At 49.3% G+C, this 63284-nt stretch overlaps 1 protein-coding gene across 5 annotated transcripts; it reads left to right on the top strand.

The window, feature by feature from the left end:
• The first annotated feature begins 3060 nt into the window (after positions 1 to 3060).
• POSTN (periostin) lies at positions 3061 to 34959 on the top strand. 5 transcript variants are annotated; one of them, XM_054586575.1, is made up of 23 exons: positions 3061 to 3199; positions 4706 to 4804; positions 7155 to 7219; positions 8913 to 9070; positions 11147 to 11311; positions 12141 to 12287; positions 12779 to 12920; positions 14033 to 14245; positions 14771 to 14905; positions 16029 to 16177; positions 18816 to 18952; positions 19529 to 19659; positions 20032 to 20162; positions 20269 to 20371; positions 20485 to 20552; positions 21251 to 21296; positions 24185 to 24265; positions 26488 to 26579; positions 27276 to 27363; positions 27990 to 28067; positions 28855 to 28938; positions 33191 to 33232; positions 34214 to 34959. In XM_054586575.1, the coding sequence occupies exons 1-23, from the start codon at positions 3081 to 3083 to the stop codon at positions 34249 to 34251; spliced, it is 2511 nt and encodes an 836-aa protein (XP_054442550.1). In that variant the 5' UTR covers positions 3061 to 3080; the 3' UTR covers positions 34252 to 34959. The 5 variants fall into 5 exon arrangements, with proteins under 5 accessions (XP_054442550.1, XP_054442551.1, XP_054442547.1 ...); XM_054586576.1 differs by lacking the exon at positions 28855 to 28938; XM_054586572.1 differs by lacking the exons at positions 24185 to 24265; positions 26488 to 26579 and having other exon boundaries at positions 27274 to 27363.
• Positions 34960 to 63284: the final 28325 nt, after the last annotated feature.

Below are 63284 nucleotides of genomic sequence, written 5' to 3'. Positions count from 1 at the left end.
CCTGAACGTCCCAAGGCTTCAGGGTTTCTCCACACCGCCGGGACAATTCCGTGGCCGACCCCGGGCAGGATCTTTTCATGAAGCGCATAAAGGGGATTCGGTGAAGAGAGAGAGACAGGCAGGCAGGCAGACAGACAGAGACGCTTGATGAGTGCTCTGCATCCCTCTCAAGGTTTTTCACGCTTTACTCGGTCCCTTGGACTGTCCTGTGCCCCCGTTCTGCAGGACTTGCCATACCGCCACCCGCCACGCCCCAGCACATGCGGCCAGCCGCTCTGGGGGTTCAAGCGCGAGCCCCCCAAAGCCAGGATTCTTCTGCAAGGAGGTGCTTGGCCTTGTTCCCACTGGATCACGTTTCTGGGCTCGGCTCAGCTTCTCAAGAGGCAGCGCTTTAAAATGTTTTCACATTGACTCTAATATTCCCCTGCTCTGGGCATGTTCTCCAGCCTCCAAACGGGCGTGGAGTTTCCCCGCGCAGCCCGTCCGCGTTTCCAGGCCCCCGGCCCCCCATCCCCGCCCAGCAGGGACGCGGCCGCCCGGGGCGCTGAGGCGAGTTCCCACGCGGTACTGCGGATGCAGTCTCGACGCCGCTGTTTGACGCTCCAAAAAGAAAGACTTAAGGCCTGAGGCCTGGGTGCCCGCGGCTCCTGGTTTGTACCCGGAGCGGCCCAGCCTCCGCTGTCGGAGGCGTGGCGTGTCCTCCCTGCGCTCCACGCGCCGTGCGCCAGGAGCCAGGGGTCGCAGGTTTCTTGGAAAGAGCCCCCACGTTTCCACTGTGTCGCAGGCGCTATAAGAGAGCAGGTGACAGGGCAGGACATTGCCGATCCTCCCTTCACGCTTAGCATCGTCGCCAGCTTTGTTGTTACTCTGGATTGTATCTAGAGCTCATTTACTCTCGATACCAACTATCCAAGCCGGTGCCCCTTTCCCTCTACACCCCATCTCTTCCTCCCCAGGGGGGACCCGTTGCACGTGCCCGGGATTCTGCTTCATCGCGGACGAGCTTATGCACAGCCATGCTGCCTAAAACGTAGAAGGGTTGTATAACAGCAGTGGGTTCCCAGAAAAGAGTGAATTGCTGCTTACGGTGGTGACGTCAGTGAGATCTCCGTATTTTAAGCTTGATGGATTTTTCTGCAATTCCGAAATTTTATTGTTACATCTTCAGGAAGTAATCTGTGTCATAATGTCTAACCAGCCTAGAATTGAAGACGTTTCTATAACTGTGTTATCAGTAACGTTCTAACGGATAATTTGCTGATATTTAGTAGAAATTATTTTCATAAGTCCTTTCATCCTACGCAAGAAGCAGTTACTAACCACCCACTACGTGCGCAACGTAATAATGGAAACCCACTATGTAAAGCACGCCTGCAACATGCCTCTGGAGTTAGAATAATTTCACCCACGGAAGCGTAAGTAATAGGCTAATTCTCTTCTTCCCACGAGGGAGGAGGGAAGGAACGTAATTTACCTGGACTGACATCTTCTCTTCATCTCTCGTTGTTTTTTTTTTAAACCCTCCCCCTAGGATATGCGTGTTGATTTTAGAGCGAGAGGCAGGGTGGGGGGAGAAACAGCAGCATGAGAGGGAGGCATCCGTCCGTCTGTTGCCTCCCGGACGCACCCCTACCAGGGATCGAACCCGCAGCCCAGGTGTGTGCCCGGCCAGGATCTGAACCCGCAACCTTTGTTGTCACTAAAAACCAGCTGAGCGACTGGCCAGGGCTTCATCTCTCCTGGGGAATTACGGTTCTATTTTCTCTACCTGGCTACCCAAATGTGCGAGCGGAATCACACTTCAGCATTTATGGGTTCATTGTACACTTTCTCAATAAACGAGCAGCAAGGTGGAGAATTATCCATCACCTGCAGCGGAAGCCCTTTGCCAGGAGAAAAACATCTGAACTTTGCTTTGACTGTGGGACGGTGTGTGATTTGCTGATTCAAGGAGACGCATTGGAGTTACCATTTTAGCTCACCGTTGGCTTCCGAAATTCAGATTTCTTTTATGCAAAGTGTTCTGAAGAGTTGGCCTGCCGCTCGTGGGGCGGTGAGAACGCTTGTCCCCTCGGCCAGCGATTGCAGCCGCGGAACGCTGAGCGGCGGTGGTTCCTCCCGATAAAGCCCGAGGAATAACGCTGGCAAGGCCCCTGTGTCCTTATCTGCATTTAAATATCCTGTTGCAGTTTGGCCAGGGACACCGTGCTCCCATAGGGGACCCTTCTGTCCCGGGGTTATCGGGCCTGCCGCCCAGAGATTTCCAGCCTCGGGGGAAGGATGCCACGAATAAACAGCACAGCTCTGCCTTGGGGAGCTGGCCAGAAAGAGGCTCTGTTAACTCCATCCACTCCTTGATGTTCGAAGAGGGGCCAGAGCGGGGGCGGGGGGGGGGGGTCCCTCCTCTGCGCGACTGACCGCCAGGCAAGCGTTGCGTCCGCCGCGGTTGTTTCTCATCCGCGGCCCTGCCGCTCTGTGCCTGTCGGCCTCGCGCCTTCCTTTGCTGGGATTCAGCTTCCAGCGGGTGGTGCCTTTTCGCTGCCGCGCTGACCTGGACTGGACGGGGCAGCTGTGATCAGGTCGGAGAGCGATCTCAGGCGCGGGAGGGGCGCCCTGACAGAGGCGAGCTGCGCGCTCTCCCTTCCAGGCCCCGCGCGTTCTGGCCCCGCGCCAGGCCCCTCTAAGTTACAGAACGTGGAACCGTGACAGGCCAGGAGCTGGGTGTTAAAAATCAAGAGAAGTAGAAATAACCTTAAAGGAAATAGCTTCTTCCTAAGAGAGAAGAGGAAATAAAGGGGAGGAAAAAGGGGACAACTGTAATGGCATAATCAATAAACTATCAATATTTTTCCATATATGTATCCATATACATTTGTATTGACCAATATACAAAATCAATAGCAGAGCCGCGCGCGCTCCGGCGCCGGCGCCGCAGGCTCCAGCGGCCGCCCGCGCCCCGGTCCCGCGCCCCTGACTCCCGCGGGCGCAGCGCCCCCGCCCGCCGACGGCGCGTATATAAGCGCGCGCTCCGGGCGCCGCCGCCAGTTCCCTGCGCGGAGGCACCGCTCGGCCGGCCCAGGATGACTCCGCTCCTGCCCGCGCTCTCGCTGCTGCTGCTGGCGGCTGTTAACCCCGCCGGCGCCAACGGCCACTACGACAAGATCTTGGTGCACAGCCGGATCCGGGGCCGCGACCACGGGTAGGTGGGCGGCGGCAGAGCCTTCTTTCTCTGCGCGCCTTGGCTGCCGGAGGAGGCAGGCGCACCTGAGGTGTGCCTCCTGGGTGCTGCGTTACAGGGAAAGGGGGCCCCCGCTTGTTCTGTGATTTGTAAGTGTGTCTTGGGCTTGAAGGATCGCTCTGCGAGCAACTTGTGTACCATTGCTTTTTAGGAAAGTTTGTATCGTTCTCATCGAGTTCGCATTTAACAGGGCATTTCTTTACGATGCGCTTGGCTTGTGTTTTGGGTTTTTATTTTTATTTTCAAGTGTATTTTATTGGTTATGGTATTACAGTTGTCCCGTTTTCCCCTCCCCTTTTATCCCCCTGCGCCCTGCACCCCCCCGCCCCCACCAACATTTTCTTCCCCCCTAGTTCATGTCCCTGGGTCCTGCATAGAGGTTCTTTGGCTTCTCCGTTTCCTATACTGTTCTGAAAAGGAACAGGGAATAAGAAGCATAAATGATAGGTACAAAATAGACAGGGGGAGGTTAACAATAGTATACTCCTGTTTTTATTTCCTCCCCAAGACACCTGGAATGAGATTTTCAAAATCACAGAATCTGTGGTTAGAGGCTCTCGTTGAGTAAGTAGCATTGAAAGAGCTCATGTGAGGTGAGGAAAAGTTTTTTTGAAGTCCTATATAAAGAGGAAGTAAGCAGTGATGTAGTTCTCTGAGTTTTTTGAAGCATTTATTACGCTTTTACATTTCCGATTCAGTGGAAATGCAAAACAGTTTACACTTCTTAGAATAAATTCAACTACAGTTTAGCATTTTAAAAGTTGTGCCATAATTTAGTGTCTTAACTGCATTTTTTTTTTTGAAAGAGATCTTAGACTTCCTCCTTTGCCTTAGAGGGATTTTTCAAAATGCGCAAAAGCTCCTTGCCTTACAGGGCGAATACAACTTCTGTCTCTTTAGAGGAGAAAAAAAAAAAAACACTTAAAATTCTGGCAGAGAAGGTTCCGATCTATTAGTTCCACTCGAGAAATGAATTTTCCTTTGTGCAGCCATGTTATTGAAGTGAATTGTACCCTCATTTATTTCTGGGAGGCCTCACTAGACAGTTACAGAGTACACCAGTGTCTGTGGGCAAAGAAAAACCAGTCCCTTCTGCTCTCTGACCTTGCACCATTCTGGGGAGCCCTAAGGCCCCACCCCCACGCCCAAAAGGGGCCCACATTTAGTTTAACAAGGGTCGATGGGTTACTTACGATTCAAAGTACTAAGACACATGGTAACGAAATTGCAGAGGGCTGCTTTGGTGGCCCTCCCAGGCGACCTTTTGGGACACCGGTTTTTACATCCTGCTTCCCTTCTCCCCTCTAGTTTTCTCAGTGACTCCGTAGGAGTCAGGTTGGGCTCACATCTTTGCAAATCAAAGCCATGTGTCATTTTTTTTTTTTTTAACTATCGCACCTGTAAATATTTTAAAAAACGGGTTGTCATGGGGACCTTAACTCCCTCTCTTTTCTTCCTTCCTTCAAGCCCCAATGTCTGCGCCCTTCAGCAGATCTTAGGCACCGAGAAGAAATACTTCAGCACTTGCAGGAACTGGTACCAGGGGGCCATCTGCGGAAAGAAAACGTGAGTCTCGCCGTCTCCTCCCGGGGTCCTCCCTGGGCACACACTGCATTTTCCTAGAAAATCCCCCCCCCCCGACTGTGAAAGAACAGGCCACACGTGTGCGTGGAGAAATCCCGCTGGCAACTCCCCGTCGCTGGAGGCGCCCTCGTTCCTGGGCGGGAGCATCAGGAGGGCCGAAGGTGTCGCAGGCGATGCTGCGACACGGGGTAGAAATCAGTGAGGGCTCTATCCCTTTTTCTTTTCTTTTCTTTAAGGTTTTATGTATTTATTTTTAGATAGGAGAGAAGGGAGGGAGAAAGAGAGGGAAAGAAACATCGACGGGTTGCTTCTCACACGCTCCAGCCAGAGACCTGGCCCGCAACCCAGGCCTGTGCCCTGACGGGGAATCGAACCAGCGACCTTTCAGGTCCCAGGCCTGTGCTCAGGCCTCTGAGCCACACCAGCCAGAGTGGACTATGTCATTTCTACTTGCTCTTTATGCCAGAAGAACAAAATGATCTGAAATACCCGGGGTTCTGATTCACAAAAAAAGTGGCTCCCTGCAGTTGCTTGGAAGTCACTTAAAAAAGTACTCCAACTGGCGCCAGAGTTTCCATCAGAGTTAAAGTTGCAAAGGGATTTGAATTTCATCTCTTTATTTACTTCAGTCATTCTGTTCCAAACCGCCAGATTCCCAGGGGTCCACCAAGTCCGCCACGGCATCTCCTACTTCGATAGCCAAAAAGACAATTACTCTTTAGATTAGTCATGTATTTCACTGATTAACTGAAAATTGGAGAATGTGCTTTATTACTTGATAGACATGCCTACTGGTTTAATCTCTTAATAAGTGTTAGCAGGAAAAAAAAAAAAAACACAGCAGAATCCTGGGCACATGAAGGTTGAGAGTTGCTCACGTGGTCCAAATCCTTCCTTTTAAAATGAAGGAGCTGAGTCATAGAGTTAAGTCACATCGGCGTTGTCTCCCCGGCAAGGAACGGCGGCGCAGGCCCCTCGCTGCGCGCTCGCGCGGCCCCGCCCACAGCACAGATGCCCGGAGAGGCCGCCTGTGGGGAGGAGGCCCGCCCAGCGCGTCCCCGTCCGTCCGAGGCAGCTGCTCTAAACGCGGCGGGAGGGTCGCAGGGGTATCAAAACCTTCAATTCCAAGTATTAGGACAGATAATAAGCAGGGAGTCATTTCACCTCGCGGAGTCTTCGTGCCTCTTACCTGTGAAATGTGCATGTCACACTCACAGAGCTTCGGAAGGTAAATTGGATGGACGATTGGGAAATTGCTAGATAACTCGCAAAATCACTTGTCCTTTCCTTTTAACTATTGTAAACAAATGGATGTGGGCAGATGGGAAAAGGAGTGGTGAGCAGATGCTTAGCTAAGATGCGTAGAATTATTTTTATTTCCAAAAATGAATCATATATTCCAGGCACAGGCCATCCCCCCCCCCGCCCCCGCCCCCGCCCCCGCCCCCGCGGTAAACAAGCGCAGGACCTGCCAGACGTCGCTACCCATCCCCGCTCGGCGGCTCGTTATTCCACTGAGGCTACTTTTTGGCCTGGACACTATTCCCATTCGTTTACAGACGTCAGGTAGACTTGCGAGTCATTCACACACTTACAGTCGGAGCTACGAGTCAGCCATGGCCGTGAACTTGGCCGTGACACACTCAGGCCCCAGCGGGGAACACCCAGGCTCTGGATTCAGATCTTTGTCCTCTATGTGCTCGGTCACCATGAGGCGTCTTTGGGATGCATATTCACTACGTAAGAAAAGACCCATCCTCTGAAATATTTAGGGGAAATCTTTATTATATTCTCCCCAGAAGTTAAGATACGTGAGGTAATCTTATATTAACCATATAAATATGTTAGAGATGCCGAGGCTTGTACCAAGCATATGCCAAGATTCTTTCTTGCTTTCCATTAAAAACAATTTTTTTTCCCCGTTGTTTCAAAGCCTGGCTTTTTACCAGCAATAGAACAATGCCTCCTTTGTTTAATTATCTTAGCATACTTCCCCCAAGTAGCTTCATTTTTTTCACAAACCCATTTACACCTGTGCTCTGGAATGAACGTAAATGCTAGCTGCTGGTCAGTTCCAAATAACCAAAGAAATCAACAGTTTACATGGCAAGAATTCCTGACTTGCCATCCACCGGCGGGGGCTCGGTTCCCAGGGACGCCTTTAGGACTTTATGTATCACTTGGCCGAAACGTTGTCTTCTGGTTGAACAACTGCTTGAGAAATCCGGGGGCAGCGGATAGAGTTCTGCGGCCCGTGCGCAGCCCGTGGCCCCGTGCGCGGCCTCGCCACGCCCAGCGCCCATGGTGACGCTGCCTTTCTTCCCACGTGCAGGACCGTGCTGTACGAGTGCTGCCCCGGCTACATGCGCATGGACGGGATGCAAGGCTGCACGGCAGGTAAAGCGCGGCTCCGGAGTCCCGGGAGGGGCTCGGCGCGCGCGGGGAGGGAAGGCTGCGGTGGCTTTAGAGACGTCAACCCTGTGTGTGTGTGTGTGTGCGTGCATGCACATGAGCGTGTGTGTAGCATCATGATAATCTGAGCCACACACCCCGCACGTTAGTATGTACGTTCATCATGACCTTATCACGACGATAAAGTAATGAGATGGGCTTTGCATGCTCTGAATTCTGGACGATGCAACAGATGCTTGCGATAAACTAAGTCCCCTTTCCTTCGCGACAAACACGTCCTCCACCGACCCCTCTCTTTGAACGTGCCTGGGAACAGCTGCCTGCCGCGGCACAGCACCGCCTTTCCTGGTCGGACCGCCGGGGTCTGGCCAGGTGGAGAGTTGGCTTGCTGGAACTCTGCCAGCTCGAGAAAACAACAGCTCGTCTCTTTCCTCTTTGAAATGACGGCTCGTCTGACAGTGAACCCCAGCCGTCGCCCTTCCTCCTGCCTCCCCTCCCGGCAACTGCAGCTCCTCTTTTCTGCGGAGGCAGGAGGCCCACCCGCTTCCCCGGAGGTCGCAGGGCCTGTGGCTGTCTCACCGGCAGGCACAGCTGCCCAGAAGCCTCGGGTTCAGTCACCTTTGTCGGACTGTGATCCCAGACGGGGGTCATGGGTCATGGGGCGTCCAAGCAGCTGAGAGAATATGAAGACAAACACCCCACTGTGGCGGCCCTGACCTGCGGTCACTACAGTTGGCTACCGTGTCATATCAGTGGCTCACGCCGAGTTTGCAATCAGTTAGAGTAGATCGCTGGCCTTCCCTCCTGGCCAGTCTCAAGACAGGTCCTTCTGTGGGACTGTGTGTGCCGCGTCAGCGCGGGGCTTGCGCGGAACCCTGCTACGCTGCGCAAAACCTGTGAGTTTTGACTAATTTTGCCCATCCTGTCGGGATCTTTTTAAGTCCTGATTTTATCATTTCCTATATTAACTCTGCCACCCAGACCCACTACAGTCACAAGTGCAATGATGACTTAACCCAACGCTGCTGTGCAAACCAGACTAATTTTCAGATGTGACAGAGTTCTAAAAATAAGTTGGCTGCGCCCGTGTTAGGGTTGATATTCATGTATTACTCTTTCCTCTGGGAAGTTCAAGAGAACCACTGTGGACATGCTGGGGTAGGCACTTCGACCTGTTTTCTTCCTGAAATTATGATGAAAAGAAACAGGTCTACTTACGTTTTTAGGGACCCAAATCTATAACAATTACATTCCTATACCTAAACATATTATACCGTGTAGGAATTTTCAGGCCGCATGAATGAAAATGTTACCTTTGCCATGAAATAATCAGAAATACTTGCTGATGATTATAGCTCCGCTGTTGCCAGCATTGGAGGGCTGACGCCTGAACAGACTCGATGTGAAACAGGGATGATCACTTAAAATTCCTTTTCCTCACAGGGACGTACACAAAATGTATGCAAAGTAACAGTTTTCAACAATATTTCATTAGTTAGCACTCAAAAGGCAACTTCCACATACATCGGATGACTCCTGGAATTTTACCGCTAAAGCGGTCAGTTCCCCAACCCTCGCGCATGGGGGAAGCGCGTGTACAGTTTAAATGCTTGCGAAGCATTAACTTAGTTTGTTGAACTAAGCGCTGGAGCCCGGATTCGTTTCCTTGTCGTTTCAGTTTTGCCCATCGACCACGTGTACGGCACCCTGGGCATCGTGGGCGCCACCACCACGCAGCGCTACTCCGACGTCTCGAAGCTGAGAGAGGAGATCGAAGGGCAGGGGTCATTCACGTACTTCGCGCCCAGTAATGACGCGTGGGACAACCTGGACCCTGTAATTCATTATTCTTATCAATATAATCATTTCAGCTGTCATTGTTGCTTTATTTTAGTCGCTTTGTTAGCTCGGAAGTTAGTAGAAGTTTTGTGCGTTTGTATTGTGCATATATGACGATACATAAAAGGGCGTGTCATTGAGGGGAAGGAGCCAATCGTTTTGATACTTCCGCAAATGAAATAATTCCCCAGCACCCCACGGCCGAAAACAGAAAAGGCAAACCAAGAATGGCCTGAACGAGCACTTACTATTATTCTATTTTACTCCGTTCCCCTTTGGCTTTTTGGCTGTGAGAAAATATATGTCGTTTTAATTGACGTTGTCCAATAGAAAGATAAGTTAAGAAGGCTGGTTAAATTTGAAATTTATTATATTATATAGGTATACTTAACTATTACTTTAAGTATATGTGAAAATACTGGCTGTTCAGAGATGGACAGGTTTAAAAACACATGTGCGAGTGTTTCAGTGAAGTGGCGTAAACAGTGCATTTGATTTTCAGACGTGTTGTAAACGGTCTGAGTTACCACACACCGCACTGTGGCTCGATTTCCAAATCTATGAAGCCGGTACTAGGCCCTAGCTCCACTCTCTCCGGCCTGTGCGGGCGACTCGGTGATCGCTGAGGGAGCCCAATGGCGCCTGGTAGAACGCAGACAGGTGCCTGCGCTGGGAACCTGGCTGCAGGAGCCGTGCGGCCCACGGCCCGCGGCGCAGGACCCTCTCTGCCGGTTGCCCCCGGCGCCCCTCCCCGAGCCCTCGTGCCGACTCCCCGCCGTCCTTGCCTGAGGACGTGTCTCAAGGACGCCCGGGCGGGGGCTTTGGCTTTGCAAGCCCCTCTGACGACGTCAGCTCTCACTTTGGTGCAAATAACCCCGAAACCCGTGTCTCTTGTGCTTGCTCCCCTGGGTCCCCGGGGACCGTGTCTAGTGTCTGTCTCCATATTGCTCCTTGGATGCATGTTTGCATCTTTAAACAAAAAGGTGTCTACAACATATACCCTGTCTTACCCGTTAACAATGGCTTTTCTGCTGGCTCCCCCCCCCCATAATTGGCCGTAGAAACCTCAGTGTTCAGACTCGAAAATTATGACTCATCCTCACCAGCTCGCTTTCCAATTCTTACGAACGACGGTTCGTCACCCACGTCCTGCGTTTCGTACTCTCGGCGCCCTCGTTTCCCTCATTCCTTCTCTGCATGACCACCCGATCCGCCCGCCTGGAACCCCGTCTAATGACTACGACCCCAGGCCACCCTGTCCCCCGCGGCCTGTGGAATTCACACGCCACTCGGGCATTAAAGCCTCACATGGTATTGCCCCCCGTGCGGGTCTGAATGTCTTTCTAGGCTTGTCGGAGAGCCACGCGGGCACGGGCCCCCCCCGCCGGACAACGCCGGCCCTCCCCCGCTTGTCCTGGCTCAGCCGCCGGCCGAAGACCATGCCCCCCGCCCCGTCCCCGCGCCCCTGCGGGGCCTGCCTGCCAACCTCGGGACGCGGGCCCTCCTCCTCTGACCTCTGACGGCCCTGCTTCCTCCTCTGTCCTTTACCTGCTGTGTCCCTTTCACACGCCGTGTGCGATGAGTAGAGCTTCCCCAGCACGGTGCTCCCGCAGCTCTGTGTGCATTTGCTCCTGGAGAGAGAAAGGCACGGGACGTTTGAACTCTCCCATTTGTTTTTGAATAAACACAAAATCCTTGTTTAAATTCAAATATTGTAAACAAAGTACTGCTTTTGGTTCTATTGTGCAATATAATTTAAATATCTGATAACTATATGCCCCCTTAAGCCTTTACATTATATCAAGACTGTTGCTTTGGCAATATACGCATTTAAAATTTTGTTTGGCCTCTAAAAAATGCCCAAGCACTTCCCCAGACTCAGCGCCCTTACCTGAGGGCCTGGACTGACAGAATTCCTGAGTCAATGGGAATAAGATAAAATAAACGACGTCAATTTTGTTTGCGCAGCTACACAATGCAACGGGCAGGTAATGAGAGGAGAAATAGTGTGAGCATAAGACTATTACGAATGAACCGCAATAAAATAAACTCCTGTCGTTTCCGTTTTCCTAGGACATTCGCAGAGGTCTGGAGAGCAATGTAAACGTTGAACTATTGAACGCCCTGCACAGCCACATGGTCGATAAGAGAATGTTAACCAAGGATTTAAAAAACGGCCTGATTGTCCCTTCGATGTACAACAATTTGGGGCTTTTCATTAACCATTATCCTAATGGGGTAAGTTTCATCAGTAAACAGTACACTTTTAAGCAATATTGCCCTTAAGTCTCCTGATCTATTTATATACTAGGGCAGGTGTGGTATTGGCTCAGGGATTGATTTCTAGCAAAGAGTGGTTGTGAGGAATCCGTGAAATTGGCCATAGGCTTAGCTGTTCTAAAGCGGGACAGTTAGTCGTTGATGCGTTTGAAAAAACAATAACCAGAGAAAATAATAATTAAGACTTTATCTGAGAATTTATCAAAGAATAATCAGAGAATGAGAATTCCTTCATTCGGCCTCTGGCCACTTTACTGACTTAGGTCCTTGTGTGTTTAATAAGCATCCTTGTGTGCAACTTACGAGTTCATAGGGCTCCTTCAACAGTCCAATGTCCAGGGACAGAAAGGGTCACTGACAACGTAATACTTAGGACGTTATTAGAATAGAATTCATTATACTTATGCAATGATTGTTCGTTTTCCTCTCTCAGAACTTATTTTAGGGCTATTGAGACTTTTTGTGCAAGTTATTGCTCTACATCAGGACGTTGATTACTGGCTCTATGAAAGAAAGAAAAGAATACAGTCATTCAAATGAAACATGCTTTTGTCTTATGTGTTACGATATGTTGCGTGTGAGCGCACCTGCATTCTCTCCTGGCTCCGTCTTCTCCTGTGTTTTTAAGTACATACCAGCGTGCGAGTCCCCATTCTCAGTGTTTATACTCAGACGCCCGCCTGCACACTCATCGTGCCGGCGCAAATGGAGAGCAGGAAGGGCCCGCGGTCTCCACGGCTGGTAGGTGGCTCTGACCCCTGCCCTTGATTTTCCCCGATACTCGTAGGTCGTCACTGTGAACTGCGCACGCATCATCCACGGGAACCAGATCGCGACAAACGGCGTGGTGCACGTCATCGACCGCGTCCTCACCCAAATTGGTACCTCCATCCAGGACTTCATTGAGGCCGAAGACGATCTCTCATCGTTTAGGGTGAGTGTGAGAAGCAACAGCGGGTTGGATCTTGGGTCATTGCAATTCCTTCTCTGTCCCCTGCCCGGATGTGGAAGCAATAAAAAAGCCATTAAGCAGATCTGGCAGGAAGGGAGCAAGTATATTTCTTGAAATAAAAAGATTTTCATTTTATGAAGAAGTCACCTTATGGGAGATCATACTTATGGGAACAACATGGGTAAGAATGCTTAGTTCTGCGACTGCTACGTATTTAGTGCCTTTTGAAAGTGCCTGTCTTAGTTACTATGCGGACTGCTGGGTATTGCTGCATTCACGTGGACCGTGGCAGAGCCGTCCTTTTTGTGTAGATCGGGGACGGTTGGGAAGGGCACGGTGGGTGCGCCGAAGAGCGAGGCCGGGAAGGTCTGACCGGAGCGCGCCTCTGCAGCGTCTGTGGGAGGCGCGCGGCCCGCGGGCCGCCCCGCGGCGGGGCTGTAGCGCCCGGCCCCTGAAGCACCTCTGTGTTGCAGGCGGCCGCCCTCACGTCGGACATCCTGGAGACCCTCGGGCGAGACGGGCACTTCACCCTCTTCGCTCCCACCAACGAGGCTTTTGGGAAACTTCCACGTGGGGTCCTAGAGAGAATCATGGGGGACAAGGTGGCTTCCGAAGGTAGGAGAACGGCTTCCGGTGTCGAGGCTTGCCAGAGTTGCAGGGAGGGGAGGCGATGAGAAGGAGGTGCCCTGCCGGCGCCCTCGGCTCTCACAGGCAAAGGCAAAGAGAGGCTTCTTAGAACTGGGCCTTCAAAAGCATAACAAACAAGGTCCTGGAACGACTGCGCAGAGCCGTCCAATCATTTAATAATGGAAGTAACTAAAATCACAGTATCCTAAAGATTACATTTTTGTACTGCTCTCCGGTACGTAAATAGGAACATTACAAAGGATTGGCAAGTGCTGAACAGAAATATTAGGTGATCAAATTTTGATACTGCACGCATATTATGAAATGCCCTTAGTGCAGAATCTGTGCTAAAGGGCGTATGTGAGCCGAGGAGCTTGCACTGGTTCGCGGGCCGTTACTGATGTGCTCAGCTGGGCTGCTTTCCAGCCTCCCTCTCCATTTCCGAACGGACCTGACATAGGGACGGCTGTGTTTCACCTTCTCAGCCGGCTCCAATGCACGTGTACACAATTTCAGATGAGACATTTTGAAGGTACAGATATAGCAGCGCTGAGGCACAGAGCCCTTGGGGTTTCTTGAAGGAGTCACCTTTCTCTGGCTTCTTCCTAGACGTTGTCTTTAGGGAATCATTGGTCTTCCTTCTGCCTCGATTCACCCCTTTACAAATAACGCGCTGCTGTTCCGTCGGGAGTGCTGGCAGGAGACACTGCCTGGAACAGGTCGCTTTACGAGCCGTCTGCAGGGAACAATTTTTTTTTTTGTCCTCACATCAGAAGTTGCTTACAACAGTGGGAACTTGATCTAACACATTTTTTTTTTCAGTACTACACAAATCAGGTCATGCAACTGAGCCCCTGGGCTGAGCTCTTTCTATTGCGTAGTTGATGAAAAAACATTCCGAGAACGTAACAGATTTTAAAAACCTTTGGTTGTTTAAGAAAGAAAAAGAAAAAAAGAATAAAAACCTTTGGTTGATCCTTGGATGAGATGTGTGCATCGCGTTTGGGAGGAACGCTAGTGTCACAGGGAAACGCATTTCCGGGGGGCCAAGCGCTACCCCCCGTGACGTGCCCGTGTCCTCGCTTTGTGCTGCCCCGCAGCGCTCCTGAAGCACCACATCTTAAACACGCTCCAGTGCTCGGAGGCCATCATGGGGGGTGCCGTCTTTGAGACCCTGCAAGGCGACACCATTGAGATCGGATGCGACGGGAACAGCATAACAGTGAATGGGATCCAAATGGTGAACAAAAGAGACATCGTGACAAACAACGGTGTGATTCACCTGATCGATCAGGTCCTCATCCCTGATGCCGGTGGGTAACGGCTTCGAATTCTTCTGCTTCCTCTCGTTTATCGATTAGGGTGCCCCCAGGGGAGGTCCATGAGAGACGAACGTGTCGTGTGAGCACCGGCACGCGAAACGCAAATGCGGAGTCAGCAGCGAGTGAGCGGGGCGCCCGCCGGGCACCGTGGAGCCCTGGCACGCCGTGTGGGGCCACTGGTCTCCGAGGGCTTCTAAGGGCTAGTGTTCCTAAGGCCTCCCACGGCGCCACAGGTTTCTTCAAAACACAAGGACAGCTATCCCCGAATGGCCACCTTTGAGTAAATGGAAGAGTTACGGTACCCACAAGGGTCGCGTCCAGAGGGGAGCAATAGGAAATCTTAAAAAATGGCAGGTCAGGAGACGGAAGGACAGTGTCCTCCTGAGAGGCTTTGTGGTCACGAACCGCCCCCAGAAGGGAAGCTTCTAGAAAGCAGCCAGGATGCCGCGTACTAAGTTCACGGTGACGATGGCCACACGAGCGACCTCCAGGGAATTCGGATGGTTTGTTTTGCAGCTAAACAAGTTCTTGAGCTGGCGGGGAAGCAGCAGACCACGTTCACGGACCTCGTGGCCCAGTTAGGCCTGGCGTCGACGCTGAGGCCCGAAGGGCAGTACACCCTGCTGGCCCCCCTGAACAACGCGTTTACTGGTAGGTGCCCCCGTCTCCCCGCGCCCCGGCCCCCAGCACGGGCTTGCCCTTGCTGCTCCAGGACTGTCTGCGACCAGAAATAATAGGTATTTCACAAGGCGTCGACTAGTTTTGGGATCGGCCATCCATACAGTGTGTTAGCGCAGCATCACCTCTATGAAAATGCTGTTTATTTCAAAACATTTTATTGTAACAGGTAATGGAATACAGAGTGGTGGTTTGTGACAAGGGATGTTCACTTAGTCTCCGAATGAAACGATGCCACCGGCGCACATGATGGGTCTTAAGAAAAATACATTTAATTCTCTTACTCAATACCAACATGATATCTAGGAATAAGCCGGTATATTTTCCATCTCAGAATTTGACAGTAAGATGTTAAATTATAACTAAATAAAAACCAGAGAATATTATGCACTTCCCTATTACGATGTGCACTGTTATGATAAGTGTCTTACCAAGTAGCTGCTCTGCAGAGACAGTGCTTAGATGACTAACCTGCTACTATTTCCGGAAGAGTGATTTTATAAAGACATATTTAAATTGTGAGGCATAATTTAGTAATTACAAAAACAAATAAGTGCCACCTGGTGTACAATTTTCCAAATACCAAAGCGTGGCTTAGAAATTATTAATAAAAAAGTCACATTCCTAGAAATGTTCTTCTCTGAGCTAATGGTATCCCTACTTAATATTTTTAACATCTACCCACCTTTAAGAGGTTGCGTGCTTTGATTTTCTCTTCAGCGATGAAGACAAATTTACAAATGATTCATCATTCGTCTTCCATGTGACTAATTGACATCAGATTCTCAGGAAAGTTCTTGGCCAGCGTGAGAGTGTAACGTTCGTCCGTGGCCACGTAAAGCTGCGTGGCTGCCGCAGAGAGGAAGCCCGCTGTGTGGGCTGGGGGGGGTCCGCCGCGGACACTTGATGGAGGAACTCGCCGAGCTGCTCTTAAAATTCATTGCCTTGAGCGTGTCATTGACTCACATAGGATTCAAGCGTAGGATCCATAACGTCCATAAGAAGAATTGCCCATGTTCATGGTTTTCTCCTACCAGGAGCAACGTGAATGCTTTCTAAGTAAAATCACCTTTTCCCCGGAAAAACTTATTTGCAGACGAGACCCTGCGCCTGGACCAGCGCCTCCTGAGGCTGATTCTGCAGAACCACATCCTGAAAGTGAAGGTCGGCCTGAGCGAGCTTTACAACGGGCAGAGGCTCGAGACGGTCGGGGGCAAGCAGCTCAGGGTCTTCGTGTACCGCACGGTGAGTGGGCCACTGCGACAGGAAGCGCGTATGCCGGCCGGGGCGGCAAACGGCCTGCCTTCCTCGGAGAACGCTGTCACAGCAAATGTCTCCCACAATATTTTTATGACGTGCTAGAAGTTAATATAGATCCGGAGGTCGGGGAACTGAGGAACGTGCGGGAAGGCAGAAAATCGCACCAAGAGCGCTGTGTGCTAATAATGCAGAAAATTTGCATTTGTGTCTTTATAAATAACTTTCTTACAAAGGATCCCTTATTTCAGTTCCAGAAACCACCAAAACTTCTCTCGAATAAGGTTCTTATTACTTTTACTTTGAGTGTCATTGGTATACAAATCAGGTTCGGTTGTCCGATGCAGCGCGTCGACATTCATACCCCGTACAGTGTGGTCGCCACGCGGAGCCTAGCGACCGTCCATCGCTGGGCAGACCGGCCACAGCTTTGCTGACCGTGACCTCTTCACCCTTTCCACCCGCCCTCCCGGCCGCTGCCCCGCGGGGCCATCTGTTTGATCCTTATTTCTGTGAGCCTGTTTTTGTTGGTTCTGTTTTGTTTTATAGTCCACGTATAACTGAAGTCACGTGCTATTTGTCTTTCTCTGCCTGACTTATTTCACTCAGCGTAATACCGCCTAGGTCCGTCCATGTTGTCACAAATGGTAAAATGTCATTCTTTTTTATGGCGAATATGCCATTGCAGAAAAGGTACCACATCTTTTTTATCTATTCATCTATCGATGGACTTCCATATCTTGGTTAGTGCAACTAATGCTGCAATTAACATAGGGGTATATATATATATTTTTTTGAATTAGTGTTTTTGTTTTCTTCATATATAGGAGGAAATCCCTAGAAGTAGTGTCACTGGGCCGTACGGTAGATCAATGCTTACTTTTTTGAGCCAGCTCCATGCTGTTTTTCATAGTGGCTGCAGCAATTTGCATTTCCCCCAAAAGTACACGAGGCTCCCTTTTTTCTGCACCTTCGTTGACCTTTATTTTACTCTAGGTATATGCTTCATTTATTTTTAAATTAAATTTGTTGGGGAGGCACTGGTCGGTAAGACCATGTGGGGCTCAGGCGTGCACCTCCGTGGCGCGTGGCCTGTGCGCGGCCTGTGCGCCCGCCGCCCGCGGCTGAACGCTCTCCTGCCGCCGTGTGTTCGATCCCCCTTCACCCTTCCCTGCCGCTCTCCCCCCGCCCCCGGTAACCGGCGCGCTGCTGTCTGTGTCTATGAGTTTCCCTTTGTCTGTTTTGCTTGTTTGTTCGTTTATTGCTTTCAGTTTTATATCCCACCTATGAGTGAAGTCAGATGGTTCTTAACATTTTCAGTCTGACTGACTTCGCTTAGCACGATATTCTCAAGGTCCGCCCACGCTGCTGAAGGGGCAGCGTCTTGCCTTTCCTCTGGCCGAGGGGTGTTCCCCTGCATGTGCGCCCCCACCTTTACCCAGTCCTCTCTGGGAGGGCACTTCACTTGTCTTCCTGTGTCGGCCCCTGTCAACGCTGCTGCAATGCCCATAGAGGCGCATCTATCTTTGTGAATCGATGTGTTCAACTTTTTTGGTTAGATACCCAGAAGAGGGGTTGCTGGGCCGTATGATACCCCTCTTCCTGATTGTATGAGCTTCTGATACTAGCCATCGGACTGGCGGTATGAGTACTGTCTGATTGCGGCTTTGACTTGCATTTGCCGGATGGTTAGTGATGCTGAACATCTTCTCAGATGTCTGTTGGCCCTTTACACGTCAGTTCCTAGAGTTCTTTACCGCTTACGAGGTAATTTTCCTATAGAATCAAAATTCGTAGGATGGTCTTTTGCTGCAAGATCACAGTTCAGCAACTGAATCTCTTTTGAGTGGCTTTCAAGATAAACGTTTATCATCACGTAAAGGTATCTGAACTGTAGAAAATGGCCCCAATGTACTTTATCTCAGGAAAACGTTTTAGGAAGTGTTGCTGATCGGAATCAGCGTGACGAGCGGTGCTGCCGGGTGTCTGCCCAGGAATCCCATGCCCTTCCAGTCCCACAGAAGGCGCACCACCCCCAGCTGCTCGCGGCACCGAGCTGCTCGCTCCAGTCCCGCAGTTCCAAGGCTGGCATTTTAAAGGACGGCGGACAGGGACAGCGCCCTGAGTTACACAAATGCCTTTACTTGTTTAGAAACGCTCTAAATCAATGATTTCACTGCTCATTGATGGGATCCTACTGTTAAGAAAATACAGTAAATATTTCTGAAGACCACAAGCAGGGCTGACGTCAGGAAACTTCTGGTTAAAGAAGGTCTTTAAGGGCGGAAGGGTTAAAGTCCCCTAAGGGGGTGGGCGGGATGGTCGGGAGGGACGAGGGTGGCAGCAAAGAATGGAATTCTATGGGACGTGCGTTCCTTACTCACAAAACTACGCACCGGACACAGGGTGGGGCGGGGGAGCTTGACAAGTAACAGAGCCTGGTGGCGTAAGGAGCGTGAGGTCAGGGTGTGCAAGACCTTAAAAGCAGGGGAGAGAGGCCGCCTCCTCTGGCCGCAGAGCTCGGCTTCCCTCTTGGGAGGGCCGACCCGGGCCCACCCTCAGGCCCCGTGCCCTCAGAGGGAATGCCAAACGCGGGAATGCAGAGCCACGTCTCTCTCCCGGCCAGGCTGTCTGCATTGAGAACTCCTGCATGGTGAGAGGAAGCAAGCAGGGGAGGAACGGCGTCATCCACATCTTCCGCGAGATCATCAGCCCCGCAGACCAGTCCCTGCACGACAGACTAAAGCAGGACAAGCGCTTCAGGTGAGCCCGGGGGCGGGGCGGGGCCGGGCGGGGGCTCCCAGTCGGGGTTCCAGAAAGCCCCTCGGAGCTAGGAGTGCCGGGAAGAGAATTTACAGTAAGGAGTCTAGGGACATGTTTTCAAACTGAAAATATGTTCTCCACACTAGTTTGCTTCCTGGTGCACCATGATACAATCTGGTGAGTGAAACAAGCAAGCTTATCAACTGAACTACGCTTTGCAAGTTTATTATAAGTTTTTTTTATGATAATATATAATAACACAAAGGCTAGTTAGTGGCATATTAAATGAAAAAAAAAACCATGCATTTTATTTGTTAAAAAGTGTGGCCTTGTCAAGTTTTAGAGGACAAAACCAGAGTTTGGGAAATTTAAAAAAGCATTATGTGCATTTAAATTATTTCCTTATGATAAAACTTTCTAAACATGTAAATGGCATTTGAAACATATGAAAATGTATGAGCAATTTTCCCGTGCCCTCTGCAACACGTGGTTAATCTCCTACTCCGTGGGTTGGGGGCGAGCATACGGCACCTAGATCCGAATCTAACAGAACAAACACGTGTCCTTTCTGTTTAGCATCTTCCTCAGCCTTCTAGAAGCCGCAGACTTGAAAGACCTCCTGACACAGCCTGGGGACTGGACCTTATTTGTCCCAACCAACGACGCCTTTAAGGGGATGACCAATGAAGAAAAGGAAATTCTCATTCGTGAGTAGAGGGGACCCGGACGTTTGCCCCTTGGTCTCAGGATCACACGCTTTCCTCCAGGGCTTCCGCCTCACATCCGCCTCAGGGATGCCTCCTTTTTCTTCTTCTTGTCTGCCCTTAGTTTCCTTTATTTTCACTGAGTATGTGTGGAGGGTCCCTCCTTCATATTCTTAATTAGCTGCTTACAGTCATCTTGTTGGGCCAGATGTTCACTTAAGTTATGTATTGACGTCGACTTGAGAGATCAATGGCGTGAGGAATTACAGTGTGGACAAATAGAGACAAATCTTCCTCTCTTTAGTCTTCAGAGCATCCAAATGTCGAAAAGGAAGATGACACATTATTAAATAGGTACATTCCCCCCCCCCCCAGGCAACAAAAATGCTCTTCAAAACATCATCCTTTACCACCTGACTCCCGGAGTTTTCATCGGAAAGGGGTTCGAACCTGGTGTCACTAACATCCTGAAGACCACGCAAGGGAGCAAAATCTATCTGAAAGGAGTAAGTTCTCTGGAGAGAAGTTATGAGAGCGTTCCTTCATCATCTGCTTATCGTAACGGTCGTTTTTCATGACATTTCTCATTGGCTTTGTCCCCTGCTTTGACAGGTGAACGACACGCTTCTGGTGAATGAACTGAAATCAAAGGAATCTGACATCATGACAACAAATGGCGTCATCCACGTCGTAGATAAGCTTCTCTACCCAGCAGGTTGGCAGTCGCTGAATTCGTTCATAGACTCGACCTTTTTCTTTTTTTAATAGAAACCTAGATTTTTATTTCACGCATTCTTGCCAACATGTGTTTAATATTCCTCTTCACAGACACACCTATTGGGAATGATCAGCTGCTGAATATTCTTAATAAACTGATCAAATACATCCAAATTAAGGTACAGAATATTATTGGATTCATTTATAATGTGTTGAACATAAGAGACTAGAAATGTGTGCGTTGAGTAGCTGGTCACTAGGCAGGGATTGCGCTCTATGGATTAGGCAACACCTGTAAAGAAAGGACATAAATGCTTTATGACTTTATTCAACAAACATCTACTAAAATCTACTTGGGGCCAAGCAGTGTATTAAGTGTTACGTGAAATATTAAGTTGAATCAGATACGGCTCTTTTTTCAAAAAGTTTACAGTCCAGTGGGGCAGATGAGACATGGATATTAAAAAAATACAACTTTTCTATTCTCAACTGTCTTTGTTACTGAATATAAGGAAGAGATAAAGTATTTATTTGTAAAAAGTTGTCACTAATCACAATAGGTAAAGGCAAAGGAATAGTTTGCTGCTTTATTATTATAGGGTCGAACGGTCAGAAAACATGTAAAAAAGTACTTTGTAAATCTATTCAGCTTTGGGTTAATTATTCTATAATTTTGAGGCTGAGGAACGAATTCAGTCATTTTTAGGCCACCTGCCTCATAGCAGGAAATTGGAAGCTGATTCACAGGAAGGCTCCACTTCCGTTCAGTGTAATGAAAGCTTCGCTTTATTTGTGTCAGTAAGAAGTACAGCAGTGCATGATCTTGTTGCTACAACTACTACATTTCCTGTTCCTAAATCTAAGCCTTCATTTTCAGTTTGTTCGTGGCAGCACCTTCAAAGAAATCCCCATGACCGTCTACAGTAAGTATTCAAAGAATATTTATTTGTCACATATACGTGGCTAATTAAAAAATCATAACAATAGTAATTTTATGCAATTACACACGGAGACTCTTGATAATCTGGTACGTAGAATTCCAAACAACGGCCTATTTAATCCCACCTGAAACAGAGCTGAGGTCCAAACGAGGCCTCTCAGCCTGAGCTGCGTCCTCCAAGCCCTCTTCCCGACTCACCCCAAAGCAGGAGCGATGAGATGTAGGATGGAACAGCCAGTCTGGCAGAGAAGCAGAAACAAGGCCCAGGAAGGTGGAAGGGGAGAGGGTGCCCCGGAGAGATGGCACCCCACAGCTGCCTGACGGTCCCAATGTGGGGGGCGCAGGAACAACATCACCGAGGGATTTCTTGCCCGCTCCAGCCGCTGGCCCTCAGGCCCCTGAAGGCGGGGCGGGACCCCGTGGCCACAGAATCCTAGAGTTTACGAGTTGAAGGTTAAAAAACTCTCTCCCCGCCAAAATGACCGCGGAGGAGAATATTGGCCAGGTGGTGAACATCACGTTTCTAGATCCGAAGGTTCTTTCAGCCCCAACTCTGCCAGATTATCAAAGTAAAACCTCCGTGTAACAGGGTGAAGGGCGTTTCATTCTCCTCGACCTAATTTCCGGTATTTCTTTTCAGCGTGACTTTTCCTCCTTTGCATTTTCCTTTCCTTCCTCTGCCTGTCAAAACAGAAATCCTTCTCATTTTGTTTTGACTCTGCAATGAAACGCTCAAAATGCTGTAGCAGCTAAAGCAAGACCCCAGTTCCCCCATTTATCCTGGCTAGAAATTTATTCCATTCTATACCAGGAGCCTCTGTCCTCCAGTTAAGAAAATTTTCCTTAAGATTCACATTAGATATGGAAAAGAAGTAAAGACAATGTAATGGGCAAAACAAAATGCCTGCTGCTCTTGCTGATTTCAGCTGCGCCATGGTAACGTCTGCCAATCCCGCGTCAGGCCAGCTCAGCCTTGTTTAAAGATTTAGTTGGGATAGTTGTGATTCAGCACGGTATACGCTTCCCTAGAAGCATGCAGTATTGTGAAGATATACATCATAAGAAATTAGAGACTCCTTGTGGGCTCTATTCATGGGATGTGATGTCATCTTTCTGCACTGAGGACGCACATGTAGCTGCGCTACTGTTCCTTGTCCTACTTCTCCCGTGATGAGTTTGCCATTTGCCATATATGTCCCTGCACTAGTTTGCTAACACTGAGCCCGCGTCTCATATCCTTTTATGTGCCTTGGCTGAAACTGGATCCTCACTCCCTGAGGATGTCCCACTAGATAAAAGTCTGAGAGTCTAGCTAATGCCACCTCCGACCCCGAGCTCTGGAGAGCTCTGAGGCTCACGTTTGGACGCCGAATGTTTCTTTAACTCCGCCCCGATGGAGGTGCTGCAGTTAGAAACGAACGTCAAGGAGAGGTAGAGACTAACGAAACTGAAGATTTCATTTTTATGTTTCTTTGTTGACGGGTCTCTAAAATGTCTTTAATTTCCTTTGCTGCATATTATTCTTGTCCCCCCAAATACCATACATTTAAAGTTGTTTTTTTTTTTGCGGGGGTGGGGGATGGTCTTTGGCAGCATTGCCAGACATATAACATTTGCAGTAAAGAGAAATGAAATCACTATTGAATCCTCAGCCCGTGACCTGTCAGAACTATTTAAGTCTTCAGGAAAGCAGGGTCGAAATAAAACTAACAACCGACTGAATGCCCGAAACTTCAAATCCCTTAACGTGACGTAGGCATTGGGGACAAAACAGTGAACCCACCCCGCCAGGGGCAGCGGGCTTGCCCCCGGGGCTGCCCTCGGGCAGAGGTTCCCCTGTGGGGAGTCGCCCTGCGAAGCCCGTTGCGGGACCCGCAGGCCGGAGCTCTGTGATTCGAGAGCTCAAGACGGGAAACCGGCTGTCGCTGAAACATGGCCCCCAAAGGCCTGGAGCCGCCGTAACTCAGAAGTCGGTTCAGCGAAATGTCTCGGAGGCCTGGGGTGCGAGCGAGACGGGAACCCACACCGGGCCCCCGCGTCCCCTGTCGCAGCGGCGCGGGGGGCTCTGGCGCAGTGCTGTCTACCCGAGCCCTCTTTGGAGGGCTCCGAGGTGGCACGGAGCCAGCAGCTCTGCTGATGTGGCCCCGCTTCCATGTGATCTGCACAAGCGAAAGGCAACCCAATAGTCGGCTGCTGTCTCAGGTGGGCGGATGACATACACTCAAAATACATACCTTGAAATTAAAACAAACAGTTAATGATGATAAGGCTACAAATAAAAGACAAACTGTAGCTTAAACATTGATCATATTATGTTTGCTGTTTAGAGCCCCTATCTGGCTGGCTGAGATTTATTTGTACTTTTCAGTGTACTGAGCTATTTTTCACATTTTCCTCTCTAGATTACTGTCATAAAATGCATGACAAATAGTTTCTCCTTTTCTTTTAATTTTTTTCTCCCTGAGAAAGAATCCAAGAATGCAATTTGAGGTATTATGAATTGCATGAAATTAATCATGTTTATTTGTTTTCTGTTGCAATGCAGCTAATATTTTCAAGAAGTACAAAAGAAGGCAAAGACCTTTAGTGGTGCAGTTCACAGTGGTAGATTTCTAGGTAGAATTCCTCACGTAGTGGGTCCTTATTTCACTGGAACAAATCCAAGTCCCCGGACCTCAGAGCTCCCTGTCCGGACATGAGAAGATGCTCCTAGATAGTGCGCCCTGAGTACTTCCTGCATCTGCTGCCTCAACATAGTGCTGTGTCTGACACCACAGGTCCCAGCAGAGACCAAAAAAAAAAGGGACCATTTTGTTCAGGTTGTTTTTTTTTATGTAAACATCATTTATGTTCCACTTTCTATACTTGCAGCAACTAAAATTATAACCAAAGTTGTGGAACCAAAAATTAAAGTGATTGAAGGCAGTCTTCAGCCTATTATCAAAACCGAAGGTAAAAACCGGTGTTACACATGGTTCCTCTTACTGGGAGAAAGGCCATGTTGCGGGCTGGCTTCTACGAATGTGCCTCCGTTCTTTTTGAAACTAACACGCTAAGTCCTTCCGTACTGGTGGCATGCCTCTGTCGCGGGAGAGCACGGAATGCAGGCGGCGCGGCAGAGGAGACGGCGCCGCCCTAACGCGTTCAGTACATTTGCTTGTCCTGCACCGAGGAAGCCCCGCGGCTTCCGCGACCTGTCTGGTCCCAGCAGCCGGCTGCTCCCCAGCGGGGCGGTCCCAGGGCCTCCGCGGCAGCCAGGCCCCTTCAGAGAGAGCCCTGCCTTCGTAGCTTTAGGTCCCGCCTCCCACGTGGCTCTCTTTGGGGCTGTGACATGAAGCGCTTCCAAAAAGTGCGGGCATTTGTCACCCGACAACGGGACAGGGCGCAGGAGCTGCGTATTGACGGAAGCTTTTAAAGTGACCGCCGCGCATGATATAGTTTGAAACCAGACAACCAGACACAGAAGAGGGAATAAGTAGCTGGGGCAGTGAGTCAAACCTTAGAAACCTTCACTCCAGCCCTGACCTTACGTATATGAGCACATACATATTCTTACCGACTGTATACGCGTAACGGGTTGAACCGCTCCCCAGACATCTCAGACCAGCCCGCTGGACCCTCGCCGCTCCCCCCGCCCCCCCGACTGCCTGTGCCAGCCAGTTTCGACACCCCTGACACCCGCTTCCTTTCACGTATCCTAGTCAGGCCTCAGACGTTCTTTAGCTCCACGTGTCAGCATCTTCGTGCGCTGCCTTGACGCATCCTGGTCTCCGTGGCTGTTTGCCGCTGTCCCCGTCTCACGTGGCCCTGGCCGTCCCTTCTCGTGGTTTTCAGCTTTGCAGGTTTATGGAGGGTTCTTGACTTCTCACCCAGTAGACCGCAAGGCACAATTGTGAGGTGTTTCTTATGCTAAAAACTGATATTTAACCATATTTTTGAATGAAGAATAAATCAACTGCTGGCCAGTCCAGCACACGCTCACTGAGCAGCTCGCGTGCCTGTTACGAACCTCCCAGACGCTGGGTGCAAATATGAACATAAACTTTCTTGATGAAAGACCTCACCTTCCTAGAGCTTAACTATTTCTGAATATTTCTGACATATCAGTTTAGGTTCTTTGAAAGAAATGTCGACTGGGATGGTTTATGCGCTTCTTTCCTGTGCTTACTCTTTTTGAGCACAGTTTCCTTTTGAAGTATCAGCGCCTTAAAAACCTGGCCTTGTGTTTTCACACGCAGTTTCCCTGAGCCCCATGGATCGAAGAGCATAGTCTGAAATATTTACTGTTTGAGAGAACTGTGTCTTTGTTTCCATTATCCTAAATTGTTCTCCACTGTTTAACCCTGGGTCATTGACGGTTTCTGAGCGGGCAAATCTCTCCAAGATCCACAAACATAGTTGCCCTCAGCTGTTCAAAGGCGTTGCAGTGTGAGTTAAATGTACTGAACCTTATTTTTCTTCTCCTCTGTGAGATAGTCGTGATGAACTAATGTTATAATCGGCTTTCTAACATTCAAAATGATTTTCTATGGGAGCAAAATCATTTTGCAAGTCAAATGCAACACATTTAGCTTTTGCATTTGAAGGACTGTCTATTACTTAGTAGATTTTTGGGCATCATTTGCATATAGAAGATAAGTACTCAAATTCATTTTCCCATAAAACCTGAAATTCAGTATCTTAAAATTAGGCGTAAAGTTGGGACTTTGAAATTTGTTCAATATTATGCCTGTTAAATTAAAGAGTGTAAGATACTGAGTAATTAAAATTAAATTATACTTTTAATAAGGAACGAGTAATAGACAATCAAGATACACACTAGCTAATAGTAGAGCAGCTCAAATTTGTACCTACTGCACGACTCACAAAGTATAGCCACACATAGTCTGTGTGACCATACTTTGCAGCTGTGAACGAATGGATGGATTGTCATGTCCGCTCCAATGCTAATGAAGAAGAAAGTAATTTTAGTAGACCGCCCGTAGACTGAGTCTTTTTGTTCTCATAAGTACTTCCTAATTTGAAGAAAATGGGAAACGTGGAAAGCTGGATTCATACAGCCTGAAACCATTTTCACGTCTGAGTAACATCAAATGTGGAAATAAATCCCCCGTCCTGGCAAATGTCAAGGGCCGCGTTAACAGAATGATTTGTCTCCCACAACGATGCCCCAGGACCCACAATAACCAAGGTGACCCTTGAAGGGGGACCTGGATTCAGGCCGATTAAAGAAGGTGAAACGGCGACGGAAGTGACCCACGGAGATGTGTCACGTAGATTTCCTGGTTGGTGCCTGGTGGGGATTCCTGCGGTTACGTTCCAGTGGCGTTGGCTTAATTATATTCCACACGCATGTTTGTTTTCCCTTGGCTTTTGTTTCATACAAATTGTGGGGATACGTTTCTCCATCGTGGGCTCTCAGTGGCCTGTCCGGTAAAATAGAATTTACCTCTACGGGGTCTGGTGGGGATTCGTTGCACCGCGAAGCCCCCAGGCCCCAGACGACCATCCCGCTCCCGCACAGGCGGTGGGGGCCGTGGGGTCTGAGGGGAACAGCGCTGTCAACTCAAGGCCGTCGGGGACTTTGAAGACAGAACGGCCGTTGCAGCAGACTAGCAAGGCAGCCGCTGTCAGCTTGTCACTCGGCTCCCGTCCAGCACGGCGGGGCTCCTCCCGGGGTCCTCGCTGGCCCTCCGCCCTCGCCCATTGGGACACACACGTGTCCCAGGGAGGTAGCTCGCCCGCTGCCTTGGCTGCCCCCCCCGAGAGTCGGGACACGGGGACTAGTGTGTAGACCTCTGCGGATCTGAATGTATTTGAGATGCGTCCCCGAAATGATTCCAAGTAGATTCTAAATGGTATTGTTTTCAGAAATACATTTTCTCATTAAAATATGAAACTGTGGCGGTTCCGACACTGTAGCGGAGAAACTAAACACGTTTTTCTCCCCCTGCTTTCAGAGCCAATTATTAAAAAGTACACCACCATCATCGATGGGGTGCCCATGGAAATAACTGAGGAGGAGACGCGGGAAGAGCGGATCGTGACAGGTAACCTTTAGCTGTGCGCGCGGGCCCGCTGTGCCCAGACTCTCAGGATCAACCTCGGGTGGTCACGCAAATGGCTTCATTTCTCTTCTGGCAGATGGAATAGTATTCTAATTATGTCATCTACGTGTTCTCTCTGCGTTGGAAATGTATAGACAAATCTGTAAGCATTTGTTCTCACTATGTGTGTCCCACGCGTGTTATGTAATGTATGATTATGTCCTAGAATCGAAGCCGTCCTCATCTTTGGTTTTCTATTAATCTTAAGGCGTACACATCTACGTATCAAAACACATGCAAGTTTGTGTAAAACAGTTCATTTCAGGAAAACGTTGCCTCTAGTTCCCCACCAACATATTAGCCTACACATTCGGAATACAGCCGCTCCGTATTTGTCTGAATGAGGGATCAGCAGCTGCGGCTCCTGCCGCCTGCTTCTGCCGTGAAGTGTTACCGGCGTGCAGAGTGGCCGCGCACTTGTATCATGTTGGTGGCCGCTTTCCCAGGATGTGACAAAGTCAAATAGTTGCAACACACGCCGTGCCGCCTAAAATGCGGACCACCTGGCTCTTTGCGGAGGAAGTTTGCCTCCCTCTGTTTTCGACCTTTTTAAATTGTCTCTTCTTTAGGTCCTGAGATAAAATATACTAGGATTTCTGCCGGTGGTGGGGAAACAGAAGAAACTCTGAAGAAATTGTTGCAAGAAGGTCAGCATTCTAAAAACATACACATATGACTGTCCCTCCGCTCTCTGTACCAAAGTCTAAACAACCTGTGAGGCCTCGTACACGTTTTCTATTCTGTGTCACTTCTTTGTTTAAGTTCCATATCAACGTAAGGAAAAAATGCAGACATAGAGAACGACACTTAAACGGCAGCCGTATCGGCTATATTCCGGGGTCCGGCACAAAGAACACCCCATTTTTATTACCTAAAAAAATCTTTCATTACAAAATCCTAAGCGTGTCCTTCTGTAACGTAACAATATCACCCTCAAGCCACCACGTGACATTTTAGGTGAAATGCTCCAACTGCTGTCCATCTTGCACGAGACGTTCATGTACCCGGGCCAGCCACACTCAGTGGCATGAGTTCTGCTGGACCCTGTATTTGTTATGGACTGTTCCCCAGCTTTATAAAATAATTGGTTTATCAAAAACCAGCGCCAGCCCTGGCCAGGTGTCTTCGTTGGTTGGAGCATCATCCTGCGCCCAAAAGGGTGCGGGTTCCGTCCCCGTTCGGGGCACAAGCGAGAGGCAACCGATGACCGTTTCTCTCTCATCTCAATGTTTCCCCCTCCCTCCCTCCCTCCCTCCCTCCCTCCCTCTCTATAAACACATCCTCGGGTGAGGCTTTTTTAAAACACACTCGACACAGAAAGAACCAGGTGTCGGTCCCAGATTCCTCGTCGGGCAGGTGTGCTATCCCTCATGTCACGTCTCCTGTCTTTTTGTTACATAAACCAATTTCCGCTGTAAACGTGTATCCTCTCAGAGGTCACCAAAGTCACCAAATTCATTGAAGGGGGTGATGGCCACTTATTTGAAGATGAAGAAATTAAAAGGCTGCTTCAGGGAGGTTAGTAAAAGGGAAACGACTAACCCGCTAACAGGTCTGGTGACCGAGTTCTCCAACTTTTCAAAGACTGAGCACTCGCGACTTCCCCCCAAGTCGGTGTCCCGCGCTGCCCTAACAGATGGGTTCGTCCGATGGCGCTTTCACTCGTGTTCGTAGAGAAATGGTTAGCGGTTTAAACAGTCTTTAAAAAGTAGAGTGTCAAGCTTCGGGGGCACTGAATATTTTTTTGCTTTGATGCACGTAATTAGAAGGATATTTTCAGTATGGGAAAGGGGACAACTTTTAAACTGGTAGTGATTTAAACAAACCCAAATTGACATATTTTTATGTTTTTAAAAAATGTATTCACTGCCCCCTCAACAATAATAAAAGGCATGTTTATGGAATTTTTAAGCTCATAGATCTAAAAAAAAACAATGCATTTATTAATTTTCTTTTCTTCGGAATGTGTACCTGTTTCTTCTAACAGTTTGAGCAATAATCTAGCCCTGGAAATGTAAATATTTTGCATATGAAATTAATCTTAATCTTTAAAGTATGGAATGTTCTCTGGAATGTTCTCTGTCTATGGCATTAAAAGGACCTACTTTTAAAAGCAAAAGAGAAAAAAAAAGAATTCAAAATCTTATGCAGACTCTAAATGGCAACTATTTTGAAGAAACCTTAAATGTTATCAATATAATTTGGACAATTTTTATTTGAATAAATGAATATCTAGTTTGTTGTATTAATGACAGAATTATTTAAATGACCAGTTTAGAGAAACAAGTATTTAAATTACAACAAAGAATGAAATATTCTTCTTCAATATACTATGAATTGAGAAAACGCAACCAAAGTTTAGTATTTATCCAAAATATGGTCCAGATGGCTTTTCTACTCAAAATTTTAAAAACCGCATCACTCTATCCAAGAAAATATACATTATTATCCTGGGACCATGTGTAATCGTTGTTTCTTTATTCCTTATTTTAACCCAGAGAGAATCCCTTGTATAGCGTTAAAACTGCTCGGCAGTAACAACGATAAATAACCTTTACCCCAGCAGTGACTGCATTTCCCCTCGGTGGGGAGCGAGGTGTCTGAACCCTGCAAGATTTCCTTTGAACTGCAGGGCGTAGGCGGCCCCGCCAGAGCTCAGACGGAGCCAAGCTTTCCTTCCGTAAGCTCTAGCTCAGAGTCCGCGCCCCCACCTCCAAATGCTCACTAACCTGTAAAACAGTAAGAACTGGGGGGAAGATGCGAAGACATCTTGAAGAGTAAATTGAATTCTTTTTTTTTGAGTCCTTGCCACTTTAAGCAGCTTCGTAGAGCAGCAATGCTTTTTAGAGAATGCGTCAGTTAGTAGCTATAGCTGTGTCTGTTTTCATGTATTTAAGCTCGAACGTCAGGTAAGTGTGTTCTCTTCCCGTTAAAAACCTCTTGTTCGCAAGCCCCCCGATAAACCCTGAGCTCACTCCTGACGGATCGCTTCAGCCAAGAGGAGGGGATGACCCTGCTTCCAGCTGAGACTATGATACTCTACTTCTGGTCCCTAGATGCTTCCTAAACGTCTGTCTGTCACCGCAGGGCGCGGCCCTCCGTTCCCCGTGGACGGCTTCTCTGCCCGTCTATCTGTAAAGCATCCCTTCCACACGGCCACGCCTTTGGTTTTTACCCAAACACGCCCGCGGCTTTTCTCCCCAGCAGTGTATTCCGAACGTCTGGGGCCCCTGGGCGCGGGCCGGGCGCGGCAGTGCCGTCCCCCACCCCTGCGCAGTCCCTGCGTCGTCCCTGAGTCCTGTGCTTTCTCGCCTTGATCTCAGGAGACACCGAGGTACAAAGGAGTTGGTGTGAATAAAAATCGCACCACGCAAGACGGACTGTTTCCCTTTGAGAGCACAGATCCTTGATCTACATGCAGACGATGGTTTTGACCTCTAAGCTCGGAGATTTCCATCCGAGTCGCTCGTACTGCGGTGCGTCTAGTGCACTTGGGGGAATGGCGCGCCCTCTCCATCGTTTAAGTCATGACTAAGTGACTAATTTTTTATGATTTAAATCATGGCCTTTTGGTGCGAACAAAGTGATTTGTCACTAACGTGCTTCAGAGCCCTTAACTAAAAAATGTCCTCACAAAATGCGTAAAGTTTTCTATTCTTAGGCAGAGCTGCATCTACCAAAAACTACTAAAGTAATTAGGGAAGAATATCAAAACATGAAGAAAGGAACTGAAGAAAGTCACGGAGGTTTTGACAAATCTACCTGTGTAACTCGTAACGATTCACGGCCCCCTCAGAGGCCAGCGGGTCAGGTCGTGGATCCGACTCCCGCCCTGGGCTCCGACCCAAACTCCCTTGAGGGCGCCGATCCTCTTGTGCCTTCTTCTGAAAGCCGGAGGCAGCAATGTGGCCCGCGCCTGAACGAGTTAACATGCGGAAAGGGACTGGAATAAGGCCCGGCCCAGGCAAGCTCCCAGTCGTGTCCGCGATCAGCGGCGTTTTGGCCGATTAACACGAACCTGATCAATGCAGGGATGTTTTCCACCCTATTTTACATCCCCAAAGTAATAGTCACATAAAATTGAACATCCTGCAAGTAACTGAGCGGGCGCCCTTGGCGCGTTCCATGAAGCCTGAGCGGGGCGGGCCTTGCCACGGCCTGTGGGATGCGTGTCCGCGTCTCTCTCCTCCGAGTCTGGCAGAGGGCGAGCCCCCCGCGGCCCTCCGCTTCCCTGCGCTTCCCTGCGCCTCCCTGCGCCTCCCTCTAAAGATGCCGGTTTGCCACTGTGAGCCCCTACGGCAATATCATCATAGCAAAATAGCAATAAACTAACAAATCAGTTCACCGGACGCCCATCAGTTGGTTGCTGTCAAGTGTGTGAAAGAAAGTCCAAGTGTAAGTGCCAGCTTTGAAAAGTACCGTAAGGACGTCCCCGAGCTTGTTTTAAGGTGTACGGTAATTTATTTCCAATTTAACAAGTCCACTAGAAAAATGATCCTACTCGCTTCTTTAAGGTTGGATTCGTCTTGTCTTGGCAACATTCTATAAGCCATATTTTGTTACCGAGTAAATCTGAGGGTAAGGAGAATTTATCAGTTCGGGCATATTCTGAAATTCAGACTTTGCTATCTTGCACGAACTGCACCCCGCTATCTAATCTAAGGGGGTTTCCCACAGCTCTGTTTTATTATAGCACGAACGTGGCATTAAATCATACGCATCGTATGTCCTGGGAGAAATGACATGTTGGGAATCTGCCACAGAGACATAGAATTCTTAAGAAGAAATTCAAAATGTCTCTTTTTTACATGGAATCGTAGAGTCAAAATTACTGTTGGTGACAGGTTCATGCTTCACCTTTTATGGAATATCAGAGACTTGAAAAAATATATATAACAAAAGAATTTTGACTTGTCTAAAATAGATTTATAAAAAAACAAGAAGTCAAAATTTGGAGAAAAAGTAAAGGCGAGCAGAAAAACAAAGCCGCTGTAGGAACCTCTTTGATCTCAAACGCCCAACAGGATGAAAATGCAACTTCAGCCTCCCGGATAGATCTGATTGGTGAATTAAAAGAAAAGCAAGGGAATTTGGAAATGTTTTGCAACATTAACAGCCCCAAACTGCCTTGTTATAGACACTAGATATTCTTAAAAATGAAGGTTTTTATCATTCTTCACTAGTTAACTTTTTAGTGGCCTTGTAGGATGGGCGGGCAACCCCGGGGGCCTGCTGGCGTGCGTCTCCTGAATCGCTCGCTCCCAGGGTCCTCGGGGGCGGCCGGCGCCGTCTCCTCGCCCTCCCGCGCCGGAGCGGAGCCATGGACGAGCTGACAGGGATGGTCACAGAGGCAGAGGTGGACAGCACCGCAAACAGGACCGAGCGAGTACCCCGGGGAAGAGACGGCCGCTAAGCCTTACATAAGACAACGCCCCTCCCTCCTAAAGACGGGCCTTTTTACCAAAAGGGTGAAAACATCATGTACGATGTTCACTCTGTGCAGAAGTGGCGCGTGACCTGGCTCCAGGTGCCACAGGAAGCAGGATGCTTTGCAGACAGGGAACGTTCACGGTGACACGTGGAACAAGCTTCCGGTTTGTCCGCCGCAGGGCAAGAGTCTCCTGGGTGTGAGGTCCACCCCCGCGCCAGAAAACCTGCACACTCGTGTGCTGTCTAGTTAGAGCTTTATGCTTCTCCGCTTAACTGTGGTCTCCTGTCTGATGTTAGCCTCCATTTCAAAGTTTTGCTAACTCCAACTGTTTAATTTTAGACACACCTGTGAGGAAGGTCCAAGCCAACAGAAGAACTCAAGGTAAGTGGATTAACTACAGTAATGCCCGTATGCGAGACGTGTTGTTACGTTAAGAAGAGCGCTTAATATATTTTATTGGACTTGGTTGTCTGTTGGAGAGAAAAATTAGCCAATAGGGCAACAAAGTATTTTGGTGACAAGAAGAAGATAATGTTCATGTTCTGCATTATTAGTAAAATCTAAGAATACTAAATATTGAGAAAAAGGCAATTCTACTCATCTAAAGTGCTAGATGCTTTAAGCCCTTGAGGAAGACTCAAGTCGAGTTAATATGAAAACAAATCCCTAAATATCAGAGCCGCGGGAAAGCGTGCAGAGGAGGTGCTGAATGCCGTGAAATGTTACTGTTGGAGCTGGGTCTGTAGTGGGAAGCACAGACGCCGTACACGTGAGGGAATTGCTAGTATCACCGTGTACAAAATTTTGATGTAATGTGTACATTATATATATGTGTGTACGTATCACCCATACACTATATTTTTCATAACTATGTTTATGTGCATTTTCTGAGCTTCTAATTAGGTTACCTTACATTCTGATACATTCAAAAATCAAAGATTCTCCTTGTGGGACCTAGAATAAAATATGTATTTGGAATTTCTAAAATAATTACATAGTTATAGTCTAAAGAAGTTGCAAGTCTCAAAAATGTGTTACAGGCATCTCTTGATTTGAAGCTAATCTGAAACAGGCATTTGAAGTTAAGTCATGACTTTCTAATAAAGAATTTATCAGGAACTTAAATTTTCTAAAGAACCAAAATGCTCACTTTAAATGATCATTTTCATATACCTTTGAACAAAGGATAGCTTTGCTTTCATCATTATAAATGAAGGCTATTATCAAGAAAGGATGATCTGAAGTCTCTTCCAATGAGAAACAGGGTCTTTTGCAGATAAAGCGATGCATCGAATATCATATTTTTAAACCCTAAAGATGCCTCGCATCTACAGCCTAACGTTCTCCCTTCTCCCTCCTCAGGGTCTAGAAGGCGATCGAGGGAAGACCGTTCTCAGTGAGTCGGGACCAGGCGACACCGTTTACACGACCCTGCCCCCAGCCCTAGGGAAGATTAGGAGCAAGCGCCACGTGACTTCAGGAAAGAACCCGCACCCCCCAAAGCAACCACTGACCACAGCCCAAAGCAAACTTCACTTGTGTTTGAATGGGGAACAGGAGGGAAGCGTGGGCTGAGCCCCCTGCGGGGGGGAGCCCAGAGAATCGGAACAGCTGTCCGGCTTCTCCCGCGTGACAGCAAGGCCCCGGCCAGCCCTGGGACCCACCAGAGAAAATCCCGCCGCCGGCCCCATTACAGCTCAGCCTCCGAGGGCCGAGCTGTGTCCCCATTCAGAAGGCGGAGCCTTGAATTAACTTCGTGGGTAGACCAAAGCGCAGGTGATCAGTCATTTCTCCACAGGAAGCTAAGTTATGGAAAAGGGTGCTCAGGAAACAAACACAACTTTTACATCAAAAGGTTTTGCACATTTCTAATGCAATGTGGGTTTACTGGTAAATTATGTCTACAGCTCATTTTGTACTCTTGAAATGTTTGTCATATGCTTACTGCAATACATATTTTTATCTCAAACATGTCAACCAAACTGTTTTTTGGGTATAAAAAGAATTACTCCAAGTTGGGTAATTCATAAAACTCAAGGTTTAAGTTAATTAGTGGATTGAACCTAGGAACAGGACTTTATACCTCTTTTTATATCAAATACTCATTAAAGGAAGTTGAATAAATGTAGTGGTCCTTGATTTTTTCTAACGGTTGTGTTCAAAAAGAATCATTGTACACTAAGGCAAGTATTAAACATCAACTGAGCACCTACTATAACTCCAGGACTAAGTTGTCAAGATCAAAAGATCAATTAGTTACTGTCTGCAAAGGGTAGAAGCCAATCATCAATAACCTGCGATGCGCCGCGGCCTTGAGCAGCACCGCACAAGCATGACCGCAGCGAGCCGTTGTCCCTAAGATCGGGCCAGACGTCGGAGGGCCCGGAGGCGCTCGCCACCGCGGCTGGACTCCTTTGGGAGCCCACCGCAGGGCCAAGGCGGGGGGGGGGGGATACTGGCTGCAAACCACAATGGTATCCAACTGAGCTACTCAGACCCCGACAAGAGCCATCTTGCTTGGACTGGTTGATATAAGAGCATTTAAGAGACTGGATTCTCACTGCCGGGAAACTGGTGGGGACTGTCACTAAAAGCTTGCCGCGCGTTGGAAGTCAGTCGCGGGGAGGCGGTGGGACTGAGGGAGGGCAGGCGGAAGGTGCCACCGGGACCACACTTGCCCGGCCTGGGTCAGAGGCTCGGGCGGAGAACCGCCGAAGGACCCAGAAGACTGTCGGGGTCGCTGAAAGTGTTGGGCCTTCATCCGAGGAGCAGTTGGGGTGAGGAAGCGGGACACACAATTCTGATAGCGCTGCTCGGGCGAGGCGCGTTCGAGAGCCTTGGCTTCCCAGCCCGGCTTCCCAGTCTGGGGCGGTGGTGCGATCAGTGGCCCGTATCTAGAGCCCCTGCCAGGAAATGAAATGTTGTACCCACTGTCCACCGTCCGGGGACTTCATCTCACCTGATGGGGGTGGCCACGACCACAAAGTCATTCCGCCGAGGGGGACACGAGGGAAGGGCAGGAAATACCAAACTATTACCAACACAGGCGGCGGCCATCCAACACATAGCTGGCCACGGTCCCCTGGAAACCTGCGAGTTGACCGAATAGACAAGCGGCAAATATAGTTATTCATTTAGTTTTCAGGGTTTTGATGATGGTTGGACTTTGAAAATCGTAATCCAGGATAGTAGGAATGAGGCGGAGAGGCTGAGGCCTTTCAAAGACTTGGAACTTACAGGTGCGCTTTTTTTAACTGTAGGAGAAAAAAGAAATCAGTGTGGGCTCGTACACATGCAAAATCCAGCCCATTTTCTGGTAAAGTGCAGAGTCTTTCAAGTGATGTGTATAAATACATTTAAAGAAAAAAAGAGGGGTAATTAGTCAAATAGAAATAAAGTCATAATGCAAGAATATGAAAATACAGGAAAATGAAGAATAATTTAAAACCACATAATAAGAACTTGAAATACATATACATAAGTATCAATCCTACTCACTTTCTACAAACTGCAGAGGCAGGTGACACACGATAGTCAATCCTTTAAAGATTCTGAGGAGTTTTATCTCTCGTTTCATATGAAAAAGAAAGGAGGCTCGATGCGTTCGCGTGACTTTCTTCCTTGTCTCCCCCTGTGTTCCTAACTCAGGCGGTCAAGGCACCACGCACCCCTCACACGCCGGGCCCCGCGTGGCGTGGCCAACACGCTGGGCTGACGGGGCCCCGCCCGCCCGCGGCCCGTTCTCTCACTGTCGTCTGTGGGAGTGGCACAGAGTGGGTTTGAGCGCAGCCAACTTATGTCTGTATTTTAGAACAAATTCCCCTTGCGCAAGGCCCCCAGCATGGACCCGGAGAAATACCGCTCTGCAGAGATTCCTGCTGATACCACATGTCTCCCAGCCACCGCCGGTCGGCTTTCTGTCGCCAGACATAACCGCGCGTTCTAGGCTGGTCTATAAAGAGAATCACAGTTGACACGCGGCCTTGATCGATCGGCTTTTCCTTGCGTTAATTAACGTGTAAGCGCCCAATGGCAGCTGTGTGATTAGAATTTTGGAAACTCCAATCACATTACGAAGGAGTTCTATTTGGCATTCCCAACAGAAGCACATGAGTTCTAGTTCTTCTCGCCAACACTTGACATGGTCAATTTTTTTAATTTTAGCTATTCTCTTTGGTGTGTAGTGATATCCCATTATGATATGTAGGCTGCGTTTCCCTGATACCTGATTTCCATGTTTATATATGACATTTGTATATCTTCTTTGGTAAACTTTCTGCTCAAATAGTGTGCCAAGTTTTCATTGGGTTGATTTTTAAAACATTATTATTGAGTTTTGAGATTCCTTATGTACCTTGGATTCAAGGTATGTTTCAGCGATATAAACTCTACAGGTTTTCTCCCAGGATGCCACTTACCATTCCATTCTCTTAGCCGTGTTTTTCAAGGTACCAAAGTCAAATTCATCCGATTGTTTCTTTCATGAGCCCTGCTTTTCGTGTCATAGCCATGAAATCTTTATTCATCAAAGGTCAACAAATGTTCTAATACGTTTTCTTTTCGATGTTTTATTAGATTTGAATTTTACATTTAAGCATATGATTCGTTTTGAATTAATTTTTGTGTATGATACTGGTATAAACCAAGGTTTCTTTTTGACCCACTGTGGACAGTCAGTTATTCCAGCACCATTTTCCAAAAAGACTATCCTTGGTCTATTAAGTTGCCTTGACACCTTTGTTGAAAATTCGTATGTTTGTGGTAGTTATGGATTCAACATTTTGTTTCCATAATCTTTCATTCGTTTCTATTCCTATAATACTCATTTTTTTCTACCATAATTTTTCATCTCAATTCCTCACTACATTTTTTCCTCACTACATTCCTCACTGCATTGCCCCTGGTCTTGCTTCTCTGTTATCAGGAACCTTTCAGAATTCCCAACACAGCCATGCCTCACCATGGCTTCCAGTCATCCCTAGGCTTTCGGGGTGAAGGCTGAACGCCTTGCTTCAACTATTCACGCCAGCCGCGACCTCCGCACATGTTCTTCCACTTCGTTCATCAGGAACCGCTTCCCCGAACTGCGATGGACGCCCAGAGCACCCAGCCAGTGCGGTCGGACTCTCTCCTTCACACTTCCACGTGCGCTTCGGCGACACGCTGGCTCAGGCTGCTCTCTGCGTAACCCTGACACTCACACCACACCCATCAATACACACACCCTCCAGCACCGACGCCCCTTGTACAGCCAGCCAACTTCCAGCCGCCTTTCAACTCTCAGCTCAGACGCCACCTCTCCCGGCAAGCACTTCTTTTCCTGTTGGCTGGTCTCAGCTGCTGGATGCAGCTAGTGCGTTGTGCCAGCCGCGGCAGTCCTCTGCTGTGTCCCGCCATCGGCGTTCCCAGCAGCATGGGGAGGAAAGGGGAGGTCCTTCGGGGCAGGAGCAAAGGTTCAGGAGGCTGGAACTCGCAGGACAGAGTGCGGCGCCTGTCAGTTGTGCTTAACATCGGGTGCACCCAAGAGCTGGCAGGAAACTGGAAAGAGTAGAGAAAGGAGTAAAGGCATGCAATTTGCAGGCAGCCCTCGGCCGAACCGCAGTTCCAGCGTGCCAGCCGCCGAGCGCTACTGATCCGGGCACATGTCATTCCTGGGCGACAAAGGAAAAAATCACGTCATTGTTTTGTTTGTGGGTCTGAAATCTTACCTAATTAAAAGGACACTTTGTTTTTCTTAGCAGAGCATATACTAAGAATTGCAGATGTCTAAGTTTGGCACACGTGCAATAAACTTAGCAAACAAAAATTTAAAATTCATTACTTGAACCAGATAGACGATTGGAGGAAAATAAAAAGTAGCATTTAATGATAACCATATTTTCTGCAGAATAGGCTGGACTTTTTTTGAAGAAAACTGCTATTCCTTATGGTTTGGCTAACCACTGCAAGTTTTGACGTGGCATGTTTTCTTGGTCTTACTATTAAACATTTTTAAAAAATGTTTAAAAGCTCTTTGCCCTTTAAAGAACGTGGCAAAATAACAAAAATATCCTTTGGTGCAGTCTGATGCATACATTTTGAAAACCGAGTAGGCTTTCAAAACAGCTATTCTATTCACCTCTGTTTCCCTGCTGAAGGTACCTGTTCATACCTTCTGTTCTCTTCCAATGAACAACAGATCGCAAAGCAGTCCGCCCGCTGCAAAGAAGTCAGAATCGTTTTCTCCCACTCAGATGACCATGGAGACACAGGGGACAGAAAGAGGCCATTTGACTTCTCATCCTCTTATCCGATGAGCTTATGGGTAGGCCCCAAACTTACAGAGCGGGGTGGCCATTTTCCCAATTATTTATCGTAATGAGTAGTTGGTTTTTAAAAGAACACGTCATCCTTCTAGAGAATAACTTAATATAAAGCCACAGTAAAACAAAACAAAACAAAACAAAACTTAGGAGACAGTGCTTCTCGGACAACACAATCCTAGAGTCACGATTCTTCAGGCAAAGCCGATTTATTTGCGTCCGTTGCCTCCCGCTTCTGAGAAGCCCGGCTGCGCCGTGTCCGACCTCTTCTGCAACCTGGGGCCCACCCGGCCCCTCGCCGGTGCTTCCGGCCGCCTTGCCCCGGAGTAGCTAGGCCTTCCCGCACCTCAGCTCATTCTCACGTCACAGCCTCGGTTTTCCTCCTGCTCCTAAACCCGGCGGGCGGCGAGCCAAGAAGGGAATTGAGGGACCGAACGCGCGATGCTCCTCCAAACAGCGGGGTCGTCGGGGTCCCCGGCAGGACTCGGGGTCCCCAAGTGCCGGCACCGCTCGATCGCGCCGCTTCATAAACCGCAACGCACAAAACTTCCCTCCAGGGCCGTGATTTGCCTGTCAGGAAACATAGTCAGTCTATGGCATTTATGTTTTTATTATTGCTGGGAGACATGAGGGACATACAAATGATTAAAATTCAGTTCAGAAAATGGTTCTCCGGAGCGATTTCTTCTAATCAGGGTGCCTTTTGAAAAAGCTGTTTGAGATACGTGGGGCTTGGGGCCGCTGAGCGAGAGACTCAGAAGGTCCCCAGGCGCGGCCGCAGCCGCAGGAGGAAGCAGGGGCGAGGGGTGACCGTGCGGCAGGCGAGGCTGAGAAACCGACGTCCGGCTGACAAACCTCAGGACCCGGCCCCCGCGCCCGCCCCGCTCCAGGCCTAAGATTGGCAGGTGGTTTCGATCATCCCTGGCAGGGAGGGGGCTCACGACACCCCAGGAAAGCCAGGCCAACCCCGGATTAGAAGCAAAACCCACGGGGGAAGGACCCCAAGGCTCACGGCGCTAACATAATAGTGGAAGCGCGCCTCCCGAGGAGGAGGGGGCCTAACGCCAGGACAGCTCCCGAAGGGACCGCTTTAGGGGCGAGACCCCCTCCCAACCAGAAAGTGGGGTCCGCATCCGGCACCACAGGGCTTAGAGACACCCCTCCGGCCCCCACAAAGAGAGTCCCAGGACCCGGCTGACCACGCGTGCGGAGCGCCCGGAGCAGAGCGCCCGGGCCTGCGGGCAGGTACCGCCGCTCCGCCGGCCGGGGCCCGGCCGCCTGCTCCTCCTGCGCCCGAGCGCACCCTGCCCCCGGGGCCGCGACTCCGCCTGCGCCGGGCCCCCCAGCCTTCAGGTAGGACGCTGCTTCTCCCTCTTTTCATCTGCGTAGCGTTGACTTTTCAACATTATTTTGTCTATGGGCAGGGTCACCTGGGGCCGACAGAGCCTTTGTTTGGATAATTCAGGCAGACGCAAAGTTTTTAAAACTGTATTATTTAAACACCCTGAGTTTCATGTAAACAAACTTTTTCCCTGATTACAATTACACTAAATCTTCACAGCATTTTGTGAAGTAAGCCGACCACTGGAATAATTATGCTACCAAGTCCAGACGACATCTGTTGGGTGTTTCCTTGGCGCGGACGGCGAGGGGCAAGAGCAAACCGGGAGCAGGGGAAGTGCTCTCACGACTGCATTTTTTCCCCATTCTTGCCACACGCTCTGAACAGTCTTTTCAAGGTGCAACTTCTTTTTTCTATGTGTGGAGACAACGTCTAGACTCTGAAGTGAGGAACCCTTTACAGGCCTCTAAAAAAAATAACCCCAGTGCTTTTGAACATCCGCAAAGTTTCATGCACTGTCATTTAAAAAAAAAAAATCATTACGTTCTGGGCGCTTCCGTTTGGGCCGAGACAGCCGGCGGTGGCGTCTGCGCAGGCTCACACACTCGTGGCTTCCACATCCCCAGGGCCTGCGCGGGCCAGACCCCGAGGACGCAGGAGACTCGCAGGAGCCGCCCTGAGCGCTTTGGTAACACACACGCAGGAAAACACAGGCAGGCAAACGAACAAACAATCCACAGCAAGACGTCCGAAAACGACACCGAGAAGGCCGGCCCGGGTGCAGGGGACATCTGACCCCACACACGGTGGAGCAGCAGAGCCTGCGGGGGGTGGGGGGTTCGCAAGGCCGAGGTGCATCGTGAGCCCCTTCAGGGAAAGACGCCATTGCTGCCGCGTTGCATCCTGGAGAGAAACGGGCGTTGTTGCGAAGGCCTGTACCTTGACGGTAACCGCCAAAATGGAAAAGCCAGGGAATTCTCGGCGCATAGAAGGCAGGTTCATCTACGGGCATAGGCTGAAGGGGAAAAGGCGCTGGAGGAGGCTGAGAACGATCGCAGGGGCGATGGCGAAGGGAGGTGCCCTTTCCCGACAACGTTAAATCGGAGACACGTTCGGACCTGTCGGCCTGCACGTTCACCTCTTCCGTGACAGCCGTCAAGCATTTCAATTCCAGGAGTAATTTAGGCACGACCGTAATTGGCCTGTGCACTGAATCCTCGCCTCTTCGCCAGCACGCGTGCTCTCGCGTTGTCCTGTTCTTTCCCTCCTGCTCTTTCACGTGTTTAATTTCTTTATTGCCGCCTGGAAAAAAAAATAATTTCTTGAGCTTTTTTCCTGCGGTTCAGGCTGGATGCTGACACACGGTAGTCTCTCAACGTTTTTCTGAAAATGTTTTATTCATTTTTGAAAGATATTTGGCAGGGTATGGGATTATAATTTGGTAATTAGTTTTGTACAGCAATTAAATATGTCATTATATTATCTTCTAGTTTCCAGCATTTCTGTTGAGAAATGAGTAAATTTTGTTCCTTTTATAGTGAAATGTCTTTTTTTTCCTCTAGCTACTTTTAAGATTTCCTTTGTCTTTGGTTTTCAGAAATTTAATTACTCTATGTACAGGTGTGGTGATCATGTTAGCCTTTGTGATCTCTGAGAATTTTGAATATGTGTGTTGATATTTTTCATTGGTTTTTAACAAGCCTCTTGACTGTTAACTTTTTAATACTATTTCTGTATTATTCTTTCTCTTTTCTCCCCCCCAGGAATTCAATTAAAGATGCATACATTATTCTAACATGTGGGACACTTTTTTTCTGCTTCGTGGCTTTCATGCTTCCATTCAGGTATGTTCTGTTGGTCTGTCTTTCACTTTATCTACCTCGCCTTCCACTGCCTCCAATCTGCTGGTAACCTTAAACTCAACTATTGGGTTGTTAATTTTACCTATCCCTTTTTTTTCCCGTTGTACAATATTGATTTGAGTCATTCTAGAGATAAATTTTATGATACTATTTTATACTTCCATCTACTTTGTCCAACTTTTTCTCGTATTTTCTTGAACATATTAATCTTAGTTATTTCAACATTCTCTACTGCAAACTACAGCCTCTGGATTAACTGTGCCTTTTTGACTGGTCATTTTTTATTTCCATTTGTAGTCATGTTTTTGTAACTCTCGGGTTGTCATAAGTGTTCAATTGCCCTGCACGCCGCGGGCAGGGGGCGCGCGCCTTGGGCCAAGGCTGCCACCCACCCGGCCGCCCCCTCCTCCTCTGTGAGGCGGTCAGTGTCAGCCGATGATCGTAGCAGTTAAATCTGAAAACGCGCTTGTTTGAATTCCCTCCAAGATCGAGCTTGACTCTATCTACTTCTGGATCAACTCTGACGTTCTAGCAGATGTCATCTTGGCTTTAGATGAAAACCCTCGTGGGGATCTCTCTCGCCAGCCTTGAAATTCTGCGGAAGACCGAGCTTTGACTATCAAACATTTCCAGCCCAAATGTCCAGTTTCTTGTCATTATGGCTTCAAAATCTGCGATGTCTTGGGAAGGGAGATTGGCAGTGAGATCCAGCCCCCTCCGCTCGGAGCAGCAGCTTCCTAAGCTGGTCAAACCGTCCAAGGTTCCATGAGGCCTTTTTGGAAGGTTAGACCCAACTCTCCGCGCTTCTGCAGACCTTCAGGGTTCGGAAAGGGCCCCCGATCATCAGCCTCAGTCCTCACTGTAGCTTATGTGACCACTAAAACTGCTCATTTAGCTTCCTGCCCTCTCACCCCCAACAAGCTTTCTGTCAAGAGTCACTCATCATCAAACAAGTGCAAATTAAAACCACAGTAAGGTGTCACCTCAGACCAGTCAGAGTGGCCGCCATCAGTAAATCCACAAACAACAAGTGCCGGCGAGGGTGCGGAGAAGAGGGAGCCCCCGTGCACTGTGGGCGGGAACACTGACTGGGGCAGCCGCTGGGGAGAGCAGGACGGGGTTTCCTCGGAAAAATTAAAAATAGAACTGCCTTTTGACCCACTTTTGGGACTATATCCTAAGAATCAGAAAAATACCAATTTGAAAGAATATATGCATCTCTGTATTCACAGCAGCGTTATTTACAGTCGCCAAGATCTGGAAGCAGCCCGAGTGCCCATCAGCAGAGGAGCGGATAAAAACGCTGTGGTGTGTTTGCACACGGGAGTATGATGAGGTCGTGAAAAAGAAGGAAATCCTGGCGTCTGCAACAGCCTGCATGGACCTGGAGAGTATTACGCTCAGGGAAATAAGCCCGTCAGAGAAAAACAAATGCCATATGATCTCATTTATATGTAGACTCTAATGAACAAAATAAAATGACGAATAAAATAGCAACAGAGGCCTGGACACAGGGAACAGACTGACGGCTGCCAGCGGACGGGGCGGGGGGACTGGATGGAAGAAGGGGAGGGGACCGGCCGAAGAACCTGAATGCGTGACCCCTGAACACAGACAACGGTGTGGTCGGGGCGGGGGCGAGGGTGTGGGGGAGGCGGGCAAATAGGAGGAAAATGGGGGCATCTGCCATACTGTCAACGACAAAAACAAAGAAAGAACGATCAAGCCCCTTCATTAGCTTTTCCCCGAAACCCCCCGAGAGTCACCCTTCTAAGGCTTCCCGTGAAATGCGATTTCTGTGACGGATCCAGCTTTTCTTGTTTTAATGGACATGTTTGTCTGCCATGAGCTGCTTCTCATCCAACAGCAAAAATTTTCTCTGTCTGCTTTTTAAGCTGTAAAATTTTGTGGTGATTGGCTCTGATTTGCGTCACCAAAACAAGCTAATAAGAAATTGGGATTCTATTTTAGTGCCCTAAATATCAAATTACATCTGATCACATATGCCGCGCCAGCCTTCTTGATTCTTAGATGTTCATCTTGCAAGGATGCCTCACACCTTCTGCTGTTGGTAATCACTTTTCAGTGTACGCCGCTTGTTTATCCTGGAAGTGACCCTTCGCTACTGTGGTTTTAGGAATCAAGATAGCATGAATAGAGAAAATTAGTAGGTTTGAGAGTTGATAGTGCTACGGAAGCAAAATTCGATATTCCATGGAATATGGTATAAAATTAAAAGCTGCATGAGAAACCAAACAGAAAAAGAAGTCTCAGCAAAGTAGAAAAAGCAGCTTCACAACAGCGAGTGAGAGAGCAGGCAGATAAATAATTTGGCGTAAGTTTGGACAGCATGTACAAAATATAGTATGAAAGGTAATTCTTCAGGAATGTTCAGTTAAGGTGAAGGTAATTGACTATAATCTACTTCAACCTGGAAAGGATAAAAAAAATAATACCATAAACCTGACAGAGCGCATTTGTTAAAAATATAATCTCTAGTATTTGGTACCAGTTCCTCAAAATTAGAATTACATTAAAATTCAAATAAACACCTGTTATGATTATATTTCACTTTAATGACCTTTTAAATTTTTTTTTTTGTTTGGCATTGGTCATTTTTTTTTTTAATTGAATCTTCTTTGGGTTGCACATAAACAATCCAGACACAGTCAATATAGTGTTTGCTGGAAGTAAGATCGATCGCTCGAGACAGGGTCTCTTACAAAACAGAAGAGCTGGCTCCTGAAAGCAACACGCACATTCTCACCTGGAGGAACCAGGCATGGAAGCACCCACCGCATCTTCGTGCGATGCAGCACGTGCGAGAAGGTTAGAGGCTAATTAGATGATTGTTTATCATCCTTTGCTGTGCGCTCATGAGTGATTGCTCAAGCCACTAATTGACATTTAGTGAGAACAGGAAATGTTAATAAAACAGCAGAGAAGAAACCAATAGGAATGTTTTATGAAAGGCGTGAGGCCTTGAGTGGCAGCGTGATGAAAAGGAAGGGAACCGTCATTAGGAAGCCAGGTTTAAATATTTGAGTCAAGGGTTTTAGCTTTGGTACAGGGTAGAGTATCTGGGGTTTTTTTCAGATACGGTTTTATAGAGGTAATAAACATACAGAGCATAAAATACAAAGCCCAGATGACATATTTTTGAAAAATAGATCTTTTGCTATCCTTAGCCATTCTTTCCAATTTCTTGTGTTATCTTAAAAATACATACTATGCATGTATGTGCCTTTCTGCCTTCCTTCCTTCCTTCCTTCCTTCCTTCCTTCTTTCCTTCCTTCCTTCCTTTCTTTCTCTTTCTCCTTTTTTCTTTTCTTTCCCCAACCTACCTATCATTGGCCTCTCTCCATCTGCTTACCTACTTACTCAACCACCTATCTACCGTCCATCCGTCTATACATCGAAGGTAGCAGATTAAAACCCTTTCCTGGGCCAATACTTTCTCGAAACAGTGCCCTACTTTGAAGGTCTGCCACGTTGGCAAATACAGAGCTACTTCATGCTTTTTAAAGCTTCCTAAATTCTGTCGAAGTTTTCTTCTTTGAGTCAAGCTGGCACCGCAGTTTGTCAGTTAACACTGTTTTTATTAAAGAAGGACATAAAAAGATACAATTGTTTAGCTAATGGTCGACATCTTAAATCGTCCCAGAACTGACTTCCTTTCATGTTTACCATGTAAAACAATCAACATTTTCAAAATTAGTAGAATTGGCTTTAGTTGAACTTTATTAATTCAATAGATTGAGAAACACGATTTCAGATCATGCACAGCTGTCTTCCCGTTTTGAAAATACTGGGCTCTGGGAAGAACTGGGAGAAATCTTGAGAAATCATTACTGGGTTAGAAGTGACCTCTCTCCTGAAGGCCCGTTCCCGGCGGAAGGCTGTTACAAATTTCACAACCGTTAACTGAGAGCCTTTACAAATGTCATCCGCATGTGTGCACGGCCTCGTGGGGCTTTGGTTTCTGACTTGACCTGTCTGGGAAGGTGACAAGCCCAGATTCCTGAGGAGAGAGCCGCCGGGCTAAGCGGCAACGCCCCAGGCCAGTCGTCCCCGGCGGCGAACCCGGCCAAGCCTCCTGTGACCGCGCCGGGACAGGGGACGCCGTCCTGTGGGGAACCTCGGCTGCAGCATCCGGTTGCAGTCTGTGAACGGTGAACAGCACCATCAACCCAAAGTCGTGCAATTCAAGTGCTAATTCCCTAGAAAAACAGAAGATCGTGAGCGAAGTTGGCGGCAGTTGCTCCTCAGGTCGGGGAAGTGCGAAGTAACCGTCGCCAGCACCCGTGCTCCGCGGCCGAGGCTGACGAGGCGCGGTCACACACACGGGTTAGACGGAACCTCTGGAAGGTCGCTCACTCCGCCGGTGGCAGCAAAACCACAAAGAGAAGGCAAAGTCAGTGATTGGCCCAAGCCGCACGGTACCCTATGTTCAGAGAGGCCTCCCCCTGAGACTGACATTAATACTGCAATGACAATTGTTCGAAGGCAGTGAACGACAAGGGTGGAGGCGGCGAGACGCCTCCGAGGGGCGGGTGCCACCTGTGTGCTGGGCTGGCGGCTGAGCACGGCGCACGCTCCACGTGTGCAGAGCCCCCGAGCCGCGCGCTCGCCACTTGCACACGTGTGTGCGTCTCTTCCCCCTTCGGGCAAGGGTTTAGCACGGCGCCGGACCACAGAGTAATACATGCTCCAAACAGGAGGAGAAAGTTTTAAAACATCGACCAGAACTCTACCCAGCTCTTCAGAGTTAATACTCTTTCTGGTCTCTATATTTCCATTTTCATTTTTTTTTCCTACTAATGTTATACAGGTATCTCAGTAAAATAGGTCATAATGTGGCATTTCTTTAGGATTATTTTCACTTCATGACATACCTGTGAACAAATGTTCTTTTCCGATCATAATAATAATACCTCTAAAATAGCATTTTAATCATTTTCTCTGGGCGGTCATGCCATCATTGATTTTCTGCTGCGGCTCTTTTCTCCTCACAAATCGCTGAGTACGTCACAAAAAACAGGCACCGGTACCAGCGCCGTTAGTGCCTTTGCGCCCTTTTCGGAAACTCCATTTTGGTTTCCATTTTTGTTCTGAGCCATCTAATCAATTCTCCCCAAATCATTTGCCACTCATTAAAGTTCGCTAAATCCTCCAAGGAATATTTCTGTGTTGTTCTTAAAAATTTTTTTAGAGAGAGGGAAGGGAAGAGAACCATCGATATGAGAGAGGAACATCGATAGGTTGCCTGTTGTACGCACCACGACCAGGACCAGGCCCGCAACCCAGGCACGTGCTCGGACTGGGACCCAAAGCCATGGCCTTTCGATGTACAGGACAAAGCTCAGGCAACTGGCCACACTGACCAGGGCGATTATTTCTGTTTTAAAAAGGATTTTATCGCAAAGAAGTCCTTGGCGTCCCCAAAGATTGGAATAATTACGGCAGCTAATTAGGTGCTGCAACCCCTTCCTCAGGGCAGCGGGGCTGGCCTGGACCGTTGCGGGTCCCCAGCGCGCGGGCTGGCCTTGCTCTCATCGAAGGTGAACCGTGGGTCCTTCCCGAGAAGATTGTGAAACGCTTCACGTCAGTAAACATGATTTATTAATTTCCTCCGCATCCCTAACTCCTAGAACAGAACATGGCAGGTAGCCGATGCTCAACACATTTTAAAGTAATAGATAAATGGGGAACGAGGTGCGTATGCGTATCACTGGGTTCATAAGTAAATGCCTTACTCTTTTTAATATGCCGTTGGTCCCTTTTCACTCAGAATGAAACAGTGAGGTGAAGACAACAACTTTTTCTCCATAATTGTGGTTTTGTGTGAACTCCATTTGGACTCGCAGTCCGTATGCCAAACGTCCCGAGATACTTTATTTCGCCATTGTGGGAGGTGGCAGTCCCCGCAGGTTGCTGCTGCTGTTTCCTTTGAAATGCCAGGCCGCCAGCGGCCCCGTCCCTGTTCCACCTAAGTTCCCTGCTCCACCCCGGGCCCCTTCACAAGGAGTCTCACCTTGAAGGCACAGAGCACCGTCTGTGTATAAACCTCTGTCACGCCTCCCCCCGCCCCCGCCCCGTGCCAGCCGAGCAGTGTGACATTCTGGCTCTTAACGGAGCGTGTGTCGTACGAACCTAGCCCTGACAGACACAGTGCTAGGATACACCCAGGAACGCTCATCACACGAGAACAGGGTGGCCCCGTTCGCCCCGTCCACAGATGCAGGAGCACGTCCAACACGACGGAACAGCTCCGTCGCACCGACACCTGCGTCCAGGCGGACGGCTCCCGGGGACTCACGACACGGAGAGGCAGGTGCCTCTGCTCTTGAGTGTTGTCCCACCCGGGGAAGAAAGGCTCCCGGGTGTGGCTCTCCTGCTCGTGGTGTCTAAGAAAGAGAAAGGCAATACAGAAGCACTGCTAAGGCGACACAGTGAAGAAATCTTTATGAAATTCGGAGGAGCTCGAGAAAACTTTAGAGGAAGTTGATTTCAAAGATGATGTCTATACCATGGGGTAGAAAGTTATGGTAACAGTCCTGGTCATCACGTAATTATAATTACATTCCCTGAATATAAACTGTCGTTCATACTCCGGTCCTTTTCCATTAACCATATACATGATTCACGGTTTCCATGTGTCCACATAAGAAAAGTCTAAACCTGTAAGAATTTTTATGAGTTGATCTGAGCCAAATTGACAATTGCCAGGAAGCAAAGCCTCCCCAGGCTGGGCAAACGCTCCGGAAAACGGCAGTCCTGCACCTTATTTTATATACCGCCATCAAAGCGGAAGACAGAACCGGGTTACGTGAAATCCATTGGTGAGAGACCAGAGGCAACGCGAGGAAACAGCTGGGACCGGATAAAAGGTGAAATGACAGGCACACGCTTCCTTTACACGGACGGTGCAGGAGAGTAACAGTGGACTATTAACGCCATGACAATAACCATGAGGGGGTTTGTGGCCCCCGCCCCGCCCCCGCGGTGCCTGTGCCCGAGGAGTCAGGAAAAAGGAAATTGTCCTGACTTTCCAGAGATGTGATATCACAGAGGCAGAAAGACAACAGAGGGCTCAGTTAAGGTAAACACTGACGTTTGTCAGGGCAGAGTCCAGCCCCGGACGGGGCCACCCACCACGCCCTGCTTGAGGTTTTGGCTCGGACCGTCCTCTGTGGCCCCTTCAGGCCTGAGTCTGGGAGGCCTCGGCGCGGGCCTCCCCGGGCTGGTGAGGCTGAGCGTCCGCGCGTGTGGCCAATAAATAGGGGCGCCTCTTAGATCCCGCGAGTCTGTAATGAATCGCTGTAGTGGAAATTTTTTTTTTTAAGAGAGGTTTTTAGATAACTTTATATATTGAGGCAGAAATCTGGGCAGTGTTGCCATTTAGGCTAATTTACATTGAAGACTAAGGAAAAATACTTTAAATAACTTTTTATAAATATTTACGTATGTGAGACTCATGTTAAAGGAAAGGTCCTAGTTGTAAGATTTATATCTCTGTTATACTTAAGGCTCTCTTCTTTTATAAAAGGGATTTTGGTGTTCCTGTTTAAGACTTTGATCTTCTGAATTCCAGATAGTCGATGTCACTTTTGTGGAGTGTGACGTCAGTCCCTAAGCCATGCCAAAGAACTGTTTCTAAAAGGGGCCCAATCTGGAACTGTTTTAATTGTGTAAGTATCTAAATTTCATAGCAGTGTGGATTTCAGGTTCATAATATTTATTTCTTGTCCCTGTCCCAATAATAACATAATAAATAGAATGTAATATAAATGTAATACATAATTAATATACAATTAAAATACAAAATATAAACATAGTAACATATTAAAATAACTTTAAAATTAATACCGTTTTAATGATAAGGAATAATTTTAAAAAATTACTCTGTTTTTAAAATGTAAGGAAATACGGTAAATAGCCAAGCAATTGTCCTGATGATTTATTTTGTTTTAAATAACTCCAACCACTTGAAATAGTCGAACATTCACCTCTTACAGCAAACGTTCCTAACTCGAGGCGCTCAGGACACCCTGCCGCTCCGCAGGGCAGCCCGTGGCGGCTCCGCAAGGACTGCGGGGCTGGCGGCTGGGAAGCAGGTGGGCGCAGCTGGCTTCCCTCAGCCTGAGGGGCCTCGGGAGGGGGGCTTCCCTTCCCCTCCGCCCAGTCCCCCGCCTTGGTCTCCTGCTGACTTGGGAGTTTGGGGGAAGACGCTTTCGCCCCTGTCTCCACCGCTTATTCACTCCTTCCCACAAAAACAGTGGGCCCACCAGCGCCGACCAAGCTCCGGGTTCGAGGGCAGCCCGGTGCACCTCCCCACCCTCCCTGCGTTGGGTCCGCTCCCAGGCCAGGGCCTTCCCACCGGCCGCAGCCCCGAGGGCTCCCCAGACACCAGGCGGGACCCACCACAGCCGCGTTCCTGGCACCGTGGGCTGAAGCCGCGTCCCCGCAAGCCCGACGGACGTAATCGCCGATGTGTACCCCTCTCCGACGCCATGTCTATTCCCCAACTTCCCTGGAGCCCGAACAGACGGGAGGTGACTACTTAGCCTCCTCCAGCCCCTACCCTGACGACACAGCCGTGACCAACGAGCACAGCCCAAGTCTGCTCTCAGACGGCGGCTGTGCCCCGGAAGGAGTTGGGAGCATTGAAGTTCCGACTGTTCTTTAGTAATCTATAATCCCTTCACTCTCTCTGTGAGCAGAATGGTTTTGAGTGCTGCTACTGAAAAGCAGATGCACGCATCTCCTTGTTGAATAATACTGTCACTCTCCCGCACTTCACTCTGTATAATTCTTTGGCACCTGCCACGCAGCGCAGGTGCCACCCAAGGCACACACTCTGGGGAGGTTTCCCTTAGTGAACTCTGTCCATGGCCAGGCGGGCGTGCCCGCCCTCGTCCCCCCGTCTTTCCTGCTCTGCTTTCGCGGGGACATTCGGAGCCCCGGGGCCTCCCCCTGCGTCTGAGCGCATGAACGCCGGGTAGCAGATCGAAAACGTTCCACAGGCACTTGGAGAAGCGACTGCAGCTCAAGGCTCATCGGACATGTTGAAACCTCGCTGATTTAGAGTCCAGACGGCAACCCACGCCTTGGTTCAGGCTCCAGAGCCAGATAACCGTGCCTGCCCACATGTAAACACGGCCCTGGGTGAGGGACGCCCCACAGAGCAGCACCAGATAACGCCTGCAAACCAAACGCTGTAAGCGCACTCCAGCATATCCAACATCACCGCAGCCAGAAATGGAACGGGAATTTAAGACAGCAGGCAAAGCCGCAGCCAAGGCCTCCGAGCCGAGCGCGGGCCTGAAGGCCCGAGCCGACTCGCTCTCTTCATGCCCACGGGACTGAAACCGCGGCGCACATCGCACCCGTGCTCGATGCGAGGGCCTGGGACAAGACTCCCCTCTCCTCAGGGAGGGGCTAAACGCAGGGCCCAGGCTGTCCCCAGGCCGAGGACCTAAGTCAGCCTGCATGTCTGGCCCACAGGCAGCAAGGCGTCCCTGTGACCAGCCCCGAGGCCAGCCCACCCCCTGGCTCTCAGCCTGGGTGTCCAGCACCATCAACATCACTTCTAGACAGGGCACGAGGCTGTCGACATGAGACTGCGTTCTAAGAATCCAGACAGATGAGGGTGAGCTCAGAGAGAACTGGGCGGGGGAGGAGGGCCGAGCGCTTTTCATACAACACAGGCTTCACGCAGCCCAGTCCCAAACACGAGCTGGAGAAGCTAATGCTGATAAAGGAAGCCCGCACTTCCACCGCGAGAACCCTCGCGCGTCTCACGTGGGAACAGAGGGCCTTCCGTGAGAATTCAGGGTCTTCAAGTAGCAAACGTGTCTTTGAATTTAAGCAACAAATTCTAAAAAGTACTAGGCAAAAGCAAAACATAAACAAGTAGATATATAAAAACAAAGGAAAACACTTAAATAAGGCCAGTGGTTAGATAGAGGCGGCGGGGCGCGGGGAGGGCCGCTGCGAGGCGCAAGGGCTCCTGTCGGGCGCGGTCGGAGTCCGGTTCTGGTGCTGGCCGGGCACACCTGTCAGCGTACCCGAAATTCCTGATTTTCCATGAGCAAACTTTATGGAAAGCTATAGCTCAATACAGCTCAAAACAGTTATTAAAATAAAAGCCTTATTCAATAGAAAAGCCGAAGCGTAACGCCCACGCAAAAAGAGGATTGCCGTAGGTCGTCCATCCTGAGACCACGTGCTCTTCCCGTGTCAGCCCCCTGCCGTCAAATGCAGCCTGAAGCCCGGCCGGCCTGGCCCCCGCTCGCCCACACGGGTCTCCGGAGGAAGCGGCCCCCGCCTCCCGCCTCCCGGGTGTGCATCTCTGCGCTGGCGTCTCTAGTCACGCACTCCATAATGCACGTGTTTCATGGAACTGGCATTTAAAGTATTTTCAAACATTGCATTTATTATTGTTTTGCCTTCTTCGCATCCGGGAACAAGCCACAGATAAACGTGGACGTTCATGAGTAGCTGTGGGCCCAACAGCAAAGCAGATTAACGTCGAAGGAGGAGGGACTCACATTGTCACCTTGGGACTGGAGGGAAGGAGACAGACGTCATTTAAATTGTCACTAAGTTTTCTAAGTCACTTAGGTTTTCACGGAGGTTAGTCAACCAGCCAGGGACCATTTAACAACTTTTTTGCTTAAAATTAATACTATAATTTTATTTTTATACCTTTAAAAAGTTCTTTATTTAATATGTAGCTCTTAGTATCCCTATTTTTTTTTATTAATCACATTTTAGTATACAACAATCAAGATGCCAGTAGGATCATCTATCTGGTTTGAACAAAATCCTTGTTTTTCAATTTTCTATGTATAGGCATGAATTCATCATGTTTTGAGAGGTTTTCAAAAACTTTATACAAACAATTCCAGTCATTTTTGCTGGAGCAGAGTATGGATAACTTTTTAATGTGGAAAACGCAGGGTTTTGTTCTGTTTTGTTTTTTCGCCACCAACCCTTCATGCCCTCCAGACAAAACGAAGCAAAGCAAAAACAGCAGAGGACGGACTATATCAAGGCAAGAGGCCCAAGGCCGCGTTTCACCTGTTGAATCAAAACCCATGTAATCGATGTTTACAGCCATTGGAAAGCATAGTCTATTGTTCCTATGAACATCATAGTAAAAATTTCAAAACAAAAAAGAAGGAACTAAGCATGCATCTGGCCAAATAATCGATGCCCTGAGAATAAAAATGGAAATAACGGATCACTTCAGAAGCTGGGGGAGGGGGATTTTCCAGGGCTCCCCGCCCTTCCCGCCCCTGCAGGGAGAAAATAAAACAGCGCAGAGCTGGGGCGCCTTGGGTATTGACTGATGGCTGCATCTTTCACTCAGTCCTCGAGTCTACAGGTTTCACGCCTCGTAGAGTCCTGGGAGACCGTGGGACAGAACGGGGACCCTAAAAGGAAGAAGGGCTCACATGCTGTCATGAGCCCTGGCGCGAGGCCCCCTCAGCCGTGAGCACGGCCAGCCCGAGTGTTCGCCAGATGGGCGCAGGCGTCTGGTGACAGCACTGGCCGGCCCGGGCCTCGGCAGGCCGGCTTCCAGCGCACAGCGCACAGTGAGTGCGCTTTTTCCAACGTCTCCACCCAGAAGAAAGAATTTCTGGCCCTCGGTCCCTCCAACAGCGTCTTGACTCCAAAACGCGGGTGTGGCGTTCTGCTGCTTTGCTCTTCGCGTGACCTGACATCGTGTGACTCTTCTTTTCCAGCTTCGTAAAAGCGTCTCCCAGGAAATCTCGCTTCCATGGCCGGGGCCTGGCCGCGGGGCCCACTCCGCGCGCAGGGAGTCGGGCGGACTGGTGGGAAGGTGGTCACACGTCCGCCACTGGACACGTCCCCGACCCGCCCAGAGCTGGTGCCGCAGAAGAGATCACTGTAACAAAGAAAAAGGGAGCACACATTGAGGCCTTTCAGGGAAAAGACGGGGAGCGAGTTTCATGTGTCCGTAGGAGAGGGATGTGTCTACTCCATGAAGCGGAGGAGAAAGAAGCTTCTAGAGTTTGAAAGCCCACAATGAGCTGGGGTTAGGGATGGAGGCGCAATGCGCTGGCTGCGCACAGGTTGGGGAGGGCAGCAGCAAGCGCTGGCCCCGCGGGCCTGGGAGGCTCCTTCTTCGGGCTCCACATGCCTCATTCCTTTGTATACGGACGATCTTTCATCCTGGTCCCTTAGGAAAGGGACCTGCACACAGGTTCTGGCACATTCCCTCCTAAGGTAAACGGAGGAATCTCTCTGTGCACCTGTATGAAAGCTCGATGTTAGTGGAGAGTCAATGGCAGTGTTACACACCCCGAAGTTAGTGCAGAGAGTCAATGACAGTGTTACACATGGGAAGGACACAGGCAGGGGCCTGTGAAGACCGTCCGTTTGTCTGCTGTTGAGGAGCCGGACACCAGAGTCATGCTCCAGGCTCAGGGCCGACCCCTTCCTTCCTGAAACCCTCACGTCTCTGTCCCCTCCTTGGCTGTTGTTCGGCGTCCTGAACTCGCGCCGCAGATCTGTAACTTTGCTGGGGACTCAGGAGGGCCAAGGCGGCAGCCCAGGCGGCGTCAGGAACAGGAGGGAAACCGCTGGGGTAGCGGTGACCCGCTGGCCTCTCAGCAAAGGGTGGCGCTCTTGTCAGGACCGCGGGAAAGCAGGCCCCCGGGCCCCCGGGCCCAGGGGTGCTGAGGAAGCGGAAGCCGGGGTTGGGCGCCCGGCGGGAGCGCCAGGGTGAGCAGACAGTGCGTCGCAGCGCATTGCGGGTGAACCACACCCGATCAAAATACCCGCCCCTGCGAGGGGAAAGAATTACATTTTGGGGAAATGCAAATGCTCAAAATACTCTTGTCCCACATACCCTTTGTCAGGAAGTCACTAGGTAACATGTCACATCCTACAAGCGGATGAACCAGGGCAGAGGAAGACGTGGGGTCAGAGGCAGGAGAAGGCCGGAGAGGGGCAGGCCAGGCCCCATGTGACGGAGGAGGAAGACCCAGGACGACAGCCCAGCGGAGGGTCCAGCGCCAGCTGCGACCGTGCCGGGGAACCGGGGCCCCACGCGGGATCTCTCCGTGGGGCGCGCGGGATGGACGGAGCACCTCCTGGGGCTGGAGGTCGGCCAGGAGGGTCACGCTTCTGCGAGAAAACATGCCGATTAATTTTGTGCAGATGGCACTACGAAAAGCAACAATTTCACAGCCCATAAATTTTTGTTCAACAGAAGTAACTGTGATCAACACTTTAACCATGAGTTCTGTTACGTATTCGTAGCATCGCAAACTATGAATGCCAATCTAATAAAAATTAGAAGGAAACTTTTTCTGTTGGGGGGGAATTAGAACAAGTGCAAACAGGAGAGAAGGACGAAAACGGGGCTATAAAAACCAAATCCTTATTTTCTGTTGTAAAGAGTGTTATCCAGAGAAGCCCAAACATGAGTATAAAGAACATGTGCGCCCCTGCGTTCGCTGCAGCGCTACTTACAATCGCCAAGAGCAGGAAGCAGCCCGAGTGCCCATCAGTAGACGAGTGGATAAAAACGCTGCGGCGCATTCACACAATGGAATACGACTCGGCTGTAAACAAGGAGAAGATTTTACCCCTTGTGACAGCCTGGATGGATCTGGAGAACGTTACGCACGTTCAATTTTGAGGCGTATTGGTCTAGGTCATTATATTAGCACCCTCAACTCATCTCCAGGCAAAATGTTTAGTTTTCATTCACAGATATCTGGTCTCTCGCCTACGCGCCTTGACCCGGACTGTACCTGCAACCCAGGCATGTGCCCTGACCTGGAAACAAACCCAAGACCTTTCGGTCTACGGGACCACGTTCCAACCAACCGAGCCACGCCAGCCAGAGCCAATTTTTAAAGTGTGAGGTCAAGATAAAAATATTTGTCCACTGAATTGCATTATTCAATTAATACGTGATTATATTTATGCACAATCTTAACAGCTGCTAAATGGTCAAGAGTTTCGGCTGAGCTGAATTTTTATGCTTTTCCTTTAAAAGAGGAAAAAAGTCAAGAAAAATAGGAACGTACCAGAGTGTTCCAGTTGAGTCTAAATTAAAATAAATTGCACTTCTAATGAGTTTCAAAAGTACAAGATATTTTCCCACATCCCTAAGTGATAGATTTTACTGAGTGTGAGAAAGTCCAACCTACTTGGCAGAGTATGATGTAAATTGACTTATCTGAATGGTATTTTGTGCTTCTAATTTGGGAAGGTTCTTGGCTTGACAATTTGCTTGCAAAAAAGGAAGAAAAACTACTGTAGAAACTGGGTAAGTACAGAGAATCAGCCATCAGGATCAGATACTTTCATGAAGAACTTTTTTAATGTTGAAAATCTATACGTACTTAAAAATCTACAGGTCATTCTAAATTTTAAACAATGAGATCAGATTCATTCCACAGATATGAAGTGGGTGGATTTAAACTGTTTTGAAGGTCATTTAAAATGCAAAGCAATAACAAAGACAATGTAGTTTGGGAGACCCTTTCAAACGAGCGGCCAGTTCGAGCAGTTGTGTGCAAGCAATTAAAAAAGGTAAATCAAGGGTTTCAAGGCACCTGTTACACAGCAGAATCAAAATTTGTGCTGAAATGCAAAGACTTGTCACTTTAAAGAAATTGTGATATAGAAAACCAACATTAAATGATGCACCAAAGCTTATAAGAAAAGGTAAAAAAGTTCAAATGACAACGTAAGTGGAGGGTGGAGAAGAGCAAACAAGACTGACACGTGTTCCTGTAGGAAAAGAAGACAATTGAAAAGAAGACGCTACAATTAAGAAAACATTGCCGAGTTTTGAAAAATTACCTAGGTATACAGATTAAAATATTTTTTATATTCCAAGGGAGGAGGACAATGAAAAGGACCTTAAATTAGACACACTCTGAAAAATAGCCTAATAAGATTAAAACTATAGCTCCAAGCAGCCACACAGAAACTGACTATCCAAAAAAGGCGAGAACCCATTAAAGAGCAACAGTCAAGGCCACTCTAGACAGTTATTTAAAATCCCAGATAACAACAGAGCACGCTTTAGCCCAGCCATAAAGTTCTGCGTGCACATGGTTTTGGTCACCCAGGCAAATAAAATTTGTCTAAGACGGCAACGGAAAATTTTAGCTAAAATAGCCTCTGAAAATAAATCTCCACTGTATCTCTCTTGAATAAAATGTACCAAGAGATATAACCCGGCCACATAAGAATGAGAGTTTTGTACAATCTTTCATAGACTTTCTTTTATTTTTTTAATGTTATTTTTCAAATGCCAGTTCACAGGTGCTGTTATTTCCGATGAGTTTCGGGTGTACGGCACGGTGGTCGGGCAGGCACAGGCCTTACAAAGTGACGGCCCGCTATTCCCAGCACCACCCGGCGCCCTGCGCAGCTACCACGCCATCCCCGCCTCTACCCCCTGGGCCGCCCTTACCTCCCGTGACTGTTCGGTGACCGCCGACCTGTCCTCCTCAGTCCCCTCACCTGTCGTCCCCTCCCCCCAAACGCCTGCCCTCTGGCAGCCATCCGCCTGTTCTCTGCGTCTATCAGTCTGTTTCGATTTTGTTTGTTTGTTTGTTCTTATGCCACAAATACGTGAGGTCCTATGGTATTCGTATGTCTCTGCCTGACTTATGCCACTTGGCCTTATACGCTCTAGATCCACCTACACTGTCGCCAAGAGTAAGATTTTATTTTTTTATGGCCGATGAACATTCCCTTGTGTAAAGGTGCCATTACTTTTGTACCCGCTCGACCACGGATGGGCGCTCGGGCTGCTTCCGTAACTTGGTGATTGCAAGTCACGCTGCACGGAACATGGGGGTGAGTATATTTTTTGAGTTAGTGTTTTGGGGTGTCTGTTTTTCGGATTTACACCCCGAAGTGCAATCCCTGGGTCACCAGGCAGTTCCGTTTTGTTTTTTGAGGACACTCCACACTGTCCCCCGCAGGGGCTGCCCCGTCGGCGTCGCCCCCCCCCCCGACCCCGCCCCGGTGCGTGAGGGTTCCCTTCCCTCCACGCCCTCGCCGGCACCGCGTCGTTGTTCTCCTGAGGACCGTTCCTGAGGAGCCGTTCCGGCGGGTGCGAGGTGATGGCTCGCCACGGTTTCAGTGAACGTTTCTCTGATGAGAAGCGAGCATCTTTTCCTACGCCCATCGGCTGGCCGTCTGCGCATCCTCTTTGGAGGGCTCGTCTATTCTGGTCCTCCGCGCACTTTGTATTTGGATGGTCAGCGGTGTGTTCAAGCCCCCGGCTGGGCCCTACCACCTCTCTCCGGTCATGTCTATCAGGATTTGCTTTATCCGTTTCGGTGCTGCTCCGTTCAGCGCATGAATGTTCACAAGAGTTACACCCTCTTGTCGAATCGATCCCACGGTCACCATTTGATGTCCTCCTTGGTTTCTACTTGCAGCCTTCCTTCGAAGGCCTCCTACGTCAGAGAGGGGCCTTGCCACCCCAGCTGTTTGCCATCGTCACCATTTACCTGAAACGCCTCCTCCCGGCCCCTGACTCTCAGGTGTGCGGCCTTCCAGCCGCGGGCGGGCCCCCGGCGCTCACAGCCCCTCTGGACCGCGCCTGGGCATGCCGGTCTGTTCCTCGCTCCCCGTCCACCGCCACGCAGGGAAAGGTCTGCCCATCCATGCGACGGCGTCCGCGCAGGTGGCCCCGCCACCCGTGGCGCCTGCGTCCTCCATCCCAGGGTTCAGAGTAGCGCAGCTGCAGCCTCCATCAAACGCTGGCAGTAGCGCCGCTGCTTCCTGGCTGCTGCCTCTGCTCCTGCGCCCACACAGGGCCCCCGGATGGGAGACCCGCAGCACAGTGCGCATTCTTAAAGTTTCAGCAAATGAATGACAGGGACCCGTAAGCCGGACGCTAGTTTCTATTTTGTGTTTAGCTGACAGCAGCTTCCACTGTTGGTGGGCGGTAGCGCCGCGCCTGGGTTTCTGCGGCTACTCCTGCCTTCCGCAGGGCCCTGATTTGGGGGCCCAGTGGTGGCTAACTGGTTACTTTAATTCATTTGCCCAAAGAACATTTTCCTCTTTTTGAAACATATTGTATTCTTAATATAATTAGGCTCCCATATGTCTCTTCCATGTCATATTCAAGTTATGTCTTTTAAGAGTTTTGGTAAGTTAATAAATGCTGAGCATATTAAATCGAAAGGATTAGTTCATCAGGTTAATATCTCACAATGAGCCCCGGCTGGTGGGGCTCAGGGGACTGAGCGCCGGCCTGCGAGCCAAAGGGTCGCTGGTTCAACTCCCAGTCAGGGGCAGGCCTGGGTGGTGGGCCGGGTCCCTGGTGGGCGGCCTTGTGAGAGGCAGCCATATCTCTTACACACTGATGTTTCCCTCCCTCTCTGTCTCCCTCCCTTCCCCTCTCCCTGAAAGGAAATAAACAAAATCTTTTAAAAAATAGCCCATAAACAGTGAACACAAAGAAGCGCGCGGTGGCGGGGGCCTGCTCGAGCTGCCCCGTGACAGCTGGCAGGACCCGGCTGCTAAGAGTCAAGAATGTTAAGAGCTGGTTTTAAACATAGGCATTAAAATAAATGATAGAAACTTAAAGTTAAAGAAGTTACATTAAAAAAAACAAAGGCCAAGACCAAAACGCATCATTTTCGCACTCTACTCTCACTTCCGCTCCTGCGTTTATTTGGTTCCTTTCTGACGGCGTGTTGCGTGCGCCGCACAACCGGCCGCCGGTCCCCGCCTCCCTGTTCATCGTGGCCTCCACTCTCGGCTTTGTTCACGGGTCAGCGCGCATGGGACAAACGTCACCCTGTTAACTTGCAGTTGTTCCCTTTTCTAGTCTCTGTGGTTATTCACAACAAGCCCTTAAATTCCTCGAGAGCCAAACTGAATCTTCTTTACTTGGTGTCGATTCCAGCTCCCAGGAGAGGCAACAAATGCCGTTAGGCTTTCTGCTGCACAGGTGCCTTCAGGACGCAAAAGTAGGTAGTTCCTTTGTAGCAGAAAGGACCGAAATGACCTACTGAGTGAGCAGAGCCTGATAGTTTAAGCTCGTGGCTCCCCATCTTCTCAGTGTCTGACTCTGCTTAGTGCGCGCGTAACAAGAGGGGGACCCACCGGGAAGGGCTCCCAGGGGCGAGAAGGGCGGGGGTGCCACCGGCAGAGAAGCAGCAGGTGCCCGCTGAGGTGATTCGAAGCAAGAAAGTAAATTAGAAACTTTAAAGGCAGAGGCACAGGGAATGAAGGAGGGAGCGCTGGTTTTCATGGCACACATACCCACGGACGAAGCTGCCGGGTTTGCCACCGAAGGAGAAGGCGCCGGGCACACACTCCAGGGCAAGCCGCTGCCTCCTGCCCCCACGGCCGAGGCCTGTGAGAGGAGGCGGTTTCTTACCTATTTTTTTTTTATGAAAATAAAATGCTTTGTTGTCTTGTGAGAAAATAAAACACTTCTTGGGTTCACATTTTTATTCTTCTCTAGGATTTTGCATATCCACCTTATTTCCTGTGGTCGCAGAGGTTTTCCTTTCCACTTGTCATCTCTTGCAGCGTTACTTCCTTCCCTTTGTCATCTCTCGCAGCATTATTTATGAGCACACCTGCCCGTACGGATTGGGGGTTTTTTCAGGCCAGCGTCCCTGATTTTTCTCTCTCCCGCTTCTGCTTGTAACAGCCTGTATGTGGGGTATTTGCTTTGCTCCACAGGGTGCCATAGGCAACAATCTTTGGATCTTTTGGAACATGGAAGATGCTGCCAAGCCCGCATGTTTTCCATCCTTAGTTAAATTGCAGTTTACCGTGAACCGCCTTCCGAGTCGGCGGAGGGGCCGGGCGCTCTGGGACAAGACAAATAAGACACGGTCTTTACTCTCAAGCTATGAAAACACCAGCAACTGTAGTGCAGACCAGAACCCTTTGTTCAAAGTTAACATAGTGCAGGAAGGAAGTCTTCATGAATCGAAAAGTCAACACAAAACTATGCATATAAATCAAGGTTTCTATCACTATTTTGAGAAGGAGGGAACGACTTCTTTTTCAAACGTGGACATTAGTGATTTGATCTCATGAGGCTATGAGTCCTCTCTCTGCTCTCGGTGGTAAAATTATGCACAAGAACCAAAAAAAGGGTAATTTTTCCCAAGTACTTTTGGCTGCCCGGTGTGGAGTGTGCAGAAGAGCCCAAAGGAGCGCGAGGAACCTGACGTGGCGCAAAGCCGCCGCCGCTGTCGCAGGAGGAGCTGCGAACAGGTAGTCACGTCGGAGATGGGTGGCCCCCAGAGCGCATCTCCGTGTGGTCCGAGGCGGCTGTGCTCGTCATTACAGTGTCAGCAGAGAGAAGAAGAAAGGCACCCTAACTGCTCACTTAGCCAGACGGAAGAGCAGGCACAGCGCCCTCCTCACCGACTGCGCAGCCACCAGGAGCCGCGCGCCGTTTCCCTGGGACAGATCGGTAACCTCGTAGTGCACGCACTGCTGGTTCACACGGAGGAAAACGGCAAGTCGCTCCAAGTCACACTCAGCAAATGGCAGAGGCAGAGCTGCGGACCGGACCTGACTCAAGGCTCCCGGCGCAGAAATCCCCTCCGGACGAAGGATGTGTTTTGTAGTGAAGGAGGCAACGGGCCGGCGCTCAGGACTCCGCCAGGCTCACCCCTGGCCCCGCCTCCAGAGAGAAGGGCCTCGTTACACAGAACACGCCTCTGGAAACTCCGTTGCGGCCCGATGGAAGGGCAGGCCCTCCGAGGCCGGCGCGCTCCCCTGGCGGGTGCAGGGCAAGCCCAGGAGCGGGGGCGACTGCCCGGCCCGCACGGCCGCTCCATGGTCACCTGGTTTCTGCGAGATCATGTTACTCACTGAAGTCATGTTCCTCTTTGGTGTCATGCTAAGCATTTGTCCTCAATCAAAGGGATCAGAGGTAGCCTGGAAGTCAGTTCCAAACTTTAGACCGCAGAGGTTTCAGCTTCCGTCTTCTCAGTTCAGGAACGCCATTGCCTTTCCCAGACTTAATCTTATTTTCCGTAAGAGCAACAGAAATGTTATTTACGAATAGGGCCTGCTCCGTACTGAGGACGGGTCTCCGCGCTTCGCACACGGCGACCAACTGAGCCTTGGCCACGCTGCTGTGGGCTTAACGCCAGATGATGGGTGCGTAAGCCGTGCGTCCAAGGTCAATGGGGTTTACACTAAGACAGGGCCCAAGGGTTATGCTATTAACCGCGGTGCTGAGCTGCCTCCCACATGCAACTCGCTCTTGGCTTGAGCCGAATTTACCGTGTTCTGGTCATTCCCCCGACCCCCGCGGCTTGAGTAGCATAAACAGTCCCTCCTCCAAGGACAGGGAAACATACAACGTTGCTGATAAAAAATGTAAACTGTGGTCTAACCCAGTGTGAATCCCCTGCAGAAAACTGGAATTAATATATTTAATTGTAAAACACAGAATAATTCAGAGCCAATACTCCCCTCCGCCTTTGAGTTCCCAGGATCTGGGAAAGATCCAGAAAGATCTCGTGACAACTGGAAGGGAAATTCCAGGCCAGAAGCAGAGCCTGGGCCCGGCCGCCAGCGGAGGGGGCCGCGGCTGGGGCCGGCGCAGGCTGTCCTCAGGGACGAGGGACGCAGACCAAAGCCGGGGCGCGCGGCTCAGCCCCTGCCTCTGCGCCATCGGCCGGGACCGCAGGGATGCAGTGCTTCCTCCCGGTGTCCGGCTGGGGTCCTCGATGTTGGAGCTCAAAAACCGCCTCCCTGGCCCTCTGAAATATTCACAAACTAGACTGAAATGGGCAAAACAATGGAAAAATACGTGAAAAGAGAAAAGAAATACAAAAGACAGGCTACAGCTACATTTTAGAGGTACTTGGGAGAATTTTTTAGCAAAGAAGGAACCATCCTTCAGTGAAACATCAGCTCCGTGC

This window comes from Pteronotus mesoamericanus, unplaced genomic scaffold (genome assembly GCF_021234165.1).
Source record: "Pteronotus mesoamericanus isolate MK-2021 breed Mesoamerican mustached bat unplaced genomic scaffold, CSHL_Meso_final contig_94, whole genome shotgun sequence".
In the NCBI taxonomy this organism is placed as follows: Eukaryota; Metazoa; Chordata; class Mammalia; order Chiroptera; family Mormoopidae; genus Pteronotus; species Pteronotus mesoamericanus.
Note: the sequence above shows the minus strand (reverse complement) of the source record. Positions and strands in the feature narration are given on the sequence as shown.

Bases quoted from the DNA above. Each gene is read 5' to 3' on its own strand.
- POSTN (XM_054586575.1), top strand. From the start codon at position 3,081: ATGACTCCGCTCCTGCCCGCGCTCTCGCTGCTGCTGCTGGCGGCTGTT. The intron at 12,921-14,032 runs GTAGGAGAACGG...GCTGCCCCGCAG, and splicing joins GGACAAGGTGGCTTCCGAAG to CGCTCCTGAAGCACCACATC. The intron at 26,580-27,275 runs GTGTCACGTAGA...CTGCTTTCAGAG, and splicing joins CGGAAGTGACCCACGGAGAT to CCAATTATTAAAAAGTACAC.